Source organism: Erigeron canadensis, chromosome 9 (assembly GCF_010389155.1).
Source record: "Erigeron canadensis isolate Cc75 chromosome 9, C_canadensis_v1, whole genome shotgun sequence".
Classification (NCBI taxonomy): Eukaryota; Viridiplantae; Streptophyta; class Magnoliopsida; order Asterales; family Asteraceae; genus Erigeron; species Erigeron canadensis.
This window is the reverse complement of record NC_057769.1, coordinates 27,765,015-27,837,103: the sequence shown is the minus strand read 5'-3', so window position 1 is coordinate 27,837,103 and position 72,089 is coordinate 27,765,015. Positions and strand designations below refer to the sequence as shown.

The 72,089-nt window shown below is 34.7% G+C and overlaps 5 protein-coding genes across 6 annotated transcripts; 2 read left to right on the top strand and 3 right to left on the bottom strand.

Annotated features, from left to right (window-relative positions):
• Positions 1-16,781: 16,781 nt before the first annotated feature.
• On the bottom strand, positions 16,782-19,913 carry LOC122582203 (selenoprotein F). The gene is made up of 4 exons (XM_043754563.1): positions 19,633-19,913; positions 18,196-18,254; positions 17,849-18,030; positions 16,782-17,043 (listed from the first exon to the last, which is right to left on the bottom strand). Exons 1-4 carry the CDS (start codon positions 19,838-19,840, stop codon positions 16,971-16,973), a joined length of 522 nt encoding a protein of 173 aa, XP_043610498.1. The 5' UTR covers positions 19,841-19,913; the 3' UTR covers positions 16,782-16,970.
• Positions 19,914-34,309: 14,396 nt separating this feature from the next.
• LOC122581305 (protein STABILIZED1) lies at positions 34,310-38,074 on the bottom strand. Its single transcript, XM_043753508.1, has 3 exons — positions 37,940-38,074; positions 34,939-37,802; positions 34,310-34,675 (listed from the first exon to the last, which is right to left on the bottom strand). The coding sequence occupies exon 2, from the start codon at positions 37,791-37,793 to the stop codon at positions 34,962-34,964; it is 2,832 nt and encodes a 943-aa protein (XP_043609443.1). The 5' UTR covers positions 37,794-37,802; positions 37,940-38,074; the 3' UTR covers positions 34,310-34,675; positions 34,939-34,961.
• A 3,628-nt stretch (positions 38,075-41,702) lies between these two features.
• On the top strand, positions 41,703-44,486 carry LOC122582333 (40S ribosomal protein S4-like). Its single transcript, XM_043754702.1, has 5 exons — positions 41,703-41,809; positions 42,555-42,632; positions 42,731-42,911; positions 43,197-43,294; positions 43,833-44,486. Exons 1-5 carry the CDS (start codon positions 41,807-41,809, stop codon positions 44,262-44,264), a joined length of 792 nt encoding a protein of 263 aa, XP_043610637.1. The 5' UTR covers positions 41,703-41,806; the 3' UTR covers positions 44,265-44,486.
• A 1,598-nt stretch (positions 44,487-46,084) lies between these two features.
• On the bottom strand, positions 46,085-56,814 carry LOC122581590 (BAG-associated GRAM protein 1). 2 transcript variants are annotated; one of them, XM_043753828.1, is made up of 18 exons: positions 56,490-56,814; positions 55,728-55,778; positions 54,481-54,578; positions 54,105-54,180; positions 52,411-52,539; positions 52,290-52,336; positions 51,995-52,118; positions 51,731-51,847; positions 50,965-50,994; positions 50,785-50,884; positions 49,935-50,041; positions 49,605-49,739; positions 49,423-49,527; positions 48,615-48,761; positions 48,421-48,474; positions 47,154-47,217; positions 46,442-46,503; positions 46,085-46,370 (listed from the first exon to the last, which is right to left on the bottom strand). In XM_043753828.1, the coding sequence occupies exons 1-18, from the start codon at positions 56,670-56,672 to the stop codon at positions 46,251-46,253; spliced, it is 1,749 nt and encodes a 582-aa protein (XP_043609763.1). In that variant the 5' UTR covers positions 56,673-56,814; the 3' UTR covers positions 46,085-46,250. The 2 variants fall into 2 exon arrangements, with proteins under 2 accessions (XP_043609763.1, XP_043609764.1); XM_043753829.1 differs by lacking the exon at positions 56,490-56,814 and having other exon boundaries at positions 54,105-54,166.
• A 1,938-nt stretch (positions 56,815-58,752) lies between these two features.
• LOC122581996 lies at positions 58,753-64,148 on the top strand. The gene is made up of 5 exons (XM_043754331.1): positions 58,753-59,150; positions 60,508-60,818; positions 60,904-60,960; positions 62,502-62,914; positions 63,654-64,148. Exons 1-5 carry the CDS (start codon positions 58,828-58,830, stop codon positions 63,966-63,968), a joined length of 1,419 nt encoding a protein of 472 aa, XP_043610266.1. The 5' UTR covers positions 58,753-58,827; the 3' UTR covers positions 63,969-64,148.
• Positions 64,149-72,089: the final 7,941 nt, after the last annotated feature.

The window sequence follows — 72,089 nt, the reverse complement described above, 5'->3', positions numbered from 1 at the left end:
ACTGTCTTAAAACTCAATTAATCAATAAAAAGACTTAAATACTTCAATTGGCTAATCAATTAACTGATTATCCAAACACTCACTTCATCAGTGAAAGGCTTTAATTTTTCTATCATTATCTTTAATCCCTTATGGCATGCTTTTTTAAAAAAAAAAACTTTTAAGCCTTCAAATCATAAATATCCTTAAATTTTTATACTACTTACACCTAATATACACATAAATTCTGAACTACCTTTTTTATTATTATTATTTTTTAAAATCAATTTCTACCTTTAACTAGTAAAACAAAACACACACACAACACCAACCCCTTCTCGCTCTATGCTCACTCACCCTGTCTACTCTTTCTCTCTCGCCACTGCAACGCGTGAGTATCCATTTAAGTAATTAATAATTAGAAGCTTAGGTTACCTAAAATTAAATCAATTTACCTAAAATGTCAATAATTTATCAAATATAATTTAAGCTCAATTTACTCAAAATAAGGCTTTTTTATATTAAAAATCTCTACAACTTATTAAATTTAGTCAAGCTCAATTTATCTGAAAAATATAACATCATGTCACTAAGAATAATATTAAGTCTCGTGTCGATCAAATAATGTTTTAATTCTGATTTAGTTTATCAGTCAGAAGTCTTTTCTTTTTAACCATAAGTAACTCCAAAATGATCCTACATACCAACAATGTCACAATCACACTTTGTCTTGCTTGGAAGTGTTTTCACATTGATATGTCAATTACAAGGTCATTAATATTTATCGTGGCTTTCCATATATGTTAAGTTTATTTCTTTTTAGTAACTAAACTAGTTTTTGTCTCCCGGGCGTTGTCCCGGGAGATATTACGTAACATGTAAACATGTGGAAAATTATATAAAATGAAATTTTCGTGGCAAAAGTTAAAAAGTGAAAAGTTATGTGATAAAAAATAAAGAAAATGAAACGTTGGTGGCTGAAGTTGAAAAAATAAAAGTATAAAAAGTAAATAAAACAAAACTTTTGTGTGGAAAGTAGAATAAATAAAAGTGATGTGGCAAAAAGTAAGAGGACAAAAACTTCATAAATTTGTGTGATAAAAAGTAAAGAAAATGAAACTTTCATGACAAAAGTTAAAAAAACAAAATTTAAAAAGTAAATAACAAAAAAATTTCGTGCAAAAAATAAAAGTTATGTGACAAAAAGTAAAAGTTTATAAGTTTCTGTGATAAAAAGTAAAAAGAATAAATTTTCATGACAGAAATTAGAAAAACAAAAGTTTAAAAACTAAATAAAACAAAGCTTTCGAGCCAAAAGTAAAAGAAATTAAACTTATGGGACAAAAAAGTCAAAAGGTAGAAGTTTCCGTCATAAAAAGTAAAAAAAATGAAACTTTCGCAACAAAAGTTAGAAAAACATATGTTTAAAAACTAAATAAAACAAAAACCTCGTGTTAAAAGTAAAATAAATTAAAGTTATATGACAAAAGTTAAAATGTTAAAGTTATGTGGCAAATATTAAAAAACCTAAAGTTAAAAGGTTAAAGTTAGCTGATAGGGACCATTGTTGTAACAAATTTAACGACAGGGACTATAATTGCAGGAAATACTTAACATCCATTAGCTGATAAGGACCATTACTGCAACAAATTTAACGACAGAGACTAAAAGTGTTGAAAATGTGTGGCGCACGCAAAAAGATGCATGGTTTTTAGTATATATAGTAATTTAGGACTGTGTTAACATATGGGCACCCTCAAGGTAAATTAAGTTATTCAATTATGTCTCATATAATGATATTAAGAAAAACTGTTATAAATTTGCTTCAAAATGGTATTACTCGTGTATTGTGTTATATTTTGGGCCAAACAATGTAAGTTTGTATTAGACTTTTGAGTTATTGGCACTCGGGTTCTCGAGCTCGAATCTTTTCGAAGGCAACTTGCTCGCAAATTGAACTTGAGCTTAGAACACAACCATTAGGTGAATGTTGAGCTTGTCTTGATTCATCGAGAAATACTTCAGCTCTACTTAAACAGTTTTCTTTAATGAGAGTTTAATTGGGGATTTACTCGCTGACTATTTAGAGCCGATCCAATTAAAATAACATATGATAGATTGATAGACTTTTTGACATTCACAAATAATTCATACCTTGCATAAAAAAAAACTAACAATGATGGGTGATGCGTATATATGGGCACATATGGCCATGTGGGTGTAAAATAAAACTTGTTTGGCAAAGAAGTAGTTCATATTACATAAAACTCGCGGGTGCAATTCACCAGTTCCGTGCTCAAACATCACACGTACACAAATAGTATGAGACATTAATTTTTTTATTATTGTTTTTTTGAATGACATACCATCCTATTATTACTTTTAAGTTACACAAATGTCTGATATGAATTTTTAATTGTACTTTTTATATTTCGAAGACTAAATACCTCAAACCTTGCGAACTTGGGTCACAAAGATTTTGGTTGCTAAGCTATGTTACTATTGCTTATTTTTGCATCTTTGATACTATGTTTCTTTGTGGATCAAGATTCATGGAATTCATAGGAGTCTAACATTTCTTGATGACCTTTGTTGTTACAAAATAAAAGAGTGAAGAATTTAAAAATACTAGACAGATCTTGTTCTAGCAACAAGAAATCAAGATTGAAAGTGACTTGAACACAAATTATTTAATAGAAACCTTGTATCCTTATAAATCAATGATAATGACTATGTTGCTTCGAGTTTTGGTAGTTCTCAAGGATTTTTGGCTATTTTTATTGGATTTAAAAAGCCTTCAACATTTTCGGTTTTGCTTAATTTGCACAATTATTAAATTGATGGATATCTCATATATATATATATATATATATATTTTATCATTAAAAAAAATGAATAACACAAACTTTTAAAGTTTTTTCACAGTACAGGCTACCAATGCCTTTAATGTAGTTCTGCCCTATTTCGGTGTTGTTTTATGATAAAACACATGGGAGGCAAGCATAGGACGAATTGGCGAACGCACAACGCTCTACTTTTTAAGGGCCCTGATTTTTAAAATTTTATATAAACATATATATGTAGATTATATATACAGTATCTTTACATTTAATAATTAACTTACATTTAATATTAACTATGCACATTCTGATTGAGTACGTGATTAAAATGTTAACTACAAACGTATATTTGTTTTTAGGTCGTCGGGTTAAATTCGTCACTCCTAGCCTAAGGCCTTTTTCCTTCTGCTCGTCCTAGACCCAAAGTTCCTTTACAGTGCATTCTTGAGTTTTTTTTTAAAGGAAAAGAAAAGATAAGAGGAATTGATCTTTTAGTATTCTTGAGTTTTTTCTCTTACTAAAAAAGAAAGTGTAAGAAAGGAAAAGTGATTATTTTTTCATTCAAAACTTTCTGGCAATTATTGACCTGATTTAGATAGATTTTTTTTTCCCTATCCTTTCTTTCCCTATCTAATCTTATCATTTTATTTCTTTTAATAAAAGTCGATAATGCAGCGTTAAGAGCCGACCCGATAAAACATACCCACCATTTCTACATACTGCATATCACAATGAAAGTTTCAATATTTGAAGCAATAACAATTACAACTTTCAACATCCAAACTAGTTAAGTCATGGATCAAATTATTCAAAGTAGGAAAAACAACACTAGCCTTGTTTCAGCATTAGCCGGTCAACATGCTCTAATTATCAGTGGCGTTTGACTGATGTGATAACGGGGTAAGCCTTTCGACCAAGCACATTCTTCTGACCAACACTTGTAGCCGGAGAAGGTGTAGGCGCGGGGAGAGTGGGGAAAGGCCATGGTATGGCTGACGGAGCAGGTGTAGGCGCGGGTACAGTGGGGAAAGGCCATGGTATGGTTGACGGAGCAGGTGTAGGCGCGGGTAGAGTGGGGAAAGGCCATGGTATGGTGGACGGAGCAGGTGTAGGCGCGGGGAGAGTGGGGAAAGGCCATGGTATGGTGGACGGGGCAGGTGTAGGTGCGGGTAGAGTGGGGAAAGGCCATGGTTTGGTTGATGGAGCGGGTGTAGGTGGGAAAGGTAGCCATGGTCCGGTAGAAGGGAGTGGTGGGAACACAGGTAGCCATGGTATCGTGCCAGGACCAGGGGCTGGCATAGGGCTCGTAGGTAGCCATGGTATCGCACCAGAATCACGGCCTCGTAGATGTGATAGCTTGCTCATTTCATAACAACAAGTATAACTCCGGCCTGAGCAACACGCGATGCCTTCTACTGTACTCGTCCCCAAAACTAAAAGCATACAAGCAATTAAAATCACCCCCATTTGCTTATTAGCATCACCCATTGTTCTTTTTCTTTTAGTTAGTAATTCTATATATTCATATAACAATCATGGACATCTATATATATAGAGAGAGATTTACAAACATGAGTAACTCTATAAGCATTGAATTGAACTCCTTGACAAACATTAAAGTACACATGATTGTAAAATTCTATGTTTACTCATCTGTCTGTCCATGTTTTGTATTTACCTTTTGAGGTAATGTAAACAAACATGCTAACCAAATGAGATATTTTAATGTTTCATCTGATCGATCAGTTAACCAGTTGTCCTAAAACTTAATAAATCCACGAGAACTTCAAATTTTCAATTGACCAATCAATTAACTGATTGTTTTAACACTCAAATATTTTAACCAATAAAAGATATTAGTATTTTTATTGACCGATCAAAAGATTAGTTTACATAAAGGTAAACACAATCGCATTTACATCATCTACCTTATATCAATAACCTACAACACTCGCCATCTGCACGGCTGCACCACCACAATTGGTCGCGGCCATCAACATTAGTCGCCGCCATCATCACACACTCGCCGCTGCAATGCGCATGCATCTCTCTTGATATGTCATAGATATTTTGAGTCACAAATTTACTCCTTTAACCTAATATTTATATTAGATAATTAATTACTTTGTACATTAAACTTTATTTGTAAAAAATATTTTCTAAATTTTGCATTTTGATATAGAAAAAAGGCAAGTTGTTTGATTTACAACAAGAGTTATACAAAGACAAGAACTATATAACACATACAAATGACAAAGGTCGATAATTTTGTAGATTTTACATTTACTATAGCCCTTTCTTTTAATCATAACATAAGCGGCTCCAAAATGATCCTACATACCAACAATGTCACAACTCAGAATTTGTCTTTGTTTCGAAATGATTTCACTTTGATATGCAAAAAAAATAAAATAAAATAAATTTAACTTTAAAGCAATATTTATCGTGATTTTTCATGTTTTAAGTTTGTTTTTCTAGAACCTGTATAAATCTACACTCCTTTATAAAACAAACTTTCTTTTTCCCTCCTTAATTTTAAGAATATGAAATGACACATTTATCCTCCATCTTAATACATCCTTATTTCTATTTTATAGACTATGACTAAAATGCCCTTTAAAAAACTTCAATATCTATATCTCCCTCACGCAGAAACACATATAACAAAAACCCTAATTCAAAATTCGTCCCCCTCCTCCCCCTTTCATATCCCACATAACAATTCATCACATTTTCAACCGCAATGAAATTACTTTTACGTTAATAACCACACCATTACCGTCGCTGTTACCGCCGCTGCATTGCGCAGACACCAATCTAGTAACACATAGATATCTTAAGGTAAAATCGTGTTGCTTTTTTTTTTTTAAGTTTTGTTAAACGGAGCCTTTGGGACTGTGATATAGGCCTAACTATTAAAGTCCAAACCCTTTTGTATTTAGAAGCTCAAAAAAGGGGTAAAAAGAGTCTTTCACTAAAATAACCATAACTTTTGTTCTAGAGTTCTATTTTCGACGTACGATCAGAGCATCAAAAACACCATTTTCTAGGAGTTACAGACCTTTTTATATGATTTTTGATTTTCTTTTTGTTATAACTTTCGGTCCACTAATGTTTTTAGGTCCATTCAACTTTTGCTTGTTTATTTATATGTATTTTATCAACGGGAAATGATCAGCTTTCAGATAATCAAAAAATAAATTTTTTCCCCTAATCACATGTGTGTGTTTTAGTGTGAAATCTCTAAATTTCGGTATTCAATTTGAATCAAAGATAGATGAATTGTTCCTGGTATTCTTAAAAATCAACATGTTCAATTATCTATCCAAAGTTTCCGTCTGCATGAGACTGGTTATACACTTACCATAAAATTCAAGGAGTGGACTTTTGATATAAAATGTACAATTCTCTTATGCACGTTAAGTGCAACCCTTAGGGATGCATTTAATATTTTTCTATTTTTTTCAAAATTAGTAACTCCGTATAAGATTACGATCATGATTTAGTTTGAAATTAATATCTTTATCTTTACTCATTAAACCACCCCCACCTCACCCCTTTCTCTTTTCAAAAGAAAATAAACACTTTTTGTTATCTCTAAAATATCATTAATTCACATGTTACCCCTAATTCACACATTCAAACTTTCTTGCCGGTGCGTCAATTCCCACCCCCATGGCTCAACCCTCCGATCAACCCTGCCATCTCCAATCACATATCCGCTGCCAAATTCCATCATCACTCACTGTTAAAGTAGATACACTATCCCCTTTTACATCAATTACTTTTATATTAGTAACCATACCTCTACTGCTATCACTATTATCACCCGTTGTCGCTGCCACATTGTGCGGTTACCTTCTAGTTTAATAAGAAAACCAACAATGAGCTGAACTTAGTTATTAAATATCCAGACATTAATCGTTAAATGACTTTTGGTAAGTTATTGACTTTTATAGTTAATAATAGACAAATAAAAAAAAAATTACTAAGACAATAAGAGGTTTTTTTTTTTTTTTTTATTGAAACTTATAGAGTTTTATATTCTTTTCTTTTTCTCAAATGTGGTGTTAGTAGATGGCCCAAAATGAGTAATTAGTTATCGATTTTAGTTGGGTCTTAGCAAATTAACTTTGAGAAAAAAGCCATTCTGGTTTATTATCAATTAGGGGGCTTAATGCCGTAATATATATATGCAAGGTTATATATGGGAGCAAAGGGTATAATTTTCTAACGGCAAGACATTGGAGATGTAAATACTTCCTAGGCCTTATCTCCTGGTTCCAAAATGTAGGATAAACTTGCATTAGCCAATATCATATTTGTCTTTCACAAATCACGTACAATCATGAGTATCGAAAGGACTTGCTTAAAAAGCAAAAATACTACGTTAAATAATCATCTGTCCATTCACGCTTAGTGTAAAAATGCCATTACTCTTTTTTTTGTTTTCTCTAACATTAAGCAAAACATACCCACAATTTCTTCATATTCCATAGAACGAACATTACAAGGTCCCGATATTCAGTTCAATTACACCTGACTTTTAAATCTCCACACCCAAACCAATTAAAGTAAAGATCAAATTATTCAAAGTAGGATACATCACATTAGCCATGATTCAGCATTAGCCAGCCAGTACGCTCTAATCAATGACGTTGGATTGATGGGAATATAGAGTAAGCCTTTCGACCAAGCACCTTCGTCTCACCAACACTTGTAGCCGGAGCAGGTGTAGGCACGGTGGGAATAGGTAGCCATGGAATCACGGGCAGGGCAGGTGCAGCCCCTGGTGTGAACGGTATCTTGGACAATGGAGCAGGTGCAGCCCCAGGTGTGAACGGTATGGGTAGCCATGGTATCGTTGAAGGGGATGGTGTGGGGGTCATAGGTAGCCATGGAATTGTTGAAGGAACAGGGCCACGTAGCTGTGATAGCTTGTTCATTTCATAACAACAAGAATAACGGCTACCTGAGCAACACGCGATGCCTTCTACTGTACTAGCCCTCAAAAATAAGAGCATACAAGCAGCAATTAAAATCATCCCCATTTGCTTATTAGCACCACCCATTGTTCTTTTCCTTCTTGTTTGTAATTTACTCTATGTATTCATTGAGCAATCAAGGACATCTATATATATATAGAGTTACAAATATGCATAAGTATTAAGTATTGGACTATTAGACAATCATTAATTAATTAAATTACATAAGATTGTAAAAAACTATGTCCACTCATATGTGTCTGTTCATGTTTTGTGTTCTCCTTTGAGGTAATGTAAACAAGAGTAAATTTTATACCATGAAAGTAACGTGAATATGAAGTTGTTTAATTAAGATGCGTGTCGGCAGAAATAAATGGACCGGAGGAGGTTTTCCCTATTCTAGTTATACGGGGAAGGCGAGTCATGACCCCAAAACTTTAAAGGCTCGAAATATATGTATCTATAATACCTTATAAAGCATAAAAACGAAAAAATGTCCATACCAAACTTTGGTCCATTTAAGAATGTAAACTCTTTTAGACAAAAGTATATATCATTAAACTTTGGCCGGGCTCTTTTAAACATTACATGGTAATGGTAATAATGTAATATATATGGTTGTTATCTTAATTTGACTTCTTACGTTGGTACGTTGTTGGCATTTTGACGCTATATTGTTTGTTTCGGATTAGTTATAAATTATATCGGTTGTTTATAGTTATCCTAATCATTTGATTAGTGTTTAAATTTCAATTTCAAAAAGTTATTTTGAAGCAATGTATTCCAAAACCATATTATTAAGTCCTGACTTTCTGCCATACCAATAAGCTAACCCTCTTTTCCGTCTTTTGCACAGCTAGCAGATGCAAACTTAAGTTGTGAGTATTATCATAGAGTTTTTCATATGGCGCGCATTTACCATGAACTTGGTTAGCAACTTGTATATGTATGCACAATTAATCGAGAATATCAAATCACATAAATAAAAAAAACTAAAATTGTGTCGTATTAAATTTACACTAACTGTAGATATATGATTAAATTAAGAGAGTTGTATGTTAACTTACGTTTTCTACGAGTGAATAGACCAAGAATATCATTATACATAAAACCATTTGAAGTATTTTAAGCAAAAAGGCTTAAGCACTTTTAAATAAGCTAGCAGGTCAAACATCTCCTGATAAAACTGTTCTTCATGTACTGCATTTTGAATTTATTCTAGAGCATTTCCCATAACATTAGCATATCATCAAACGGCATTAAATCAAAACACACAATTTGATTTCATGTTGTATGCTCACGAAGGTGGCAGCTTTGACCCATTTTACTTATGAACGAGGTCGATTAGGGATGTGTTTCATCTAAGGTCAAACGGGTAAATGGAAAAGTAGCTAACAGAAAACCTGTGAAATAGGTTCAAAAATTTCCATAAAGCATTTTATTAGATATCATCAAAATTACATTGATTTTGGTAATCATGGTTAGGCACACTATTATTAATAAAAGTTTATGACTTCGGACATAAAAGAGTTCCTGGTCAACGTAACCGGTCCATTTTAACCAATTACCCAGTTTGATCTATTATCCACTCTTCTTGACTGATACCTTCAACTCTAAATGATAAAGCAAACCACCAAAGATTAAATGCTGTGATTTAATTTCTAGTAGGGAAATGCCAGTGGTTACTCTGGCATAGATAATCTTGATCACGTAACTTCTGCAGTGAGAGCCTATCTGTTTAGACGACCCATATGATCAGCCAAGCAATCCAGATTTGGAAAGTACGAGTATAAGGACTTGAAAACCCAAGTGAGTAACCTTTGGAAAAAAAAAAAAAAAACAAAGGCATTTCATTCATTTTATGGTATAAAACTCAGACTTAAATTACACACACGATTACAACAATCTTTATTACTTTATTAGGTTACTTAGGCCACATCTGTTACCATTTATTCCATCAAGATCAAGGCTGAGCCTTTTGACCACGAGCCATAGAAGGGGAAGGTGCAAGGACTTCTACACCGTTGTCATCAGCACCAGGAGGAATGGGGACAGTACAGCAGGGGTAGCCGGGATAGCAGCAAACTTCATCTGGACGTTCATCAAATGGAAATGGTTTTGACGCCATTGTATTAGTTCCCATAACCACAAGTATCATCAAACAAATCATCACAAGCGTTCTCATGATATTCATAATTGGTTACTGTTTCGGGTTACCACATCGTGGTTGTTTAGTGTGGCTATTTATGCAAGAACAAGTGTGGGAAAGAGGAATATTGTTTAAAACGGTAAGACAACAAAGATGCAAACTAAATTTTTGGGGCCCGTCTCTAGCTATTGAACTTTTTCTACACTAGAAACAGATTTGACGTAGATACCTAGTTCCGAAATACAGGACAGCATCGTTTTGGTTAGTATATATCATCTTGGTTCGGCAGGAAGCTATTGTCCAGTGTAATGAACTAATGACCTATGACCCGAAGTTGCAAGTTATCCATTATCTTGTTTTTATTTTTATTGCTAATTAATCAGAGAAACACGATTTCAGTCTTAATCGAACCCAACCACGGGACTTGGTAGAAGAAATACTTGACAATGAGATTTCCTTGTGCAAATTTCTCAAGGGCAAAATATCAGGTTTATTTATATAAACAACGTGAATTGATGAACAATCAGAATTCAGTTTTTAAACATAATTAACAAGTAGTATCCAATATGGAACTGCATAATTTCTGTGAAGATCTAAGTCCACCCAAGAAGTCATCACCTGAAACAAAATATGAGAAGAAGTTAAAGTTGTCTAGCACAACATGGCAAAAGGGAAAAACATGTGCAGTACATACCTTTCTTCTTTTATCTTCCTATATATACGTATGTTCTCTTGTTTTGCTTCTTCGAGATCATTTGCTCTATTGCGTTAGCAATCGCATTAAACCACATTGGTTTTCCAGTTGACAACATGAGATATCCCATTACCAATCGAAATAGTAGTTTTCCACATCTATATCCTAACATCACCACTCTCCATGTAAACCCGCTTTCTTCCTCATTGCCATCTCGATCACCTTCGAGTTGTGAATCTTGTGGATTATCATTGCACTTTTTGGGCAATGGAAACCCACAGAGATTCTGATTCCCTTCAAATGAGTTCGCTTGAAATGTGTTGACCTGTGATCCTACTGGAATGAGCCCTAGAAGATGGTTTTGCGAGAGATTTAAAAACTCGAGAAACGTCAAGGCTGCAACGCTTTGAGGGATTTTTCCTGTAAGTTGATTACAAGATAGGTCTAAGTTCTGATAGTTTTCCAAGAGTATGTGGGATTTGACCGGTGAGGTTGTTGGTCAAGCACTACCAATGAGTTAAGATTCCCAATGACGTCTGGAATCTCCCCACCAAAATTATTGTATGATAGACAAACAACTCATGTATAGTAGGAAACATAAAGTTGAGAAAAAGCTTGCTCCACACCTTTCAATAAATTAACAACGAATGAGTAAAACTGATTAATTACCCATAGACAAATATATATTTTTCATGGCGTTAAAATTCTGAAAATATTTTCGGCCTTCAAATGCATTATGAGATATGTCGATAACTTTCAAAGTTGGTGCAATGCATCCATGAAAATGGTTTGACTTGAGGACGAGAACCTCCAGATTTGGAAGAGATTCTAACCAGTGAGGAAATGTTCCGGTTGTTTCCCATATCAAGTACTTTCAAGGATTGGCAATTGGTCAAGGAACTTGGCACCTCTCCTTCAAGTTGACTTTCTTCCAAAATAAGCCCTTCTAGCCTTCTACAGTTCTCGTGCGTGCACATGTGGAATATATGGTTCCTTGAAAATGATTTGTCCCCAAATTTATCATAACAAGTGATGAGGTGATATTTCCAAAGCAATATGGAATTACTCCATCAAATCTATTATTTGACAGATCCAAATACACTACTAGATTGCTCATATAATGCATGGTCCTTGAATGAGGTTGGATTGCAGATATATATAGTTGTTGTAGTCCATGCCATTGAAATTGCGGCAACCCAGTTATGAAATTATGAGATAGGTCTAAATGAAACAGTACGTGTATTTGGATGAGACGTTAGGTTGTGCAAGTCTTCAATTGGTAGGTCCTATACATTGTTGTCTGATTATGCACAATTCCATCTATTAGCTAACGAAACGTACAATTATAAAATAATCTATGGATGAGATGTTGAAAAGGCATGATCTTGAGTGTTTATGTTGTTTGTATATGTCTATTTCTTTACCTTTGTGAAAAATCAACCTACAAACTAAAATTTAAACATTAAGGCAACACCTAGAAGGGATTTTAAAAATGAAATGACTTTAAAACTCAGAATGGTGTATTCATCAGTGAGAGTATAACAAGGTGTGTACATCAATAGAAAATAACATAAATTCCCTTATTGATGTTTTGATTATTTAATGAAACTAATAGTTTCATTCCTTATCAATTCAATTGTGTTTCAACAAGTTCTTATTCATGAAGCAATGTATCGTTATTAGCTAGCTGAAAATCCCGACTTCTTGCCAATCAGTTAACCTTCTTTTACGTCTTTTTTTGATGCAAACCTAGAATGGGGGTGTTATCATAGATGTATGAATATGGTTTATTTATCTATTTTATTATTTAAGAACGGAAAATTAAATAACTACTCTTAAGCTAGATAGAATCTAGGATTTCATGGTGTTGTAATCATACACAAATTAAGGCTTTGCATAATGGGTTTTCGAAAGTCCTTGTATTGGTTGGTTCATCATCATCTTAAGGTCTTCAAATGTTTGCATGGACTTTCTAAGCGAACCAACTCACAAATTTATATCTATATATACCAGTAATTCTATTTAGAACAAGCTTCAAAAACCTTTTAAGATGTTTATTTGCATTCAATATAATGGTCAATGAAAGCTCCACATAATAATATATAGCATTATCATCATATCATGACATGAAGAAAGATTAAATGATGAAAGAAACTTCCATATAAAAAGTTGCACGAGAGTTTGTGACCAATGACTTTTAGAATGGACTTTTACTTTTGCACAAAGTTAGGTGATGTATTTTGTGTTTATGTGTAAATATGAACAGTTATTATCTTTTATACTAGATAAAAATTTACTCTGTACTTCATTTATTCATTTATATAGTCAACACTCAACACAGTGTCATACACCATACTACATGTATATTGTAACACGCTTGAAAACGTATTACCTATAATGATAGGTATTTAACATTTTACTACTTATAATATAATGAAACAGATTTTGAAAGTTTAGTATTTTAAGAATTAAGTTTACAGATTGAACCGTTAACCGGTTACCATATACTGATATACTCTTATATTGGCACAAATTCAAAATAGGAGTTTGTTAAATACAGCTCTTAGGACTGTGTTTAAGGTGCATAAATTGTTTGTACATTTACCATAAAAATCAAGGGGCGTGCTTTTAATATGGAATATACAAGTTTTTTAGGCACGTTAAATACAGCCCTAAGGATTATATTTAGCATTTCCCTCCAAAATAAACTTTAGCTTTCAAAATTAAATATTATTGACCTTCTTTTCATACATAAAACATCAAAACTATTTTCTATTTTATAACAAACGCATATACATCAAGCGAATTAAATCAAAACATACAGTATGATTTCATGTTGTATGTTCACAGAGGTAGCAGCCACTAGGGGTGAGTACGTATGGGTTAGTTTGGATCGGTTTTTGGCTAAAACCGATCTCCGAACCGATCAATTCGGTTTTTGGAAAATCAAAACCGTTGGATTCGGTTTTTGTTCGGTTCGGTTTTTTCGGTTTTTTAGTTCGGTTTTGATCGATTTCAGTTTTTGTTCGATTTTTTTATATATAAAAAAAAAATTTACTTCTTTGTTTATGATGAAAAAACTATGATATAGAAACTAAAATATAGATATGTTTTTTTTATAACTAATTATACTTTTTAGGTGTTTAAATTGATATAACTATTATAAAACAAATTGATTTTATCGTACGTTTTCATCTAAAACATATAACTTATATAGATTTGTACACTAAAAAGACAAAAAGTTTAAATATATTAACATATTTACACAAATTATAAGTAATAAATATAAATGTAATATGATATAAATATAAAATAAATTAAAATATAATGGGTTCGGTTCGGTTTTTGATCGGTTTTTTGGCATATGAAACCGAAACCCGAACCGATTTGTTCGGGTTTTGGAAAACAAAAACCAAACCAATGGATTTCGTTCGGTTTTCATTTTTTTCGGTTTGGTTTTATAGGGTTTTTTCGGTTTTTGGTTTTTCGGTTCGATTTTTGCTCACCCCTAACAGCTACTACCAATTTACTTATGAACCAGGTTGATTAGGGGCGTGTTTCATGTATAATAAGTCAAAACAGGTAAATGGAATTGTTGCTAACAAAAAACCAGTCAAATGGGTCGAAAATTTTATAAAAAGAATTTTATTATAAAATATTTATCTATAACAAAATATGAACTTTTGTCCTCATAGTTGGATACACTATTTTCGAAATAAAAGGTTAAATCTTTTGGACATAAAAGACTTCGTGGTCAACGCAACAGATCCATTTCAACCAATTACCCAGTTTGATTGTTACCCACTCTTCTTGACTGACCAATTTGGCAATTTGCTACCTTTAACTATAAATGATAAAGCAAACTAACAAAGATTTATTGTTGTGATTTTATCTTAGGGAAATGCCAGTGGCTATTCTGGCATAGATATACTTGATCAGATAACTGTATGTTGAACCTCTGCAGAGAGGGCCTATCAGTTCAGACGACCCATACGAGCCAAGCAATCCAGATTTGGAAAACCTTAAGTACGAGTATAAGAACCTGAATACCTAAAAAATCTTTGAAAAAAACAAGCACACAAATAGGTAGTGGACCAACAAAACAAATTTAACAAAACCCCAAAAGCTGATATGGCATTTCATTTCATTTTATGGTATAAAACTCAGACTTAAATTACACACACGATTACAACAATCTTTATTACTTTATTAGGTTACTTAGGCCACATCTGTTACCATTTATTCCATCAAGATCAAGGCCGAGCCTTTTGACCACGAGCCATAGAAGGGGAAGGTGCAAGGACTTCTACACCGTTGTCATCAGCTTCATCAGCACCAGGAGGAATGGGGACAGTACAGCAGGGGTAACCGGGATAGCAGCAAACCTCATTTGGACGTTCATCAAATGGAAATGGTTTTGACGCCATTGTATTAGTTCCCATAACCACAAGTATCATAAAACAAATTATCACAAGCGTTCTCATGATATTCATAATTGGTTACTGTTTCGGGGACTACATAGTGGGTGCTAAGTGTAGGCTATTTATGCAGGAAAATGTGTGGGAAGAGAATATTCTTTCAAACGGCAAGAAAACAAAGATGCGAGCTGATGTCCTAGGGTTAGTCTCTAGCTATTGAACTTTTTCTACACTAGAAACAGATTCGACATAGATATCTATGTTAACAAAATACGGCTGCAGCAAAATGATGAGAAATGAACAAGGTACAGCAGTTATCTTCTTTCTGTTTTATTTAGGATAGCTTGGGAGTAGCCACGGTTATCATTCGCTTTTATGAGATCGTTGGGTTCTCATTAATCTATCAAATGAAGGTGTCAAGGCAGAAAATAACAGAAACACCAACCATATTTCAGTCTTAATCATCCTATAGTTGGATCCCGAACACGGGACTGCTAGTCCCCATTATACCATACCATTTAACCAGTTTTTAGTACATTGCTTTGATACCACCAAGCCTACAACCACTTAATTGTAGAATCTAGAGTGATTCCCCATAACACTAATCATATCAAGTAGCACCATATTGAGGCATATACCATAGATTTTCATGTTGTATGTTGTCAATCCACATGATATAACGAAAGAGGGGGAATTATTAAACACAGGTAGCAAAATGCGGGTCGAAAGGTTCAGATAAAAGTGGACAATTTTTTTGTATTGGGTGAATTGGGTTGATGCAAAAACACTTTTTGTCCAAAACTTCTAGTTTTTCCATGATGAACTAGAGTGTTGAATGTGATTAGAAAATATATTATTGTTCGGATAAACATTAGCGTGTTGAGTATGCTTACCAGGGTATTTAATTTCGATAAAATTTTGATTAGAAAAAAACAATGATTTTGGTGGTTTTTAAGCATAAAATACATTTTGGGTGACTTTCTGCCAGTTTAGCCCTTGTAACTCTATTTAACCATTTAACATCAATGATGTGTGAAAGGAACAGGAAATGACTAAGCTTGGGAGTAAATTCAACATAGTAGGGAAATTGGGGCCGGCCTTCTAGTCTCGCTGTCTCGGCGGATTGGAACTCTTACTCTGACTATAGTTTCGCGATCTCTAAGTGGGACGATAATATAAAACATAAGATTAACCTACCCATAAGCATGAAAATAGTCAAAACTTAGACTTAAAATGTTGACAGCTAACTTATGTAATATGTTCTAGTAGTGAAAATCTGTGTGGCTACTCTAATCTGTACAGTCAGAGTCTAATCTTAAACCGGCCCAAATGAACCAAGTAATCCAGATTAAAAAGACCCTAAGTACGAGTTTGCAGATTTGAAAGCATACATACATAATCATCTTCAAATTAAAGAGGCACACCAATATAATCTCAAAAGTGGCCACAACTGGATGGCTCAAGAGATTAAAGGACCACTAAAAGAGGTTGGAGCATCCAGGGATAATATGATTTTTAAACCGACTAACACTAACAGCTGGAGACCTTGACTTATGTATTAAGTTTGAATGAAAGAAAAACATTTGCAGCAAGAAGTGTAATCACATAAATCATCATGACATGAATCTTGGGATGTATACCCCAATAGTTGTCAAAACAGAAAACATAACGACATCAATTATACCCTTTACTTCATAACTGTAAACATCTAAGGTGGAAAGCAATGGATTTATCATTATCTTAAAATCTTTAATATGATTATGAACTAATATAGAAGTATAGAACTGCACCAGATGATTAAGTAGATATATTTCTAAATGTTACAAAAGAAAGTTCAGCAGATTGTTTAGACAAAGGTATTGCAAGCCCTGCTAAGATAGCGCAAGAACCAGACTAACTGACCGATCAAACTGTCGATGTAGGCTTCAGCTTCTCCCTCAAAAACTCAATTATGTGTTCACGCTTCCAGTTGTCAATCCTGCAAAAATTAAAAGGAAATTAGGTCTTAAGTTTCTGGCAATAAACACAATGCTGCAAAAAAGAAATGTGGATATAAATGCTACAAATAACAAGGGAAATAGGTCTTAAAGTTTTATAGGACATTTGAGGCATAAATAAAGTAACATATGTCATTAGATGTCGCAATTTCAACCGATTTACCTAGGTATGGCTCAAATTAGGTTATGTTATATCTGGAATGTGTCGAATAAGAAACTTGGGTATCAAAGGAAAAGGGTTAAACTTTTGAAAGATACCCAATCTCCCCAAAAAATTAAGGCACACAAGATCACAACACTTTGTTAAAATTCAGATTAATATTGTAAAAATCAATAGACTTTAATCCTATTTAAAACATAACTTGGTTATTGAAAAAATTATGAAATGAACAGGTGTTTTGTGGTCATCCCAACCCTTTAATCTCTTGTTTCGGAGAAATCAGTGGCCAACTTGTAATAATACTAAACGTATCAACGCATTACAAAACCACCCTGCCTGCCAATTTTCCCACCTCAAATCTTTCTTAAAGTACACTCTTCACTGTTCGTCATTTATCTTATTCACTTATGACCAATCGGCTATACCTTTCTTTACGACCTTATACCTGTTTTCTCATTTGTTCAGAAAACTGCGAAAGGTCACTACTCCTCCACAAGAACTAAATATGCTAACTTAAACGCACATTGTATTCTAATCGCATCAACCCCCTGATAAGCTACTCAACTAATCAACAAATGATAGTACGCAGAAAAAAATAGGACATATGAAACTATCAACAAACGCACCTTATGATTTCTTTTTGTTGTCCAGCATCGTCCAACATGATCAACTTTGGTGGCGCATTAAATGAATATTGAACTTTGACAGAAGGAAACTTTTCCTTTTCATCTTCTATGAAATTAACAACTTCAGGATAGAACACGAGCTTCCTCATACACACCTCCAGAACAGCACCGGCATATATAATCTGTAGTACATAACGCTTAGATAACTACTTCACCGGACATACAATTATCAATTACAGTCACATACTTCAGGACCCAAATATTATTAGCTACAACTTTTTAGGTCAAAATAAATACAAACAACAGAAATACAGAATTAATTGAATAAGAGAGTATCACATAAATACCTTGCTAGTTGCGTCATCAGAATCCTCGTCACAACATTTTCTGCAATCAGACAGTAGTTCTGCATAAAATCAAACAAACAATTGTAACTATCACGCGAAGAAACATTCAACAAAATGTAATTTAATATTCAACCTTTTAAGGTACCATAACAGTCAAAACAACATTCAATTAATTCCGAAAAATTCCTAAGTGATGAAGAAAATAAACACGTTGATCTCTACTATTTCCTACTTTCCTAGTCGAGAATAATATGTAAATGGAGGACCACGAAGTCGTAATTTGCTAAGTGATCTCAACCTTTGGCTCGGTTTCAATAGGCGGCGGCGGCGGTGGACCGCGGATAGGGTGAAACCAAGCCGTTACATAATACTTAAAAATAAAGATACACAATTGATAAAAAAAAATGAACCACTATTTCTTGAGCTTTTTCACGAAAACATTCCATATATGCCCAGCTAGTGCTAGAGTTTGCCGTGTCTTCTAGCGAGTCATACACAGTTTTCAAGAATTCTAGGGTACTACCCATGCATAACTCATAAGCGGAAAAGTCGGGAAGTATAACTCGTCAAAAGAGGAAGAGGAAGACATTTTATGATGAAGTGGTTGTATTTTTAGAGTATATATGGAATGGTTGTGAATTTATGAGAAATTGGATGTGATTTTTTGAAAGTAATTTGATGTGTATATATAGGTAAATTAAAGGAAGAGAAAAAGAAAATTTAAATCATCTAACTTTTTTTCTTAAATAAAAAGGGGTAAAAAAAACGGTAATTTTGAGAAAGCCGCAGAGGTGGCGGGGGTATGGCCGTGCAGCTACCCCCAAATAGTTACTACTTTTTAACATCTATAATATATATGGGTTGTGATCATTTGAAAACTAAAATTTGTGTGAAAACCAGAAAACTGGCCAAACACATTTTGTGATTTTGAAATTAACACAATGTGTTTATAGCTGCCCACCACAAGCAGCACCATTGCCGGAAATTGTGATACGTTACGGGCGAAACCCTTAATTGAACGGCTGTTCAGGTGGGTTTCGCACTTATCGGTCGCAAACCTCGAGGCATTAATAAAGGGGTTGCCCTTACTGCAATGGCTCCGCAGCTGGAGAGAGCGACTGTGACCAGAGATGATGATGATGGTGGTGGTGGTTAGCTATAAACACATTGTGTTATTTGACTGGTTTTCACACAAATTATAGTTTTCAAATCAACATTTCACTATAATATAGGAAAAGGTTCATGTGAGAACCATTTGAATTGGAAGAACCATGAGAACCTCTAAATTATAACTTGATGTTCATATGTGAATGGTGTTTGTAAACAAATTTGTCACATATGTACAGATCAAATTATAATTAAAATCACGTATGTTCATATATGAATACTTCTTTAATGATCCTTACCCCATATATAGATAGATATAGATAGATATACCTTGATCTTTGATATATTCAGAAAGGGCATTACAATCGGAACACAATGCAAGACCTGTAAACCCTAATTCTTCACACTCTTTTCTGCTTAGCTTTTTATTTTCATCTTCTGCTGCTGATGCTGCTGTTGAAGATACAAATAATAATAGTGATAATATTAATACTGCTGATGCATAATTTATTATTATTATTATTGACTTGTTGGACATTTTTGAGGGTTGATTGATATATAGAATGAATAAAGGAATCAATATATGAATTTGAATCAGATTTTGACTTGAACACAGACGAAGCTTTACATTTACGGGTTGAGTCTTCGGATCCGGGTCGATGTGATAATAAAAAAAGTAATAATAACTAGAGAATACCCCGCAACAAGCTTTAGTTGTCTTGTTGAAACGTTTATACTATTTTAGTGTATTTACGTTGAATCTTTAACCACTTATTAATTAAAAATTATTTTGTCATGTACATATTTGTTTAAAAGTGTGCAATAAATCAAAAATTAATTCGTAGTAGAAACCGAACGGAATATGATAAGTTAAGAGTTCAAGCGGATGCGGTGTAATAAAATGTAAATAGTGGTACGACGTGTGACATAAAAAGGTTGGATGACTCAAAAAGGAAATAATGTTGAAAAAAACCAAAAAGTAACATGTAGTAGAAAATCCGTAAGGGATGCGAATTAGCAAAGTCTGAATAGCGGTATAGAGTGTGACATCAACAAATAGCAACTCGCCACGTAGGCGGGTTACTATGCAAAAAAATCAATGAAAAAAATCAAGATTAACCGAAAGAGAAAAAACTTAAACGGAATTCGATATGACAAAATCTGAATAGTTATACGGCGTGTAAAATCAACCATTGATCAAGTGACACGTGGTGGACATTAATTGGTAACACATGGCGAAATATTAAAGGGCATGACACTATTCATAGCAATGGTCTTTAATATATACAAAGTAATTTGGAAACAAATAAATCAAAGAGCAATGCTAGAGTAACAAACAAACTTTTACTAACAAAGTTTACAAACATAGGTGGCATCAATAACCACCAATGAAGTTATTTTTCTTTTCTCTTTATTCACTCTCTCTCCTTCTTTCATTGGTCCACATATGTTTGTAAACCTTGTTAGTAAATATTTGTTTGTCAATTAACCATTTCTCTAAATCAAAAAGTTTTATAAAAATATATAAAATTTATAAATTAAAACATGTTAAAAAGGGGGGGAAATAATAATAATCACAAAACAAAGTAAATCAGTATACCAAATCTGTAAAAGATCAGGGTTATATATGTAAAATTTTAAAAGTTGAAAATCAAAAAAACTTAAAAAGAAGCTGGTGGTGGGATTTGAACCCACACCCTTTGTATAAAAAGTGGAGTCCAATACCACCTGGCCTAACTTAAGTCTTGTTAAGGGTTTCATTTTCCAGATATATGTATGTATCCTTTTTGTATACAGAAAAATCCAAAAAAATTACTCTTTAATGATATTCTAATAATAAAATTAGAACGGCAGCAAGAAAAAAAAAAAAAAACTGATAATCAAACAAGACTTAGGTGGTGTTTGATAAACTCTTAATTAAAAAACCATGACTTAATTTTAGTTGTTTTAATCCATTAAGTCAAGAAAATATGTTTGTTTTTGACTTAATAAACCAAAAAATAACTATATTGACTTAATCTATACAGACATTGTATATCCATTCAGTCACTTTCTCCATTCAGTCAATTAAAACAAACAAGCCTAATCTTGTATATATAGAATAATGGTTTTGGTATTTTACCACCTGCACCTATAAATTTTATTTATTTTTTTAAAAGTAGGGTTCAATTGCTAGTAATAAGGATCTAACTTACATTGTCTTAATTGGATCCGTGCTAGAGAGTCTCTCCACTTTAAATACCTAGTTGGAGGAGAAACCCCCCAACTAAATCGCACAAAGGTACGACATTTAATTAGGATAAAATTCAGCATCCTCTGCAAAACTCAAACTTGCTTCACTGAATGACTTTCTTTATGAAATTCTATGAAATTGTCTCTATCATGTCTCGAACTTGAGAACTTCAGTAAAGCTGGTGTTCAATCATTGAGTTATAATGCAGCTATAGATTTTTTTTTTTTTTTGAAAAGTATGAGTCATTTGTATATATTCACCCTACTCCGTAATTACGGAGTAGTAAATTACAAGCGTATTAAGTTACATTGAACTTATTCCAATTATCCCAACTAATCTCTCCTTTTTTTAATCTACATTTGTACCACAAAAAACCTATCGCCTTAACCTCTATAAAAACCTTATCAACACTAACCGAAGCTTGCTCGAAGATCTTCTCATTTCTAGCTTTCCAAAGACACCATCCCGTGACGAAAATGATACCTTTAAACACCTTAGTCGCTTTCTTTCCCAAACCCAAATTTTCAACAGCCATTATCAATTCTTTAATTGAAGAAAAAGTGAGGTTCCCCACCTTACACCATCCTCGAACTAAATTCCATACTCCTGAAGCAAAATTGCATTGACAAATAAGGTGGTCTATTGTTTCATGCCAAGTTTCGCACAGACCACATAGGGAGTTTCCAAAGTTGCAGTTGCGCAATGTAAGAGCCGCATATGTAGGTAAACGATCAAGAGCCGCACGCCACATAAAGATGTTACATTTTTTCGGTATCCCCTTCGCCCAATTAAAAACAAAACGACCAGAAAAGTCAATACCACATCTAATGAACTTCTTCGCGCTTTTAACAGTGAAGTTAGAGCCACTATCGCCAAGTCAAACCCATCGATCCTCTACATCCGTTATTCTATAGTCGTCCAACAATTCTCGAAATCTTTCCCATTCACTTGCCATGGTTGTAAAGAGAGGAATTGGGTGCCACTCTTTACAGCCCACAAACTGTCTTGAGTCACCGCAGAACATGTCTCGCACAAAACATTTTTTCTCCTTTTCCATACTATAAAGCTCGGGAAACATGTCTTTCAAGCATGTATCTGAAATCCAAGGATCGAGCCAGAAACGTATGGAACCACCTCTACCACACAATCCTTTGAAAAGACTACTTATCGCCTTGCCTATAACCTTAAAACTTTCCACTGTCTTGACTATATTAGACCATACGCCCATCATTGACGAAGAACAAGGAACCGACTTCCATCTTCTTGAAGATCCATGTAACGAGTCAATAACAACTCTCCACAGAGCCTTCGGTTCAGACTTATATCTCCAAAACCATTTCGTGAGTAAAGCAATGTTGGCATCTTTCAATTTCCCGATGCCTAGGCCTTCGTCCTTGATTGGTGATGCAACACGATCCCATATAACCCAATTAATCTTCCTATTTCCAGCCATACCACCCCATAGAAAGCGTCTCATTATAGACTCCAATCTGTTAATAATTGATTCAGGGACTTTGAAAAGAGAAAAGTAGTACGTAGGTAAACTCTCCAAAACGGCATTGATAAGTGTCACCCTACCTCCAATCGAGATATTATTCGCTTTCCATCTAGCCAAATGAGCTTCAAAAATTTCGTAGATGAAGTTCCAGCTGACTAATCTATTCATATTACAACCAATACGGATTCCAAGATGAGTGAACGGCATGATGCCTTCCTTGCAATTAATAATATTGGCCATTCTTTTAACCTCACTCTCTTCGACACAAACACCAAACAAATTGGGCTTTTTAAAGTTAATCTTCAATCCAGAGCATAGAAAGAATGTACGAAGTATTCGAGCAACATTAATTAGATTCTCCGCCGACCACTCGCCTACAAACATGCAATCATCCGCGTAAAGAAGATGATTAACAATCAGCCCGCTATTAGGAAGCTTAATACTGACCAAAGAACCCGCAAGCGACGCCTTATTGACCAAACAAGACATGCCTTCCATAACTAACAAAAATTAAATTGGGGAGATTGGATCTCCCTGCCTCATTCCTTTTTGACATTGAAAATCAAAAGTGGGTGACCCATTAACTAACACCGTTGATCTAGCTGATGAAAGAAACCCATAAATCCACTTACACCATCTATCCGGGAACCCGATTTGCTCCATGATAGCGATCAAAAACTGCCAATTCACATTGTCGTACGCTTTGTTAAAATCGACTTTGAAAATGAAAGTCTTTTTGTCTTTTTTCTTTGACCAGTTTATAATCTCATTCAAAACCAATGGTCCGTCAAAAATCAATCTGTCACTAATAAACGCCGTTTGAGTATTCGAAATCAAGGGGCTGAGAACTTGTCTTAAACGGTTGCTTAGCACTTTAGATATGACTTTGCTGATAACTCCCACGAGAGTAATTGGCCTGCAATCATTTAAACCATCGGGACCTTTCGTCTTTGGTATGAGGGTAATGAAAGCAGAATTACAACCGCGATTAATGGTACCTTCCTGAAAAAAGTGATCCATAATAGCCATGAAATGGGTTTCAAATCTATCCCAAAACCGTTTGATGAAGTAGAAATTGAAACCATTTGGTCCAGGTGCTTTATCGTCTCCACACTCGAAAACAGCTTGTTTAATCTCTTCTTTTGAGAACCTGCTGACTAGCTTACTTGCCTATGGAAGAAACTCGAATTCTCGTCGCCCTCAACTGCCCACTTACATCTCGATTTTTGTCTCATATCCATAGATTTTATTCTTTCCAGTTCCATGATATTACGTTTACATTATATTCCATTCTAGTCCATACTTCTGATCTTCCGATAAATCTACTTCTTCAATTCACTCCTCGTCTCTAATTCTAGTAATTCTTTCTTACATAATTCCGATTCCTCCCCTTCCATCTTAACCACTGAATCTCGCCATTCTTTAATCTTTTCACGCAGCCATTTGAATTTTAAGGTGAGTAAAATGTTAGGGGGGCCATCGCCCACGAATGACTCCATAGCAACTTCAACTACCTCTTTAATTAAAATCTTGTCTTTCCATCCACGAATTGAAAATACGAAATGGCTTAGGCCCAAAATTGCAATCCACCAGTTTCAACATCAACGGATTATGATCGGATAAAAGTCTTGGCATCGCCCGTAAACACCCATTTATCCACCACCTCTTTATTAACCAACAAACGATCGATCTTACTAAAATTTTTTTATCTTTTCCATCTCCCATTGAAAACGTGAACTTGCCACCTCTCATGGAAAACTCATGCAAGTCATTAGAACAGATAAAGTTGTTAAAATCTCTAGCACACCTTGGTTTAAATTTAGATTCCAATCGCTCTTCCGCACATCTAACAGTGTTAAAGTCGCCAATAATAAACCAAAAACCAGCCGACCCATTAAAAAGACTAGCTAATGAGTCCCAATGAGTATTCTTTTCTACATTATTTTGCGGTGCATAGACGTTCACCACAAACACAAAATTGCCACTACCTTTCACCAACAAAAAGTTATTATTTTTAATACAATCTACGTACCTTTCTAAAAGAAATCATCGGATCCCATATACAGGCAAGACCACCAGATCTCCCACATGGATCGACCGTTTCATATTCCATATTCGAAGATCCCCAATATGCACGAAGATCATGTTCAGATAAACTACCACATTGTGTTTCTTGTAACGCCAAAAAAGAAATACCCTCCTGAATTTTTATATTTTTTTTATCCAATTACCTTTACCACTACCCTTAATTCCTCTTATATTTGAAGATAATATATATTCATTAGAAAACATCATTATTACTTTCGATTTACTTATTTTTTTAAATAAAAAATAAATAAATATGAAATAAATAAAATCATCATGGATCTATAATTTGATTGATTAATAGTTTTTAATAAAAAAACTAAATATTTACAAAATTTTTTATAAAAATAAAGTATTCAAAATAAAAGTAAATATTTACAAAAAATATCAATATACTTTTTAAAATTATTTATTCCTAAATAATACTTTGTGTAATTAAAACAACAACAACAACCATAATAATAATAATAATAATAATAATAATAATAATAATAATAGTAAAAACATCACTTCCATTAGAAATTAATAGGATTTACAAGAAATTATAGTAATGATATAATAATAATAATAATGGTTAATTACATAAATGACACCTGGACTATCTACTATATTACTGGTTTCATACCTAAGACTTTAAAATTTACCGTAGTCATACCCCAACTTAACGGCCAAACTGACGCCCGTCAGGTCAGGTATCGCCCGTGTGGAGAATTGATAAGTTGGGGTATGATGAGAGTAATTTTAAAGTTATAGGTATGAAATCAGTAATATGATGGATAGTCCAGGTACCATTTCAGTAAATAACCCTTTCTTTTATGCATTATCTAATTGTTGTAATAAAAAATTTTATTTTATTTTTATTTAAAAAAGCACATTATGATTGTAAATGCATGTAGTGTTTGTAATTGTAATTTAAAGTGCTTTATTGATTAAAACTAAGAAATATATACACAAAAGAAAGTTCTCAACTTATGAGTCGATGCAGTCGGACCCATTCCAAAAAACTACTCATGTTGACCCGTTACCAAACCCATCAAACCCTGCCCATTTTGCCACCTCCATGCAATTATAGAACTATTTTTATGAAGAGATTAATACCAAGGAAACTCAACCGCATATCTTACAGCATGACTAGATAAATTCTGTAGCGTAAATCCTAGCAATGTCTTACCAAAAAAAACTACAAAGAGTTTGTTGGTCACGCTGACGGACTTGAATTGCATCTTCATTTCCAGTACCAGTCGACGTCATAATATCTAAATTACCAATTACTACAGTTGCAAGCTACTCAAATGATGGCTTTGCTGTTGTCATTTGAAGTAGCTGATAACCTTCCAAACTGTGTACAACTTTCTTGCGACTTGGCTTCAAGCAGACAATGCAGTTATATACAGAGCCAATCACAAAGGTTTCACATAGACCGGAATCTTAAACAATTAAAAGCTGCTGGAAACATGTAACATCAACAAAACTGGGATGGGTACGATCATCAATGAGTGATTAACAGAATACCCGTTTTCAGAATTATTGCATAGATCTTTCTGTTCGGGAAGGAACCAGTAACACACAACGGTAATCACCAAATTCAAAAACACGACCATTAGCCAACCCATATAAGGTTTCTGGAGAGACCAAGCGCCATCAAAAGGGAGACGAGAGCAGCACATGCCAAGACAACACAAGTACCATGTAAGAACGAGAAACGTATAGCCCTCCTCAAGCCATGGAAATACTTTAGTGAAAATATTTAAACCCCAGCAGCAAGTAAAGCCACGTACGATAATAGCAATTAAGGATATGGTCATAAGCACCATGTAAGGAGATTGGTTTTCATATTAACATAATTCTTACATATGCAAGTCGATAAAGTAGAGCAAACCCATGTCATACAAAAAGTATATATGATAGCAGATGGCACAAAAGAAACGATAAATGTATGATAGATAAATAACTACTAAATAAGTAGCTTCAAGTTCCAACAACTCCTAAACTGGATTTGAGTTCCAGAAACTATTAGTCAGGAACCGAAACTAATCAACCCAATGCCTAATCACAAAAGAATTCACCAAGATTAAAAACTAATTATTAAAAAACGACACTTAACGCCCTTAGACTTTCTAGTTCATATCAACATCCGTCTCAGCCAACTTAGATCTAAGTTGCTCAACCTGATCCACCAAATTATCCAAACCAGTCCTCATACCCTCATTGCTTTCCCTATGCTTCATTCTTGAGTTTTTATTAAAAGAAAAGAGAGGGAAAGATTAGATAAGAGAAGAAAGGATAAAAAGTTATATTAGAAAAATGTATTCTTGAGTTTTATCATTAAAAGAAAGGAAAGTGAATAAAATGATTTTGAATGTATTCTTGAGTTAATAGGGAATCAAAAGAAAGATAAAAACATATAATTTTACATTTATACCCTTATAATTATTAAAACCCATTATATATTTTTAAAGGGTAGATTAGACTTTCCCACACAAATCCTTCCATTTCTGGCCAAAAATGGGAAGAAAGAATTTGGCTCCAAAATCCCTCTTTTTTCCTTTCTATTACTTTCCTTTGTTTTAGTAAAAAAAACTCAAGAATGCCAAAACATATGTTTTCCTACCCATTCCTTTCTTATCACTTAAAAAGAAAACTCAAGAATGAAGCATAAGCCGAGTAGAAACATCCTTCTCCTTAGCAAGCTCTTCCATTACCTTAGATAATTGTCTATTACTCTCATCCACATGTCCCCTTAAATGCCCGACCGTCTCATTCAAAATGTCAATCTCTCGAAGAAGACGCTCTCGCATGAGAGAACCGCTTCAAGGGCAGCCACATCATACATTCGTACAAGATCAGCTGAGGACAAATAATCAGCTTCCGCAGTTCGAAGAGGTAGAACTATAGCATCCGCATAGTTCCTCGCAATGACGGGATCTCGCCCGTCATCCCTAACGCGAATCTCGGATGGAGGACAATACCAACAGGCGCCCAGATTATTATTAAACTCACTGTCAGGAGGAACAATATAAACCAAAATAAAAAGAGAGAATTTCATATTTCCCCTCCCTAACCCATCTATATATCAGATATACCCAAGTCAATTTTAAAATATCAAATTTACCCAACTTAACTTTAAAAATATCATATATCCCCTTATCATCATTTTAATTACCTTTAAATGTCAAAAAATCATAAACTATTGTTTTTTAATTTAATAATGACTAGTATACCCTCTCAATAGTGGCAAAAACTCCCGCTAATATTCATTCCCATAGCTTATTCTGATCGATCATTTGTTTGTTTCACAATCAGAGTCAAATGATAATGTTCTTCCACAATCTTTTGATAGATTTATATTTGTATACTTGTTTTTTTTTTCTATTTTTTTTTAGAACTTACATATTCATTTACTCCATATTAGTTATGAGGTGTCTATATATTATTTGTCTATATTAGTTATGAGGTGCCTTTGCTTATCAAGAAAAATATGAAGTTATGTAGCCATTGTTAGTGTTGTTTTATGTTGTTGCAATATGTAGGTATATAGCCTTTGCTCGTACGTGTTCTTGTATGCTCTCTTATGTTTTTGTTGATATATAGTCTGTTTTTTAAAAGAACCAAAAGGGTATACTAATCATTACAAAATTAAAAAACAATAGTTTATGATTTTTTGAGATTTAAAGGTAATTAAAATGATGATTTGGGGATATATGATATTTCTAAAATTAGGTTGGGAAATTTGATATTTTAAAGTTGACTTGGGTATATTTGATATATAGATGAGTTATGAAGGGGAAATATGAAATTCACTCAAATAAAGACATCATTTTTTTTAAATAATTACAAAATTAAAAAAACCCTTAAATAATCAATCAGGTTAGATTTCAGTTTAGATACTTTTTTTAAACCAAATCTATTAATGATATAATAATAGCTAGGGTTTAATTTTAATCATTTTCTTACCAATTTGCGGTTGAAGATTGTAAAGGGGGAAGTTATACCTAATCATGCGGGACGGAGAAGACGGTGGTGGCGGTACAGCTTTGACGGAGCTTGCAACCTCGGAATGGCTTCCGGTGGACTCCATTTTGTCTCACTCTCTCAGTCTGTGTGTGTGGTTGAGTGAGTGAGTTAGACAGTCGGCGAGTGAGAACCCAAAAGCCAAATCCATATGGGCGGGGTTACTTTTTGTAGAAATTTTAATTTTTTTTAGAAGTGCAAATTTTTTCTTTTGAACGATCAATTGAATTTCTTTTTTTAGTTAGTTTCGATTAAGACGTTAAGAAGTGTTGGAGGCAATTTTAACTAGCGATTTGTTGAACCTCCAACCCCCTCCTCATGGAAAATATCTTGAGATGAGAAACCCAATACTCGAACCTGAGACCTTGAGAAAAACTCATCTTTAGGGCCACATAGTGGATTTAGAAGATACTTCTGGTCAATCCACCTAAGTGGAGTTGGTTTAAAAAATGATATTATAAGAAGATATAAGGATGAGCAAAATTACCGAAATACCAAAACCGAACCGGTACCGGAAAATCGATACCGATGAGGATTCGATTTCGGTATCAGTTTTGAGTTTGGTACCTATTCGATTTCGGTACAAATCGGTTCGGTACAGGGAAACCAAAACTTGTACCGAAAGTCTAAAATTATGATTTACATAGTCCTTTTAGCTGAAAACATTTTTTTATAGCCAACATCTACTTCGTTTTTACCTGTCCAATGCTAATTACATTCATCAAAATTTATATTTTAATCATGTCTAGTTTAGTATAGTTATAAATTTATACTTGCTGCCATCCAAATTTTACTTTTAAATGTCAATTTTTGTTTCCACATGAGCCGTTAGTGATTTTGTTGTCGAAATACACATGCATGTACTTCTTGTCATATCACTCTGTTTTATTTCCACATTCATCATTTTGTTGGTTATCAGATTTTTAATTTAATTTTGGGTTCTGGACTTCTAAGCATATACTCTGTTATTGTGTTTTATTTCCACACCAACAAGTTAAGGATTATTACCAGCTACAATTAATGTTTCCACAAATAAATCAGTACGAATATGCATGTCTATCATGTAATATACTATCTCCGTCCCATTTTAAATGTCCAATTTTGACTTGTTAAGTATTTTGTTTTCAACTTTGACCGTAAATATCTTTGTTTGTGTGATACAATAGTTGATGAAAGTTATATCAATTAAAAATATGTTGAAAACTCAATCCGTCCATATATTTTATGTGAAGTGCTATATGATACAAACGAAAATTTTTACGGTCAAAGTTGAAAACATAAGACTTAACTAGTTAAAATTGTACATTTAATATGGGATGGGGGAGTACTTTATTGAGCGTCTTTAAATGTAGATATTCGGCTCTAGTTCGGTTCAATATTCGGTTCCTCAATTTGGTCATTTTCGATATCGATACGGTTCGATATGATATTGGTACCGAGCTCATCCCTAAAGATATCCCTGGCCAATACCTTGATATGAAAAATTTTATTATCATCCAGCAATGAGCTAGCCAGCTAGGTAAATATAATTAGAGCTACATCCAAAAACTAAAATACCATACCATAAGAAAACATAAATCCAAAGAGATTAGACAACTGAACAACCTTCAAAACTCATCTAACTTTCTCATGGTAGTGATACGAAACCTGCTTATTTCTTCAATTATACGGTCTAGTGAAATCTCCTTCTGTTTAAAGATTTTTTCATTTTTGCAACGCCAAATAATCCATATTGCTGAGAGAGTAATTGCATGTATCAACTTCTTCTACTTGAAAAAGCCATTGAGAAATTTGGGAGCTTGTTAAAGATCCTTTCTCCCAAATAAAAATACGTCTGCAATTCTGCACCAACTTGATATAAAGATCCACAAATAGGCTGCAAGACTTCAAGTTGTTTCTCTATTTATTGATTTTGTATGTTATATATATCTATAATATTTTACATATAAATTACTCCCTCCGTCCCATTAAAAGTGTTCATATTCCTTTTTTTTTATTTGTCCCATTTCAAGTGTTCACTTTTAAATTTTACCAACAAATTTCCAAGTTTATCCTTAAACACAGCCAGCATAAATAAACATACTCGTATAATCTAGGCTAAAAGCTTTTTAAATAGAAAGTATAATTATCTTTTTTTTAATTATACTTTTCATTCTCTACGACAATTCTTTTTAGTTTTGATTGTCAAGAATAAATTTAAATTATGTTTTTGAAGATACGACATTTCTTTTTAGTTTCGATTGTCAAGAATAAATTTAAATTATGTTTTTGAAGATCTAGAAGATTATCTGAATCCTTAACATCATAGACAATCTTCTTTTGTTCAAATTTTAAATCAAGTTCTCCTTATAAAAAGCCCTCAAACTTCACAAAATATTGATAAGCGACGAGGTAACAAGTAAGATGCTACTTAATATTAGCATGGTATATGCTTAGTGAAGATAACATTTGTGACAAAGGTCAAGGAAAAGCATCACTTTGGGCAATAGTAAAAGATTTGTATGATGCAACTCAGGCTGAAAATCCAAAAAAAAAAATTGATAAAAGAGAAATAAAGAACAAATGAGATGTCGTTTTAAGCGACTTAATGAAAATGCACAAAAATGGGTTTCTGCATATCATGACGCATCTCCCCATAAAAAAAAAGGTGGTATAAGCTTAAAAGATGTGGAGAGTGACGCTCAAAACTTTATTTGGGATATGGTGGGGGCAAGTTTAACGATTCTATTCCGAAGTGGAACTTACAAATAGATCGTGACATGACACGTTCTTGTCCTTTTGAAGTGGAAGAAAAATGCCTGGATTATGAAAAATATTACATCGAGCAACACACTACAAACTTTTGAGTTAACAAATAATCAACCATGTCAATAGTGGCTATTCCAAATGGGAAGTGATATTAGTACCACTCATTTTAATAGATTTACAGTAATACTGGTTTGTACAGTCAGCTGTAAAACTTGTACGTTGTGGTACATACATCAAAAAATTGTGGTACGAATATGATTTCCCATTCCAAATGACTACCTATAGATGGGTTGAATTTGGTTATGTTTTATCTATAGGATCAAACACCTAAACCCACATATATAGCTAATAGGTAAATGGGTCAAATGTTGTCCAAAGTGTATTTCTTAATGTATATCTGATTTCTAAACTTCTAATAAGAAAGAACACATTATGATTGTAAATAGGGGATAGGTTATATATTGTCGGCAGTATTTAACTTGGCTCCTGCACTCTCACAACCCCCCGGGGTACTTTTACCGTTTCAAGTGTTTCTTTGATAAAAACTTAATCCAAAAAGAAAAAAGGTTTCTACTTGAGTGTCAATGCAGCCGGATCCATTCTAGAAAACTACTCGTGTTGACCCATTACCAAACCTACCAGATCCTGCCACCTCCCTGCAATTCCACATTATAGAACCCTATGTATCTGCTCATCCAGTCATCCATGAATAGATTAATAACACCGAGGAAACTCAACAGCATATCTTAGAGCACGGAACAGCATGGCTAGCTAACTTGTGTAGCGTAGAACCTACTAATGTCTTACCAAAGGGTTTATTGTTAGTCACACTAACCTGGATTACATCTTCATTTCCTGGAACTGACAATAATTGAAAGCTTGAAGCCAACCACCAGTCACTCACTATCACTCTTTGCAGCATGTACGAAATGAAGTTTACAAACTCTTGTTTTTGAATTCAATTTATACACTTGAAACTAAATTTTTTGGGGGGAACTCATCCACACCAGCATTGCACGAGTCCTATAAAAAGTAGATATGCATTTTCTTTGTGTTTATACTAACAAATTTTCTCAAAAAGAATGCTTGATACGTCAATTGTCAAGTAATGGAAGCACCTACAGCTGAGATAGAATACCATCGATAGAGAATCTTGTAAAGAGAGAGATCCACATTTCATCAGATTTAGGTGTCTTTTGCGGGGATAACTATGAGACCGTAGAACATGTATTGCACTCGCGTTTTTCTCGCAGTCTCTATGGGAAAGCAATTTCCAGTGGTGTCACAATTCACATTCAGCCATTCTTTGGATTCAGTGTTCATGGTTTATGGAAGATCCACCAGACGACCCCGGGAACAATGATCAGAAAAAACAGACTCATACAGTCGTTCTTGTTACTGTGTGGTGTATATAAAAGGCTGTTCAATAGCACTCAGGCAAGCATACCGATGATTATCTAAGAGATAGAAGTCATCCTATACTTGTTGGTTAAAAATCGGTCAAAGATCATCACTCTGCCTGCTGAGAATTGGAGAAACAATGGGGTGTCTAGTTTTGGGTTAGTTGGTTGAAGTATGATTTTGCTTTTATTTATTGTTGGTTTCCCATACTGTTTAGTCGTATTTAGGGTTCCTGAATATGTATTATAATTGTAACTTACCAATAGTTTGGAGTAATAATAAAACATCCTTTGTTGGTCGGGCAAAAAGAATAAAAATGTCAGGTAGTTATGAAGAGGCAAGCCCCCTTGGCAACGGTGGTTAATCCGAAGTGCCAAGGAGGCCAGGAAGCATTAAAGCAATACTTCACAATTTACTTGAATAAATTTAATTAATTCCTTCGGTTAGCTTGCAAGATGGTAAAAATATATATCAGTTGTCTGTTGCCTCATAGAGACCATTTTTTATGGCGAAATCTCATCTCTTCCATACTCTTCAAAGACGTCATGGAATAGACTAATACGGAGTACCAAATAGCATACAAATTTCTGATTTGGATTAGATACAACCCTCTCTCAAACTAGATATCGATAACACAAGAATAGACCTTCAATCCGTGTGTAATGTTTGTACCCATTCACTAATCTGGTTTCACGAGTAGTTCTATTTATTTATTTGTCACAAACCAACTTAGGCGCCACCTCAAAATCATTTGGATTGTGCATTACCTCAAACCGGACTCATCAACTGTATTATTCTTTAAATTGCCTAACACCTCTCAGCAAAAAACTCAGGCTTTAAATCAACATGCAATCCTTAATAGGCAGGCTTCTATGTCTTCAACATGTATGATTAGGTCGCTTTAGTTGTTTGTATACTACTATACTATATGATTATGCAACTTTTCAAAAAAAGTTGCTTCAGCCACAACAAGCGGGTGGGAACCAACACGAAACACTGATCTTTAATGTTTCACGTTTAAAACCAACTTATCTTAAGATAATGATACTTTATTAAACCCAGTTGGTCCAAGCAAATGTTAAAAAAGTCAGGGAAACTTATAGTTGTTGCAGTGATGCCAACATGACATATGCAACTAAAATTCCGAAGTGTTTGAAGTGAACCAAGTAACCAGAAATATCAGGCAACCCAAAGCATAACGGATACACTTATGGCTGGACTTGCTAAGTTGCTATAAATAAGTACAAAAAATAGTTGAGTCAGGAACAATTAACAACAAAGCTTACCTTAGATCAATCATGATTGAGAGCTTATGTTCCATGAAACTCAAAATACTTTTACAGGGGAAACTAACATGACCTTGCAGCTCATCAGAAGCCTACATATTTCCTGGAGATCTGCAATACAATTATGTCAGCTAGTCTTTTTTGTCATCAGGTATACATCATAATCATAACATAAAAACCATTCCCCGCCACAAAGATTAAAGAACACACACATTATAGGGAAAAACCTATTGCAAGTAAAAATGAATACCAAAGTGTACTCCCGAATATGAAAAATATTAAGAAGGCAAAATACAGGTTCACACAATAACATCCCACACAAGTAATACAAACAGAAAATGTCTCAAGCCATCAGATAAAAGAAATAGACTTACGTAAAAACGAAGTCTAGAAGTTTTTAATGTTTATTCTCTTCTGGAGCTTTCTCTTCCTTGCCAAGAGTCACAACTAACTTCTTCAAGATGGCTTCCACGGGTTGATGAGAGTTTTCTATTGACTTTGATATGGGCTGCCACTTCTCACCATGCTTTGGTTCTGCAGCAACACATTTCTTCAAGACTTCCTTCTGCTGCTCCTCAGTTCCGTGTTGCAATTCAAATTTATAAAGCAATGCCCAAAAATCACCAACATCTGGAGCCAAAGTAACCGCACGATTAAGCCAAGCCCGAGCTTTGTCCACCTTTCTCTCTTGCCAAAATAACTTGGCAATAGCAGCAATTACGTGTGCATCATGTTCACACTTCTTGAAAGCATCACCACTCTTTGTTTTCCTCTGTGGTCTTGGAGCCATTTCAATAGAAGCAGCCCACAATATTCCACTGTTTGGGCATTCTTGTAACGCTTTTGCCATTAAAATATCAGCTTCCTTTTTAATCCCATGTCTTGACTCAGCTCGAACAGCAGCCAGCCAAAGTTCAGGGTTATGGGGGTTCCTTTTTCTAGCCATTGTAAGCACTGCTCGTACTTTACTCAGTCCACTCATTCTTTCCTCGAGAGTTGCAAGTGAGAGCCAAAGGGGAGTTGAATTCGGACAATGTTTCAAACCCAGCTCATATGCCTCTTTTGCTTGTGGTAAACGATCTAGTCTTTCCTCGAGCTGACCAAGCATTAACCATAACTTGAAAAACGAAGGGAATAGTCTCAGTCCTTCATCAAGCAGCCTTCTTTCTTCTACAGTGTTCCCAAGTTCTCTCTCAACAATAGCAGATTTCATCCACACTCTCTCTGTTCCTCCTTCCTTTTCACGTGCTTTAGCAAGAAGCATTCTGGCCCTTTCAGGCTCGTTGTTCTCAAATTCAAGCTTGAATGCAGCGAGCCAAATCTCCTCAGAATTAGGAATAGCTCGATATGCCTCTTGGAGAATTTCCCTTGCAGCATGCACATCCCCAGCAAGCCACTTTTCTTTAGCACCCATTAACCATAATACCTCAGCCTGTGGTACATACTTAACAGCTTTACGAAGAAGAGTGTCAAGAGAATCCCTCGTTCCATGAGCTTTTTCGAGCTGGGCTGCTTTAAGCCATATGCTTTTCTTTGTTAAAAACGCAGAAATTGCATGACTGAAGATTGCTCTAGCAGTTTCAATTGAACCCCGTTTCTTGCATTCCTCTGCATCAGCAACCCAAGTTGCCTTACGATCTTCTTCTTCCACCCCAATCCCAATGGTATTGCTAATAATTGCATTACACGTTGCTATCGAGGAAGCCCGTTCAGCAGCTTCAGCTTCTTTCATCCATGCTTCCCTGTCAATTTGCACACCTTCTCTTTGTAAAGCCCGAATACCCCTCTCTATTATCTTACCAACCATGGCCGTGTTCCCATTAGCTTCTTCCAATTTGGCTGCAGTGATCCAAATTGCAGGTTCTTTCGGAAGCTTTTCTCGTGCCTTATTTAGCACCTTCTTGGCTGCATCATACTTCTCTAACCGAGCTAAAGCAAGCCACAATTCAACATGCAACGGGCAACACTCCACCGCTCTCTGAAGCAAAAGCCTTGCATCTTCTTCATTAGCAAGCTCCACAACCGCCTTCCATAGCCTCACGGAATCTGGAATGTTTTCAAGACCTTTTCTCAAGACTTTACTTTTACTCGCGTCGTCATGTTCCAACTTTGCAGCTTGCATCCAAAGTTTTACAGAATTAGGATTCGCTTTAACACCCCTAGCTATTACAGCCTTAGCCTCTTCCGGATTCGCTAACCGACAAGCCTCAATCCACACATCCTCACTTTTCGGACATTCCTCACAACCTTTCTTAATAAGCTGTCTAGCAGTCTGAATCTTACCAGCAACTTCCTCCAATCTCGCGGCTGCAATCCAACCAGGAGGATGTTTCGGGTTGGTCTGAATCACTGACTTCAACAACAACCTAGCTTTCTTAATATCAGATATCTCAGCATCACTAGTAATCTTCATACTTTTCAAATCAGTCAAATAACCTTTTGGATCAACCACCGTCAAACCCGACACAGAATCAGACAACCTATCCAATTTCAAAGACAAAACCGTCCCTCTACCCTCACCAACCGCAGTCAAATCCGGCGTTTGAGAATAAGGCGTTTCTGTTCCACCTACAGCCCTACTTTTCGGATCCAAAGCAGTCACATGCTCTTTCTCTTGCCTAGCTTTCTCAAGCAAAGTATCTGGAACCGGCACATAACTCTCAAACCTCCTCTTCTTATTCCTAGCAGAGTAATCCCCAATTTCCGGAATACTGTCCCATTCAGCCGCGGACAAAGTAACCAACTTCCTTTTCAAATCAGCAAATTGCTCAGTAATTTTCGGATTAGAAGCCCGATACTTTTCAATCTCTTCCTTCAACCTAGCCTCCCTCCTATCTTTCCGTCTCGAATCCATCGTCTTATCAATCTGTTCCCAAACAGCATCCGCCTCCTTATCTTCCTCATCGTATTCCGCAGAAGCAAACAACCCCACATCATTCCCTTCAAACTCATCAAACTTTTGGTTTTCATCATATCCCTTATCCTCGGCTTCCTCCTCTTCTTCTTCCTCACCCGGTCCCTTCCCACGGCCTCGCCCTACACCCGACTGGCCTGGAGCCCCAACCGCGGCCGCAGACCGGTCGGGTAAATCGGGCGCGGCACGGGCAGGCCCAATATCAGACCTGGTCGTGAAGCCGGTGGCCCCACGACCTAATCCGGCAACATAATTGGGTGGTGGTCTAGTGTTTAAGAATTCTAGTCTGGCTTTTGGTGCTACTGGGGCTTGCATAATTGATTCCTAAAAATAATAATATATATGAGGTACGAAATTAGGGTTTGAAAACTGAGATTAAAAAAATAATAATAATAAACCTATACGTATAGATATAGATAAATCAATATATGTAAGAGAAGAGAAGAGAAGGAATTACTTACTTTTAATTGCGTGTGTTTGTTAGATCGATGGCTGATGGAAATAGTATTAAGAGCATGAAAAGGAGAATTCTGGAATAGAAGTTACTAGGTAAGGGAATGGACAATTAACTGGATTTTTTTTCCCCTTCCAATCAAGCCGATGTATTTGTGCCTTTTGTGGCGGTGCACGTATACTCTTCATATATTTTTGGTTAATTTTATTTCTAAAAAAAAACTTTTTCACACGGGCAATGATATATCTACAATAATTTTTTTTTCCATCTACAACAAACTGCATAGTGTACAACTATATAAAGCGTGCATTGTTGTAGATGGCAAAAACTTGTTGTAGATTTATCATTCCTCTTTTCACATACTTATTAGTTTTGAACTAGAATAGTGCCTGCGTAAAATGACGTATACAACTACTTTTACCAATGTTTTTTACTCCAGTGTTTAAATTGTGTGATTAGGTTTTCAACAAGTATTACAATTATGACTAGGGGTGTTCATTAAACCGTCAAAATCAGACCAAACCCAGGTATTTAAATTGATTTGGTCCGATTGAGTTGTGATAGCGCACCAGCTACGTCGCTCATAATAAAAAGGACGGAGCCATAACCGTGGCCGTAGGACCTCTGCACTGAACACCAACTCTGTGTTCCGCACTAAACATGTACGCACAGGCTCGCGGGAGAGTTGGCAAGAGGAGACAAGGATTGTCCATGCCGTACGATTACTGCCCCAAGTACTTCACCTTATCGTAGACCCTGTCCCCCGTTATTATACTACGAGACAACACCACGATCCTAAATCCTCATTGGATCGTACAAAGGATCTACAACTCCTATAAATACCCACCCCAAATCCACATTTGGGATGGACACTATTCACATACTAAAAATACTTTGTGGCGTAGATGACGAATCTTTCACCGTAAGGGAATCGGCAACAAGTATCCGAAACCTTTCCATCTCGTCCTCAGCAAGATTAACCCCTCGTACCTAAGCGAGAACTCTTGCTTAAACAAGTTGCTAAAGTCTGGTATGACGGTTTATGTTTTGAAAAAACCGAATTTTTTGGTCCGGTAACAGTTTGAGCAAAAAATAATCGTCAAAACCAGACTGGGCCAAAAGATATCTATGTATATATAATATATCTTCTCTACTAACAACATATGATTTTATCTCTTGTTTTAGTTTTTGACTTTTTGTAAAAAAGTCATATCGAATATCACAACAAGCATTTGACATTTGGAGGTATGTTTATAGTCAAGAAAGGTTTGAAATGGATACTATATAGAAGCAAATTGAAATGCATAATGCCGATCTTAGTGCAACTCCTTTAGTTAGAATATATATGTATATAATCTGAACGGTCTATAAAGTTTACCATGTCTTGGTTTTACTATATTTTCCTACGTTATGTAGTAACCAATCATAACATTTATTTTTTTTTTACTATTGATCACAAATTCGATGTTACATGCTATGAAAGAAAATGAAAACTAGAAACCAGTCAAACCGGATCGGTTTATATGGTTTTGTTTGGTTTGGTCTGGTTAGACAACACACATGATCTGGTTTTGTTTGATATATGTTGAAACTGGAGATGACAGTTTGGTTTTGATATTTAGTCAAAACCAAACCAAATTGGACCACGAACACCCCTAATTATGACGAATTATTAAGATCTAATAAGATAGATAAAAATGAAAAGAAAAGTAGAAGCATTATATTATCTTTTAATCTCACTTTTCTTGATAGAAAGTAGGAACATATTGTCTTTAAAAAGACCACAAATATGAATAGACCATTTGTCATATTATGGTCATACTTTTTTTGTTGTATTTTATAAGTGTGTCAAATAATCATATTGTCCTTAGTACAGTATAAGAATGAATGATCTTATATTCTTAATCTATCATGTTAAAGATGTATAGCCATGATCATGTCTTAACTTAAAAATTGTAAGTCTTAAATTTCTAAGAGAAGAATAAACAATAAGCTTTATACATGAGTATAGATATTGTTGATACAGTAGATAAATAAAATCAAGTTTATTTAGATATTGTTTTGTGGTGAGTTTTGTAAATAAAGTTAGAGAGACTGTTTTCAAAATCACTAAATAAAATTAAGTTTATTTGTAAATTTGTTCAACGTAGTATTTCTCTCTCTGCTCTCTATCTCCATGCTTTCATCTTCTAAACGGTTACAAACTCTAGATCTAGATATAAGTTTGAGTTATTGAGATCGAGATTGAGCTAAAGATTGAGAGTTGAGATTGGGATTACTCCCTCTTCGGCTTAGCTCCGTTTTGCTGTCGATAATTTTTACAACGGTGACAGCCCTAGGCCGGAGGTCCATCTAGAAACAGTCTTTTTACCTTTAGGTAAGGGCATGACCATCTACATCATACCTCCGTTAAACACCGACCCTTGCCGGGATTGGGTATCCACATTTAAATATGCGAAGTGTTTAGAATACTTTTTCTTAGATTTCTTTCCATTTTTATATGTTTGTTTGTTCCCTTTTAATTGCTCATTTTTATTCATTTGTAATTCCATACTAGCTTATTAACTCGGGTTCAACCTGGACATATTGATAAAAGTTTTATAAAAACGTATCTTTGTCATTGAAGTTGTAGCAGTCCAATGGTACTCATAACCTCGAAATAATATACCTTATAATTAACTTATTAACCCGCATAATATGCAAATAATTTAAAATTCTATTATGGCAAAATTATTGAAATGATTACCATGTATATATTATTAGAGTTTTTAAAAGGAAATACAAATTTTTTTTTAAAGAAAAACATCCTTAAATAACAAAAATAAAAATGCAATAAATTTTAAAAGGAAATTTTTTATGACATCATAAATAAATAAAGTTAAAAAAAACAAAACTTTAAGAATAAATTTGAAAATGATAAATAAGCTATTTATAAAAATTAGTGATGTCATAACAATTTTCTTTTATTTAGTATAGAAATAGAAATGGTTATCACGAATATATATGATGTTGACATCTGACTTTAAATGGTAAGATCATGTATAGATTATAAACATATGGATCGACTTTATACAATATTAGGGGATAGATGCTTTGGTTTTCGTATCACATGAATAAAATATCCAAATAAAACAAAAACTAAGTATATTTTCAGATGATAATAAATTGACTGATTAGTGTATCTGAAATGAATGTTTGATGATATATAGTATAATTTTATCCTTATGTATTTACGATTGATATATTCTATAATTGACTTGTTATTTTGAATCAACAACTGTATGATCATATAAAATAAAACAAATAAATAAGATAGAGGATAAGGAGATTTTAAGCGATGTCCAATAACTCTTATGATTTTCTTCAATTTAGGTAACACATATGTAATGACTGAATTTGAATATGAAATTGCCATCTCTTGATAAGAACAAATTAAGCACCCATTTATTGAAATATTATCCCACCCTAATGATGTGGTATATCGTACGCAATACACATGTTAAATTTTTTTATTACGATATATTTTTAATCTCAATTTCATACACAGAGGAAAACAACTAAGCAAAAATTTCCGTTTCGTTTTAGATAAGGGTAAAACTGTTCATATATTAAACTTTTTTATACACTGTTAAAGTTCGACCCATTTAAATTTCAGATTGGGCTGTCTAAACACCCCAAAAAAAGAAGATTAATGGGCCATAAAAATAACCTAGCACCTCACATACACAAGCCCATGTTTATACACACACATATATATAAACATATAAATGACCTAGGGTTCCCTCTACAACAACAAAAAGAAGGTGTGCGGCAGTGATTTGCAGACAACAATTTCTCCCGAGATTTTTATCATCTCCCACCACACCCCACAACCATGGTTCGTTCTTTTTTTCATTAATATTATGTTTTCTTATTATATTATTGTTTTTTAATATTGCTTATTCTATGTTTTTGTTGATTTGTGTACATTTCTGCTATTGGGTTTTAACTGATTTTTTTTGTGTGTTTGTATGTATACATATATTATAAATATATATATATATATATTAATTGTTGATAGTTATCTTACTCTGATTCAGCTCACTTTAGGGTTTATGTTAGTAATAAACTTTTTGAATATTATAAATGAGCTGTTTTGTTATGAAAAAATTAGGAGGTTTTTATTTTTAGATTATCTCAAGAAAATTATGGAGAGTAGAAAAAGTTTTCAAAGTTAATATTTTTATGAATCAGCTTTGTAGAAAGATCAAAACCCAGTTTTTAGTTTTTATATATATACTTGAAAACTAACATTTTTTAGTTTTTTTCTTTCTAAATCTAAAAAATTTAAGCATGGAAAAATGGTTTAAAATAATTTTAAATACAGGAAGTAGTGGACATATTATTTGTAAAGAATTGAGATAGTAAATGAGTTTTTTTTTTTCAAGCAAAAACTTAAAAAAACCTTACAAGTTTTTGGTAGTTTCGTATTTGACATTAGTTTTTTAGTTAGTTTTTGGTAGTTTTTGGTGTATTGGATTTATAAAAAAGTTGCAATGGAGATAAAGTTTTTGTTCGTTATCTTTTGTCATTAATTTATGAAACGTTGATTGATACTAACAATATTGTACATTGTAATATAGGCTCGTGGATTGAAGAAACATATGAAGAGGCTTAATGCCCCTAAGCATTGGATGCTTGACAAACTTGGCGGTGCATTTGTAAGTTATTTTTTCAACCGTTTTTGTATGCTTTTATTTGTAGTGTCGTTTTTTTTCATTCCAAGATGTTGTCTACTAATCTATTTTTTTGTCCACAGGCTCCTAAGCCGTCATCTGGTCCTCACAAATCTAGGGAATGCTTGCCTTTGATTCTCATTTTGAGGAATAGGTTGAAGTATGCGTTGACATACCGTGAGGTTCAGTCTATCTTGATGCAACGCCATGTACTTGTTGATAACAAGGTCAGGACAGACAAGACTTACCCTGCTGGTTTCATGGGTAAGTACATCTTGATATACGCTTTAGATAGTTTCTTTTTTTTTTGGCATAATTGCTTTTATATGTTCTGATATATGATCACAATATGATTGTTGTAAGCTTGTACACATTAAACACATCACAAACAGAGGAAGTTGATGTGAAATCTGATTATGGTGTTTACTGCTGAGCTATTTTATACAGTTTATTCTAGGAAATCTACTTCTTGTTACATTTCAGCTTGTAGCTTGAGTTTGTCTTTGTTGTGAGACACTGTCTTATGCAGTAAGCTTTTGATTGTAACAGATGTTGTAAGTATTCCCAAGACCAATGAAAGCTTCAGGCTTCTGTATGACACCAAAGGTAGATTCAGACTCCACTCGATCAGGGATGAGGAGTCAAAGGTTTGTAAACTTTTTCTTAACATTTGTGGTTTTATTTAGTTACATCTAAAAGTGTTAGATGTTAATTTAGTTATTTTTTATCTTGCTTTGAAGTTGAGTCTTGTGATTCAACTTCTGCTCTTTCCATGTTTTTTTATATGGTGTTTTTTCTGCATGATAATTGAAGTTATTAAGGCCAATGTTGTCTGAATATAATTTGAAAATTCAGCTATGTTTTTTTTGTATCAAAATATGTTAGCCAGTGAATTGTCAAAACTGGTGGATTTTTTTGTGATTTATCTTATGCTTATTGTTGTCTTGATCTAGCAGTTTTTCAAGTTAAGTTCCACATGTTGGTTAACCTATTTAAGCTGTTAAGTTGACTTATTTTGCCAATTAGGGTGAGTAGTTTGGCTTTAGTTACTGCATTCATAGGTAAGCATGTCCAGTTGATGTATATCATCAGTTTAATGTTAGTGTTTTTTTTAAAAAATTGTTTTTAGTTTTTTATCTCTTTATTTGTATTTAAACTGTCAACTAATGAATATTTGTTTTGCAGTTTAAGCTATGCAAGGTTCGTTCAGTCCAGTTTGGGTCAAAGGGCATCCCCTACATCAACACCTATGATGGTCGTACTATCAGATACCCAGACCCTCTCATCAAGGCCAATGACACCATCAAGCTCGACTTAGAATCAAACAAGATTGTTGATTTCATCAAGTTTGATGTTGGAAATGTCGTTATGGTGACTGGTGGAAGGAACACAGGTCGTGTCGGTATCCTTAAAAACAGGGAAAAGCATAAGGGCAGCTTTGAGACTGTTCACATCCAAGATGCCACTGGCCACGAGTTTGCTACTCGTTTGGGCAATGTCTTCACTCTTGGAAAAGGTTCAAAGCCTTGGGTGTCTCTTCCTAAGGGCAAGGGTATCAAGCTAACCATCATTGAAGAAGCTAGGAAAAGGCGACTCGCCCAAGAAGCTGCTGCTTAGATTGATTTGGTCTATTTTGTGTCTTTTTCTTTCTTGCAAACTGATGGTAAGTTTTTTTCCCGCGTTCATTTTAGTGAAATTTTGAACCCTATGTATTGCTGTTACGTATCTGTAAGACATTTTAATTATGTTAGTTTGGTCATGGAATGGTAAACTTTGATGGTAAGAATACTATGTAAACTGGGATTGTTGATTAGAACCAAATACGACCATATTCAGCTATCTGGTTTTTCTTGGCATAATTTGTTTTGCTTGTGAGAGTTTAAAAATGACGTCTTGTGTTGCAATGTTCAAGCTTACATATTTTGAACTTTTGATTTTTGGATTTAGTAACAAGGTTTTTTTTCCTGAACATTTGATAAGTGGTGTTGAGCTAACCGACTATGAGGGGGGAAGGTGAACGGAAACCGACCGAAAACTCGAACCGCTTGAGCATACATACGACGATCTTCATGCGTGAATAGCGGGGAGGAAAGGGAGGTAGATGATAATGAGAAAACCGCGTTTGGGCGGGCGGGCGGAATGGATGAGCGAAAAGTGCCATGGAGTGGGTAATATCCCGAGTCTCATGGGAAAATGCTAAACGTGCATAAAAATATTGTACATTTTCATATTAAAAGTTCATATTAAAAGTTCACCCTTGAATTTTATGGTAAGTGTGTAACTAATTAATGTATTTTAGCAAAACCTTTTTTTAAATAGTGTAGTTGTATTAGATCAATTTATCAAAGTACAAAATCAATATATCTTTTAAGTGCTAGCCTAAATCAAAACACGTCATTAAAAGATTATGATGTGTTTCTTCAATATTTCTTCAATAATGTTGTGGTTGTTCAGATAGATATGAAGTTGATAAAAATAAATGAAAAGGCAAAGTTAATGACGTCTGATACGACTACGAGGCAAAATGGATATAAAAAGAAAGAGCAAGAGACAGGCCTACTACGCAGAAAGAACTACCATGTAAACTTGGATTAAACTATCCATGCAAACTTGGATTAATGATTAGCATAATGATTAGCATTAAAAGAGCTAGAGTTTGCAAGTGTTTATCTTGCCCTTAATATCTTCGTTGTCATGGTTTTATCAATGGTCACTACCATAGTTAATTGAATTAAAATCTCCTCTTTTTTTCAAAAAGCATGAATTATTATTAGTTATTTTCACTGTTCAAAAAAATGTATTATTTAGTTTTCTTTCGTTCTCTTAACAAGACATAAGATTTGTTGTCTTGGACATGAATTGAATATAGGCCAACTGGCTAATACATCGATCATCGGAATAGTGAATAGTCACTGCATATTACACCCTTGCAACATTACCCCATTGGATGTTACCCTAAGACTGAGTATTTGATCGCTCATTGTTTTAAAAAAAAATTAAAAAAAAAAAGGAAACTAGACATATTGCCCACCACCAAGTACAATGATATATTAATATGAAACAGAAGTATTAGCTAATAGCTATGGCCTATGGTACAATGCATTCGGATAAGAAATAATTTGGTACGTTTTTCTGCATTCAAATAGAAGTTAGGCAACAATAAGACCCGTTTAATCGTTTTGTAATTTATTTGGTTTGACTTAACCTATTTGTCTCATCAAGAAGGTTTCCACTTATGTAATACCCAACATCTCTTAACTTATGGCAAGACACGGAACATAACACTAAAGTCTCCCCGGCAAGACACTTCGGTGCCCATAAACCTCTTAGATTTTCTTCTTGGACCGAGCGGCCAAGCCTTCTGGTTCAAAATGCGTACACTAGTTAAAGTAAGGTATATAACACCTATAAGCCTACTTAACCTATTTATAACTAAATAACAAGAAACAAAGCCATTTCATATAAATTATCGATTGCACAAGGATTACAAAACCCATTACATACAACATTTTTAGGTACTGCCAAGATAGAAATGGACTCATTTCTAAACACCAGAATAAATGGTCCAAAAGAAAGTAGGTGGACCTTTAGTGTATGATAAAGCTATTCCTTGGATTCTGTGGTCAATACAGAAGGAGCAACACTAGCTGTCTCGTCATCAACTGGATTTGAGTTGATACACGAACGAGCCACTTCTATCATTAGTTCAACTTCTCTCTTATACTGCACATAAACAATTGTTTGGATTAATAACAGTTTCGTAATTAACAAATGACTAAAGGTCTGAATTTTACCTCATTTATAGCACCGGACTTTATTTTAGATTGCATTACACACCATTTCTTAAAATGGACACCTGTTAATTCAACATAAAGTGAGAAACTTCATGCATGAAATTGTCAGCTTGTGATGCAAGATGAGTAGGTGACATGTTAAAGATAAAAATTTAGAAACTTATCCATTTACTTATGAGTGGGCAAATCTAGTTGAATAAATTCTAAAAGGTCAAACGGGTTTTTAAAAAAGGTTAGCTAAAAAGAATACGGGTCAAATAAATCGATCAATTAAACGACGCCTAAAATAATATTAACTAATTAGGTTTGAATATCATGTGTTTATGAGCTGCTTAAAACTGTATAACATAAAAAGGTTTCGGACGTCAAACCAATCCAACAGTAGGCAAGAATGCAAGATTACCCGTTTGACACAAACCTTTTTTTACTTGTATCCCCAACCTCCCATATACCACTAATTATCTGTATAGGGATAGTGAAGAGCTGGTAACATGGCATGAATCCATTTTAAACTCTGTTGATATCATTAAGTAAAACTACTTATTCATATACACAGTTTAATTCCATTAAGTGGTCCCATTTGCTTGCTGTGATCAAGGGAGTCGCAAAATGGATCTAGGAGGGAATGACTTGTATTTATAAGAGAAGATTGTTTTCTTCTTGGGCTGGTAAAAGCTAGAAAATAGGTAGTAACTTATAGAAGGGAACTCACCCACTTTAACATCAATAGTGGATGTGGATTCGGATGTAGTCACCACAACCCATCTACAATGCACCTGAAGCAGCATAGATTGTCAACCAATGTAACAGTATAAAAAAAAATCAAACGATGAGTTAAATTCGGATAGTAATGATGAACTATTAAGCAGAAACTTGTTTATGCTTTTGGGGAGAGAAAAAAACTATACCTAGTGTAATTAAGGAAGACGTTAGGCTAGAACATTGCTGTTACAGTGGACCCGATTATAATTTAGTGAAAGCGAATTATGTAACAATAATTTGGAACCTTATGGTATGCTCAATATATGACCATAGAGGTCGGCTCCATTTGTTTAGTTCTTTGTAACTGACATCTGGAATACATTTATTAAATATTTACAAATGAACAAGTTCATAATGCTTAAACACTACTCTCTGCTTTACGAAAAAAAGGCTTAAACACTACTATGTAGGCTAATAAATATATCCTTAACAAAAACAATGATAGTTGAAAAATGCCACAATATCTTTGAAGCAAATGATAGTATTACAAGGCTCAAGGGTATCTTTCTACTTCTGTCACAAGAAATGTTCTGCATTACTTATTGTGTTGTCCTAAAATAATTCCCACGTTTCCCTTTTGGGTAGACAACCAATACCCAACTATTTTAAGCAAATTGCCAACATTGACCTGGCTCCACCAATTCCCTAAATTTAGCCCTTACGGATGAGCATTGCATATACGCAACAAATAATAAAACACACATGTAAAACGAGGTGTCAAGTAATATATCACACTTATTTATAGAGGAGGTAATTTCAGTAGAATATGATAGCAACTCCAGACTGAAGTGTTGTAAATTGTATGCTATAAGCATTGTCCTAGACACAAATGTTTGGCCCAAGACATAATGAGGAAGAAATTATTTAGAGAGAAATGAGAATTATCACACACAAATCATGTATTGATTATTACTAAAATGAGTTTATATACACCACTGGTTAGTAACCGCTCTTCCCGCCAAACCCAACAACCATCCGAATATTTACATACAGCCCCCCTCGACTTATTATTCTTGTTTATTTACAGCTACTAGTATTATACAATATTATACATGTATCAAGACATTATACAATTAAGACAGAGGTTGTGTGTATGAGCTAAAGATGCAGGGCGTGTAAGCAGGTTGGGTAACAGGTGAAAAATATACAGGTAATAATATACTTCATATCACGTCACAAGCTAAAAGCATCTACTGGAAAATGATATTGAAAGATACCTCAAAATAAGATCCAAATGGAACATCATGGGCCTGTTGTACAGTCTCAAATACCTATAAAACAGAGTCTAGTCAGCCAAGTTTATAAAGGTCGTATCCATCGACCAATTTACACAAGCAATCGGTATACATATCGTATAAGGTACTAACAGATAGTGATATGGGACTTGTACAGGAAAAGAAAAAAAACGCACCAGAGATCTTTTGTCAGTGGACAGAAGAGCATGCTGCCACTCTGTCATTGCTGTGTCTGGAGGACACATAGGACTATTACAAAGGCCTCTAAATGTAATTTCTCTAACTTGACCTTCATACTCATCAGCGGAATGCCACTGCCCCATCTACATGACCATAATAGTGGAATATAAACAATAAGTAGAGCTGCAGGCTATTTAAAAGGCTGCTAGGAATTATAAAACGACAAGCATGTATGCATAATTGCATACAGTCGCATAAATTTAAGTGAAAAAGAGCATATTTGTGTGTCAGTAACAGATATATTTACAGTTCCACCACAAGACAGCTGATGAGATCATCTAATTCTTTGTCATCATCACCATGACCAAAAAGTATAGGGTAGAAATTTTGTGTAGGTTTATGAACGCGATGTGTATGATATGACAAAACATATACGCCCATAAAATTTACAAAAAATGATAAATATGCCTCATTTTTATAAGCCTAAGTATGCCTAAAAATGAAATCAAGACACATGGTAAGATTGAAGGTAGAGTTAAGGAAAGAGAAAGAGTGGAATCCATGTGTCAACAATTGAGTGGATTAGGCTTGTTTAGGCTTATGTATTTTAGGCCTATGTACATATGCATAGCTAGGAGGTGTAACTTAACGTTTATAAAGCATTCACTTGAATCAAATTCATACACATTATGAAAAGCGATTATTTTGCTAATAAACAGCTTTTTGTTGAAGCTTTGATGCGATATAAGATGAAAGCACAAGAACTTAGAATCTATCAATGAACTACAGAATCGTAATTCTTACATTAAGATTGGTGTCCTTACGAGATGAACGGTAATTACTTGTGAAACTTGAGCTATCACTCAACAGCATTTCAAAAAATTGTTCAGCAGTACTTGGAAACACATCCTGAATAAATCTTATGAATAATCAATAATATGATGGAAATAGGCACTCAAAGGTAAGAGAATTGAGTAGTTTCATACATTGTATATGCCAGTGAGAACATTTTCTTGAATAAATGGCTGTTGTTTTTTCACCACATTTTCTTCTAAAACCGCAACTGGTTTTCTACTTTTTAGGGAGCTACTACTTGCCCGCAATTCTGATTGTTGTTGTTCCTGTACATGTAAATGTAGTTCAATAAAACTGATCATCCATCACCGGATGACATTTTTTAGAAATATTTTGTTAAGCAACAAATGAAGTAGATTAGAATGGGGGACATTGTACAACTACTAATACTATTAGTGAAATAGAAATGCAGGGGGGGGGGGGGGGGTACAGCTAATCATAAGATTGACAACAATGCAAACCTTCTTTTCAGCTTCAACCATTGAATGGTAGTTCTTTGCTAAACGTTGTAGAGTTTTTATTGTATGATTTCTGTTCCAAAATGATGCAAACATATATCTAACTCTACCTGTAAATTAATTTCAGAAAAGGTGAGTTCTTTTGATTCATAGTCACGGTAAGTACACACTAAAAGAGAGAAGCAACCACTAAACACATTTAATGAAGATAAAGACCATTCACAATACAAGTGCCAGTAAAATCCGAGAAAGTAAATCCAGTGTTACATTTAAAATGTATGATTTCACTGCTGGTATATACAATTGCATTCTTTTTTGTCGGAGTACAAGATAAGTTGCAGAATATAATGAGTTGCAAGAATGACAATCAATTAGAGTGATAGACTAATAGTTCGGTTTACTATCTTCCCTAGAGAAGGGAGCCTTCTACAATAATTTAAGAAATATTTGGAGCAGAAGACATGTAAATGTTCAACATTTGTCCGTTCCAATGAAAAAAAAAAAACAAGGAAAAGACTGAGTAAAACATGAATAGTGAACAAAATGAAGAGAAAAAATGAGAACAAGCATGTTACAACATTTCTCAATTGCTCAATGGGAATAAGAAAAGAAACAATCTCAGCGAGAATAGTGAACAATATGAAAAGTAAAAAAAGAAGAAGAACCATGTTACAACACTTCTCAATTGCTCAATGGGAATTAGAAAATAAACAATCTCAGCGGGAAAGTTACCATATAAAGGCTTATCATACATGATGTCATATTTAATTATGATAACCAGTTAAAAGATGTAGACATAATCTGAAATCGCTACAGCAGGAAAAAGAAGGAAGTGAAAGCTATCAAAACTGACCATCAGGACTTCGCAAAGGAGGAACACCATGCCCGCCAGCACCCATGCGAAGAACTATTGTTATAGCTGGATTGATTACAGCATGTTGGCTCCTTCGTATCTGCAAAACAGGCATTAGCTTTGCGACTCTTGATAATGAATATTATTATCAACCCAAGAAATTACACAGCAACTACAAACCTCATCAATATCTCCAAAAGGAATAATCACCTGTGACATGGAAAACATACAGTTAATGGAATCAATGACCACACAGGTATCAATTTAGTGCAAAAATACTCTTATTTTCTTTTTTTTTTTCATTTTTAGTGCAGAAATACTAATATGTCCGATTTCTTAAATGTTTCCTACCTACGTAGGTGGCAATTTCAACATTTACTTGGAAATGGACAAGTAAATTAGCTCAAAAGCAAGCAACTCAAATGAGTCAAAAGTCGCCCAAAATGTATTATTAATGCAAAAAAAGTTCGATATCATTCTAGTATTATAAAAATATATAATCATTGAAAAGATAGAACTCTTGTTATCATATTTGACACACTAATTATTTATAAGAGGCATGTATATTTTGGAAAGTGTTTTGTGTAACAAAACCTACCCAGCCTAGTACCAAAAGGTTACACGTTCTGTCTACTTAGTACTTACCAAGCCTATCTATTTCACCATCTCTAATATTGCTACTCCCAGGACAAGACTTAACCAAATTCATTATGATGGAGCAAAGCTATATGGTGCATTTATAGAAGAGGCTTCACACGAAAATTATAATTTAAACTTATAATTTATAACCTTTTTGTAGAACCACTAACAAGGCAAGACATGAACCACATCTCAATAAATATAGAGAAACGGAATTATTTTGAGCAGGAAATTTGTATGACAGTATATATCACGCTGCAGGAAATGAACGGAAGCAGACAGTATATGAAGAAAATAGAAGATTAACCTTCATTTGTTTGGAAAATATATTAGAATGGAAGCAAATATGCCATGCCGATACATACATACGTCCATGATACAAGAATGACCTCTCCATTGCACATGAATAGCTGTGTTCAACTATCTGAAACATACATTTGACAACATGACAACATGAGAAACTTATGTAAGCAGCAGCAGAAGTATCTTTCAGATCTTGCACCAGAATTCGATTTATTGTTGGTGAAATACATGGAAAGCATCTAAGAAGTTAAAAATGAAAGAAATTCACCTCATCTGGTAGAAGATCAAATATCGTCTGCAAAGGTCCGGGTTTCTGATGTACCACTATTGGCCCTTGTTTATTTACTGATATCCGTCTTCGAGGATTAGCACCGGCATAGCCCTTTAAATCTCTACAAGACAGTAGCAAATAAGTAATATTTATGGAACACTAACATTGAATGGAGTAACAAATCTTTATACAACAAAGATCAGTGGATATGATATAAAACACATAAGACTTCAGAAGTTCATGGAGACTAAACCCATTGAAACAATTAGAAAAAAGTGAAGTATCATGTTACCTGGAGGAGTTTGTGGAGAGTTTAATTGTTCTGATATGAAGACAAACCTGAGAAATATCAACAATTGACAAATCTTAATACAATAACTTAAAAACAAAATTAAACTTATAATCAATATCACCTGCCCTGGAGAACTACTCAAGGGATGCCATACTGCACCAGTTTGCCCTTCACTGTCGACAGGAATGGTCACCGATCCAAGAACTGCGCTTTTCCAAATTATATCCCAATCATATATTGACACATTAATCTGTCCAATGATTAGTTATTATTAAGATTAAGCACCGACTACAGAAAACTACTTCCATTAACTATTCTGAATATTAAAAATGCTAGACATTCAGAACATAGCATACAGTCTCCCATCACACTAATGGACTAATTTACTGACAAATAATGTCACGCAAGAAATTACACCCTCAAACACTCGTCCCTATAGGCAAGATGTATATCTGACAATAATCTGATAAAAACTGCCGCAGAAAAATAACAACTTCTTAAGCGTGGCTAAGCAATATAAAGTGCCCAAATAATTCAAAGTGAGCAAGCCAAAGATCAGATCACAAGAACAAGATAGTAAACTAATGCTGGCAGAGGCATCATTTCATCCAAATTTGACAAGACAGAATTCTGTAAAATGGAGATTGCCACACAATAAAAATGAGAGAGAATAATGAGATGAAAAGCTTGGACATTCTGAGATCGTTGTACCGAAAAGAACTGATTAAACACTTACATATAGAAACATAGAATAGCTCTAACTAAAAAAAGTATCTCTCTAAGCACCTGACTAATTACCAAAAAAAAAATTAAAAAAAATTACCAGACTCGTGGGTACACTCTCCTTAATGTAAACCATCTAACATATAATAGAAAGAATAAAAATACTTACAAAGGACTTCTGAGTTAATCCTTACTAAGTTCTTCTCCCAGGAAAGTATCTCTCACCGGCTAATTCATAGAGGATAAACAAAAGAGGATAGTGTATCTAACTTTCAATAATCACGTAAACAATGCGAAACAGTTTCTAGAGGTTTCACTGGATTATATACACTACCACAACAGAAGAATGACTTAATAAAGCAGGACAAGACGGAGTTTCTGGAGTAAACTAGTGCACGGAAATGATTTCACGTTGGACAAGCGTAAAAGCCATAGACCAAAATATCTCAGAAATCATGCTCTTTGAGGAGAGAAAAAAATCCAAGTACAAAATAATGCATTAATGAAAGTAGAGATTATCCCCTCCTCAAGACATATAACCAAACAATGAGAAATTATTAAGAATTCAAGAAACTAAATGGATACGGAATTACTCACGAAAGGGAAAACAAATGGCTACCAGAAACTCAGAAAGTACAACACAAGAAAATGAATACAAATTAATATTTCTTTTTCGGCTTTGAGAAAGACCTTCATCCACAGCCACACTAGTGAGTTCCTTTATTTTATCCATCTTTGGTTTTGCAACAACATACACAAATCTCTCTTCATCACTAACTATTTAATATATGATGGGATTGACAGATTCTGCATATGTTAGGGTCTACTAAGTACTAACTTAAAGTCTTGTCAAGCATATGATGCCTAATAACTGATGATAAAACAAAAGAAGACTTTGGATAGCATTATTCAGTGATTAAAAAGTTCCAATGTTGTAATACAAATGCATGAAATTATAGAAGTACCAATTTGTTATGTTTCATTGACTAAAAAGGTGACATCTAGCATATGGAATACAGTGATTTGCATGTGGATCTATCTCAATTTTCTTATACCCTAAACAATTTAGGTTTTCAAAACACTCAGAAGTACCTTTACAGGAAGTTCATCCACAGAAAAGTTGAATTCCTCTCCCCACATTGGGTTTCTCGAACCTGGAACCATTGAGCTGCAGAATTAACATGAATAAAAATTACCATAATTATGAAACATTAGCAACCAAAGGCATTTAACTGTATAGTCACAACCTGATAAAAGTTTACTAAATTAACATGCTATTTGAGTAATATACAGAAGCACACTCAAGGTACATACTTTTTTAATTAGTTTCCATACCAAATGGAAGTTAAATCATACAATGTCAGCAACAATTTAAAGCTGCTAAAAGGGATTTAGCTTGAAGGGAGATAACTTCATGTACAATAATGAGCCTAGATTAAGTAGGGAAACAAACTAATTTGTTAATTACCTAAACCGCTTTTCTGTACCACAAGTGATGATTGCATAAGGATCTGACATGCCATTTAAGTTGGCACCAATAAGATTCTTCGCTGCCAGCAGTTCCACCTACAAAAACATAATTGAGACTATGGAACTAAATTTTTTTATAAACACAGTAGTATACCCCATGTTTGAAATGCAAAGCATCAAAAATCCAACCCAACATGGTTAAAGTATGTTTCTCTTCCAGTCTACATTGTTTCCCCTTTTTGAACTTCCATAATAGCCATATACCAAAATACAAAACATACGTTTAACAAAACGAAAGAAGGCATACAACACACTAATGTCAAGTAAATCCAAGACTTACTTTACATTGCGCTTGGTTCAAACTGGGGAATGGGAAAGGCAAAGGGTATGCAAAGGAATACTGAGGAATATTATCATTGCATTGATGCTGGTTGGTTGATACACATGAATCATTATCATTGTCATTATATAGAACAGGCGGTGGTGGTGATGGTGGTAGTTTGTGGTGGTGGCAGTGGCGGCACTAGAACAGGTGGTGGTAGATGCAGAAAAGGTGGTGGTGGCGGTAGTAGAGCAGGTGACGGTGGCGACATCAGTAGAAAAGGTGGTAGTGATGGTGGCGCCAAATGGTGGTGGTGTTGAAAAGTGGTGGAGAGACTGAGAGGTGGTACTGGTGGTGGTGGCTCAGGTGATGGTGACGATGGCGGCAGGTGGCGGAGATGGTAGTGGTGACAAGTGCTTGTGGCGGCGGCATGTGGTGACAGATGGTGGTGGCGGCGGCAGCGAAAGATGACAGGTGATGGTGGTGGTGGCAATAGGTGGTGGAGATGCTGGCGGCAGGTTGTGACTGGTTGTGGTGGCGGCGACCGACGGGTGGTGACAGGTGGTGGTGATGGTGTCGGCAAGTGGTGACTGGTGGTGGTGGTGGTGGTGGTGGCGTTGGCGACAGTTGGTGGTGGTGGTGGTAGGTGGTGGCAGCAAGTGGAGGTAGTGGTAGCAACTAGCAACGACAAGTGGTGGTGAAGGTGGTTGCGGCATGTGGCAGTTGTGACCGGATGTCGGTGGTTATGGTCGTGACAGGTGGTGGTAATGAGGAAAACATTCCCCCCAATTTACTAAGTAATGCTCCATTACCCATTATTGATTAACGATTGCATTACTTACCCATAACCAAGCATTATTAATCATTTCCTATCCCATTCTTTACCCCACAATACCCCCAACTAAGCAACTCATTAGATATACCTTTACAATATAAGCAGAACTGCCATTAGAATCACCCTTCAGTTGATCTATCTACAAAATAAAATAAACAAGTGCAAGTCATACAAATGTAAAACAACACCTGTCCATCCGACAACAACTTAACAAGTAAAAGAAAAAATCTGGCAACAAAAATAATTCACATTCATTTACAGTTCTAGTGTGCACAAAAGTTGAGTTGCTATATCATTTTCGCCTATTATCTCCAAACTTTCTTTATAATTATGCTCATTTCCCATACTTAACCTCAAAACCCGATTCTTCCCTTATCAAAAAAAAAAAGAAAGCCTTCGTCTTTTCGAGAAGAAGCTTAACTCAAAAGTTTCGGTCTCCATTTTTGGTAACCTAGCGGTGGTGATACGCAAAACAAAAACAAGGTCACGGGTACACATAATCAAATCCCATCCTCAAGCCCGTCTTTTTATCTAAAAGGCAGAGTGGATAAATGGCTAACACCCCAACCTCATGTCCCTCTAAGGCTCTAATCATAACATTACGGTGATCCCCTCTCCACGGCGGCCGTGGGAGCACCTCCAACAAAGTCAACGCTAAAAAGTCGACCGTTGACCATTTCATTCATGGTAGTCAAATTGTAATGCATCAAAAGCACAACCTTTTCAATTATAGATGAAACCTAACATTTTTCAATCTTCTATTTTAACATTAAGTTATCATCAACAATTAAAAACTTATAACAACAATTAAGAATACATATCACATATCTATATATACAGAAAACTGAACCTTATCCCTGTCATCAAGGGAATCAGAAGAAGCAGTAGAGGAGATAGATCGATTACACGCAGTAAATTCGCCGTTGTATGTGAAAAACAGATAGGCGATTATAACGAATAAAGATGCGGCAACGGTTACTTCAACCTCCCACAATGAAGGCAGTAAAAATTCGACTGCGGTTTCGTTGATCATATTGTATGTATATATTATATATGTATATGTATATATTGTGTGTATATGTGTATATGTATGGAGATTAAAAAGAATAACTGTAATTGTTAGAGAGACATTTCAGATGAAACTGGAAACATTTGATAACAACGAGAAGAACAAGAAGAATTGAACTGATTCACATTAAACAATTGGTTTGAATACCATGTGTGATTGTGTGTATAAACTAATACGAGTACTAATTTGTAATTTATTATTAATTTAATATGAAAAATGTATGATTCGTTAATTTGTAAGTTATTAGGTTATCTTTTCCATCTTATGTTTGAATAATATTTTAGAAACAAAGGAAAAAAGTGATTCTACAAACATAATAATTTAGTTTCCTTTTTAACTATACTCCTTATTAAAAAGAATACAACCCCTGTTGAAAGTTACAGGATGGAAAAAGTCAAAAATACCATCTATTAATACAATACATCATAAAAACAATACACCTCCCACCGTAAATAAATTTTACACACACATTAGCATATGCGGGTCTTTTAATTGAAAAGTCTGAACCATGGTATCTGCTGCAACGTGCAGGTACCATGCTAGTTCATATTAACGTTTACAAACACAAAGGTTTGTTCGTTTAAGTATTAATGTTTGTTCGTATTGTTTGTTTATTGTAGATAGCATGTATGAAAACCTAAATCTTATAAAAAACAAGTTTATGAAGTGGAAAATTTATACACGGGGTGGTGGTAACGGCGGTGGTAGCGGCAACAATGGTGGTAAATGTAAAAGTAATTGATTGTTAAATGAGGTATTGTAATTATTTTAGGGATTGAGATATTTATGTTGTAAATTATTTAATTAACGACATTATTAGTGTATTAAGTGGATATGTTTAAATTTATGAATAAAATGGAAACACTTTTAGTTCTAGACTACATTATAAAACAATGATCTCTTTTCATTATTTTCAAAAAAATCTAACCAAATTACTTTTTATTTTTATTATTGTTTACTAATTTAAATATCTCCGTATAATATCACTATAATACACTTAATGAAATTATTTAAAAATAAAATAACTATACAAGCCCTTTCACATCAATTGTCCTACTAAATTTTCATATCGTACGAGCATATGACTGGTATATCTATACTATCTATACTTTTATACTATATTATAAAGCAAATAGGGTTTCAACTTTCAATTTCAACAATATACACATGATAATACATAAGGATAATGATAAATCAACCTAATTGGTATGCCTAAAGTTGTGCCTAATTGTAAGATGATGACATGTGGAAAAATCAGGGGGCAAGATTAGGAAAAAGAATTAGTGCATTCCACATGCCAAATTCCTAAGGTTTTAGGCATATTTTTAGGCACACCAATTAGGTTGATTAATCATTTTCCAATACATAATGTACCATACATCAATGATTACAACTTTCTCTCTCCTTTATAAATCATTTTATTCCTCTAATTCTTTCAAAATCTTTAATATCTCAAAAACCGTACATCGATAAATTAAAAAAATTATATGGGTGTTCTTAGAATTTCATGCTATTTCATTAGAGATGTCATTCGATATACTTTCGATGAATTTTTAAATATGGGGTCGGAGCCCGCATGGCTAAGATATTTAGCTATGACATATCATCTCCTATGACCTATCACCATCTCACCGCCACAACACGTGGGTACTTGCTCTCGTTTATTAAAAAAATGTCCCTCCCCCACCCCCCATGTTGAAAGTTATATGGGGTAAATGTCTAAAACGTCCTTCTATGTAATATTTTCATTTATCACACTTAATATGTAATATTTTCACTCACCATTAAAATATTTTCACTTACACTGCCCCATAACATTAATGATTAAGTTACACTATTAATCTTTTATCTTTTAAAATATTTCCATTGACCCTTTATATCAATAATCTACATCAATTGATGCATCATTTACCACCAACAATTTCCCCTACTATCACATCGTCGCCCTCATAACAACCACCGTATTACGCGGTTAACATGCTAGTATACATGGAAGAAAATAAATAAAGGACAATTTGGGGAATCTAGCGGAACATGTAACTTATCACATTATTCATTGCGAGGGTTTTGTTGCTACAAAACTTTGCATGAAGCCGCCATCTTTCAAAAAACAAATAAAATGGAAACAACAGCAGCAGCTGCTGCAGCAGCCAGTCTCCACACTTTGTCTGCAATGTCCGACCACCACCACCACCGTATCACCGCCGTTGAACTCAACAAACAACCACCACTTGTCGGAGCTCCAACAATTAAAACAGCAGCAGCCGGAGGAGGAGGCGGTGATTCCGATCAAACAGATTACTCAACTTCATTCGCCGATACAACATCTACAAATACGAGTAATAATTCAGCTGCAGCTGCTTCAATTAGTGATGACGCTGAAGTTGATTCTCAATTCTCTACTTCTTTTGATGATGAGTTTGGTACTGTCTTTAGATTCAGGTATGTCTATATATATATATATATATATATATATATATATATATATGAGAAAAGTGAATATATATATATATGTATTTATATTTTGTGAAATTAGGTTATGAAACTATGAATGTTATGATTGTTAAATTAGGGATCATGAAGTTGTCAAACTATGAGTGTATATATAGTCGAATTATAGGTTAAGGTTTTTGTAAGAATAATTTAAAAATTAGAATTGTAAGAAAGCATCATATTCACATATATATGATGTCACAAAGTTCACTTTCATATACATCTCAAAGATGTGCCGAAAATTGGATGTACCATTTAAAATAGACCATAAGTGCATAGTTTGAGACGCCGGACGCATAATTGGGCAACTATGATTTTTACGGCTTATATGCAGTTTTAAGAAAGTGTATTGGATTAGTTTCACATTTATAAGAAAGGAACTGCTCAGTGCTGCCTCCCGCGGGTTTTGAGCCCCAATACCTCGACGGTGTATGGGGGAGGTTAAGTTGTAGGCAAACCTTACCTCTACCTAAGTAGAGAGGTTGCTTCCATGTTCTACCTAAATGGTAGAAAAGGCCCTCCAACCTTTGTAGGGATTTTGTTGACCGTATGTGAATTATCATGTGTTTGTGGCATTCATCTTTTTGAAGTGTTCTTATTTTATTCAAAATCCTGAATTATACGCACACATATATATTTGTGTGTGATGATTTCGGAGCTGTTCTGTGAATGAGGTGTGTTTCTGTTAATGTATGTTTTATAGTTTTTTAGTGTGGAAGAAATTTTGGCTTCTTTTATGTATGATCTTAATGGTAATGATGAGTGGCGTTGCATTTTAAATTAGCCTATCACTTATTTGAAAGTTCTGTTGATCTGTGTGAATTATTTGGTTTAATGTTGGTTTTTTGTTGATTTCGGAACTGTTTGCGGTGAGAGTGTGTTTGATCATCAGATTAGCGATTTTGGTGGAGATGGTAATTGAATACTTTGCTATTTTCTTTTCATAGTGTTTGTCAGAATTACCATTTTAGTATATTCTAACTGTTTATGAATATTTCTGTTCATATGATAAGTAGGCCTAGGTGCGTTTTTCAAGTTAGCTCACAGTTCATTGTATTGTGTGTCCTCCTATCTAGTTTGATGTAATATATTCGGTTAATGTTGTTTATTGCACTTGTTGATTTTGGCTTCTTATGATTATAATCTCATTCTGTATGAGAAGTTGTGATGCATTTATGTCTTAAAGTAGCTATACATGGTAATCTAGCTGAATTATTTCTTGTATTGTGTGTCGACTATTTGGTTGGATATGATATAGTTCTTTGCAGTGATATATTGTGGTTGCTTCTGTTTCTGGTTTTATTAGGAAGAAGCGGTTGACCAATCACTGGAGAAGCTTTATGCGTCCTTTAATGTGGCGATGTAAATGGGCAGAATTGAAAATAAAGCAGTTTGAGTCACAAGCATTGAAATATGCCAAAAAAATTGCAGCGCATTCTCGGACAAAACACTTGGCTACGCATCAGTCTATTCCAGAAGGGTTTGGTTCAAGATCAATGCCGTATACTAGTCAAAAACGCCGAAGAAAACTCATGAAAAGAAGGAAAAGGGTGAGAGTTGAAGAGACGGCTGATGTTGACTTGTATATGTCACAACATTATCTCTTTTCCTACCATGGTACATTTTTTTCACCATTGTGCATTATGATTTGGTGCCCTTTTCTGAACAGTTTTGTGATACCTGAATATTATTTTTGTTTCAGAAAGTAAGAAACCGGATCCAGATGAACTTTGCATCATGGATGATTTTGAAGACCCAGGTAATATACATATAGTATACGAAAGCTCAAACTAGTTGCAGTAATCTCACATTTTGATTGTTTTATGCTATAAATTTGGCATTCAACTTGCTGTGGTGTTTTGCAAGATTTATAGAAGGAACTTAATATCTACACCCTTAAGTAGCAAACAGAAGTATAGAAACCCTAATCATAATCGGGTTTCATTCTTCTTTGTTCTACCTACAGTTGCTACCTGCTACCCAACACAAAGTTGATAGTTTTTACGTCTGTAGAGATCTTGCTGACCTGAACCTTATTAGCCACATGCTTTTTACTCATTCAAGTTTGGCAGTCATGGAATTTGATCAAAGAGTTACGTGTGTTTTGGTAAATATAATATTTAGTTGGTTAAGGGGCATATAGTCAGATATATTTTACAAATCAGCAATGTTTGATCATGCCTTTAAGGCTTTGATTCTTGGCCAACATATTTAGTTACTTTCTTGTTACCTGCTCTGTGTGCTCAAATATCATGTTTCTGCATACTTTAATACAGCCCCAAGTCGATTTTCGAGATCCTTTCAAACTATTATTGTCAATGAATGTTTTTCATGTATTCTTCTCATCTATGCAATATATGATTCGGTCTTATGTAGTAAGAGACATGCACAGGAGCACCTTGGTAGATGATTACATATAACTATCATGTTTATTAGTTTCTTCTAGTGCCTTATATCCATTTATTTACTAGTTGACTGAAAGAGATTTTCCTTGCACCTCCTCTCTCTCTCTCTCTCTCTCTCTCTCTCTCCTTATCTGCAATTCCATCTCCATAAACTTCGATTTGATCCATCTATCTCTTTCCCTCAGATTCCTCATGATATTAAGCAAGAGGTGGTAAAGCGAACGGGTCAGGTAGGTTGGGTAATGAGTCAAAATAGGTTAACCTGTGGTACAGATGGACTAACCTGAACAGATTTTGTCCAACTTTTTATATAAATAATTTGTGGGTCAAGTATAATTACAAGTACAGTTATAACAAATATATACAGATTCTTTTTCTAATAAAGGAATCTAGTAGGTCAAGGTGAGCTAGTGGTTAGAAGTCTTGATGTTCTCACAAGAGGTTTCAGCTTTGAACCTCCATAGGTCTGAATTAGGTTTCAAATGGTCATGAGGATACCCCGGTTGAGCCACATACATCTGAGTCAAGACTCATCCTCTCTGGGTAACCAGGACATTGAAGCCTCATCTTTTTACCCATTTGTATGTATTAAGAATACCCGTTAGGCCACATACATCTGAGTCATGACCCGTTCTCCCCGGGTAACCTGGACAGGGAAAAGCGTCTTACTTTATCATTTGTATGTATTAAAAATTCAACATAGACAGTTTTTTACCTTTTTGACACATTTTTTTTTGAGCTACTTTTATATACTACCCATTTGAGCCATACATAACCCAAGTAGATGTTTAGATGGGCCACGGGTATGTCAAACCCTTATCATATCTCAAGTCTTGAGAATTACTTTGAAGGTTGAATCTAACTTGCTGTTTCTTGTTTAATACTATGTTCACAGAACATTTTACTAGTCAGGAAACGCTTGCCCTTGACATGAATAGCAACTCTTCATTTCTCGAAGAAGAAGATAATGAGATGGAGCTGATTCTTCGGAAGATTGATATGGCACATTCTCGGGTTCAGAAATATAAAGCTCAACTTGATTTGGTGATATCCGAAAATGCTCAGATGTTTCCTTTATCTGAGAATTTAAATTATCTTGTTCCTGCCGAAGAACAGACCAGCGCTGTTCATAGTCCTACTTTCTCTAATTCGGAGTTTGATTTGGGAGGCTTAGGAATGTCTGAACTTGCAGTTTCAAACTATGAAGAGGGTTTCCATATACCTGATATAATTGAAAGCACAGTGGGGACCTTATCATCTGTTGACGTTACACAACATCCACCACATATCGGAGATTCGTGTGAAAATGTAAGTCATTTCGTGCCTGTTTCACTTGTTAATATCAACTATGCTGTTATGTGTCGTTTTTCTTTGATAATTTTGACAACCCCATATTATTGTATATGGATTGAGATTCTTCCATGTTCAAACCAAGATGAGAGATCGTGTTTTTAAGATGCCTTGAAAGGGATATCAAGAAGCGGATCCTATATTTAGTCGCTTCCAAGTTTAATTTGGCATTTTCAAATTTGTCAATGTGAACTCTAGTTTTTTCAAACAAATGAAAATTCCAATAATTGTTTATATAACTTCACATCCAACTCTCATCCCGGCTAATTCTATGATTGTATCCACCATTAACGAATAAAACTTTTGCACTTTCAGTACCCTTTTCAGTTTGTACCAGAGGTTGCAATTGACCGATATGCTTTTCAGGTAGTGGTTTATCTTCTAGGGGTCAGCCAGGTTAAGTAAAAGTGTCAGCTTAAAAGGAAATTGGTCATCTGCTCATATGGGTCTATTTGGTTGAAAGTTGCCCAAATGTAATGTCATTTGCCCAAATGTTTGTCAATTCGACCCCTAACAAAGTAGTACTTGTTTTGAGTTGTTACTTTCCGTGCCCTCATTTTGCCACATTTAGTTTGTACCGCTTGTTAGCTTTAAAGATATGTATACCCTTATGCTATCATTGGAATTCGCTCGATATATTGGCTTAAGAGAGTATGTGGTAGATAGATTTAATTCCAATTTGATTGAATTAATGCAGATTTTAGACAATATGCTGGTACATGCACAACCTGCTGAAGCAGAAAGGCACACATTAAGAAGTTGCCAACATCAACTCACAGTACAACAGGAAGTAAAAAGTGAAGAAGACGACGAAGAAGAAGAAAGCATGCATCTTGATCCAACAATAGAGTCCGACACCGCAACCAAAGATGGTAACCCTCATGAACAATCAAATGTTCAACCAAGCGTAGTTTCAGATTTCCAGGTTCCAAAAAACAAGAGAAAGCGGGGGGAGCGTAAAGCTGGTCCAGGTAAGTGGAATCTACAAGTTCCTGGTGAGCCAGAAACATGATTTATTATAGATCATCAGATTATGTTAAGTTTTAATCTGTCACATAACTGCAGCAGTTGTAGAGCTAAGAAAATTATAGTAAAAACAAGTAAGAGCTTATCAGACTGTGTGGAGTGATAACAGTTTTGCGTTTAACTATCTGTAACCATATTGTTTTAGTTCACGTGCAATTTTACGCCATACTTCACTTTAAAATAAGTCAGGGGTTGGGAACGTCAAATCGGCAATCACCTTGGATGACATTTTCAGTTCATTTACTTATGAATATGACAGTTTTATTTCTAAGAACTTCAAATGGGTTAAGTTTTATTTCTAAGAAGTCAAAATATTAAAATTTAAAAAGGGTCTAAGGTTGAATGGAACCATTATAAAGATGATTTTCTTCATGAACTGATTTACATTTGTACAATTGTAAGTAGAGATGGCCAAAATCCGGTTCTTGGAGGAACCGGTTCTTGGTCAATGTTTGACCAGTTTTTTTCGATTTTTTTGACCAACCGGAATCGATCCAATTTGGAACCGGTTCGGAACTGATTTTTGGATCCAAAAGTGGAACCAGTTTGGTACCGGTTGGTCCTTGAGGAACCGGTTTTTTTCCGGTCGCGATTTCGGTTTTTGCAGACTTGTTTTTTTGGCCATCTCTAGTTTTAAGCAAAAAGAGATCGACTATTGGCCCATTGGTCTTGTAATTGTATTGGGCTATTTTCTTTCTAATCATATAATCGAAAGGATTCGTGAAATGACACTTTGTTCTAATTTAAAGTGAAAGCATTTGTTATGATGGCAACACTATTGACAAGTAAATGTGAAAGGGATATTGACTTTTTCAATGTTGAAGTCCTATTTTTACCATTCTTTGATTCCATCAATACCAATCAGCCCCTTAGATTCTCCACTTGAAAGCAAACATAAGATAACTTGTAGCACAATAACAGCGCAATGCGTCCCATAATCTCTATAATTTTTTCACGCTTTCTGAGTTTTTGGCGTGTGGATGATACAAGAGAGTTGGAAGATCGTGAAATAAAACACATGTTTCTTCTAAAAATATGGTTTATCAAGTGATGTAGGGTCGGTAAAGAATGAATTGGGCCTAAGGTGGACTTATGTTGAAAGAATCATCATTTTAACTATTAATAATGATAATAATATTTACTTTTTGATACTAAAGTTAGAAAACATGGGTATGTCATTGTCTTACAAGAACAATATATCTAAGTCACTAAGTGGAGTTTGTTTAAGGAAATTAGGTTAGAAAGAGATGGTTATTATTATGATGATGAAATGAGTGACTTTAGGTAAATGTGGTTTTGCTTATACTCCACTCATTCAATTAACTATTGCGAAGAGAAGGAAGAACATTTATAGTTGTTATGTCAATTCTTATGTCGCCTTTAAACATTTTAACATCAAATAATAATAGAACGACATCTATGTGTTATCATGGAAATCTTTACATGTGACTCATGTATTCATTTATTTATTATAAAAACTAAATTGGCTCTTGTTACGTGTCTACTTAGCTGGTCATATTTGTCAATTTGGTTGAATGGATGTGTTGATTTACTTTAGACTTAAATAGAAAAAGGTAAGTTACTATTTAATGGGACGGTAACTATATTAAATTGTTTAATGCTTGTGGACTTGTGGTCGGAAACTGTCAAATTTATATGCACAAAAAGTCTACATAGAAGCCAAAACAAAAATTACACACCTTCAAACAACAATCATGATAGTTCCTATTACCCGAAAGATTAAAAGATTTTCTAGTCACTGGCTCATTGCTTTTAAAAAAATTATATTAGTTGTTGTTTATGCGGATTCTGCCATGTATGAATGATTTTGGTCGGTGTTTCATTATATAAAACATATTTAGTGATATACAGTAAAAGTAATATTGTATGGGTTATCTCTCATTGTCAAAGGTCAAAGCTCAATAAGTTTGATTGTGTGGTCTTGATTTGAGGTTCGGGTCAAGTTTCGTTTCAGTTGTCAAGGTCAAACCAATTTCCATGCTTTCCATGGGGTAATTTGCTTAAGTGGCTACGCGTTTGTTAGATCTTAATGTTGAGTGTGTCTAAGATGGTTGGATTTCTATATCTCATTGTTATTGATTGAGTTGTTTCTAGTTTGCATTTGCAATAGTTTTGGATAGGTCCTTTGAGAATTTGAGTTCATCAATATAATTTCTAGTGTGAGTATAAGTTTAGACCGGTTCGATCAGTTACGATATATGACTACTTTTATGAATTTTATATAGCTGCCTTTAAAGAATATACTAACGAAATATGCACAATAAAGCCTTAGTTGCGAGATATGCCAAACCAAGAGTTATACGTATTAAATCAACAACCTAGATTTCTTACAAGCTTTTTTTTTAAGGGTAAATAAAATATATTACTAAATTACAACAAAAAAAATAGGCTAAACTACTTCATTACTAAAGTTTGAACATTAGTTTTGATCTCAAGAGGCAAGAGCTAATCGGTTTCCTAGTCATGATGCTTTTTAAGTTTGTTGGTGCAACAATATTCACCAAATCAGGATTCCTTTGAGTTGCAACTTTATTATTCACTCTTGGCTCTATTAGTCCTCCTAATTTTTAATTTAATATTACAAATACACTTTTATATACTTTTTTGACACAAGGGTTGAATGTTGATATACCAATACCATTCTATCTTAATGCGTTTTTTACCTTGAAATAACTATCGGCCTACAATTTACTATCAATTTTTTTTAACGTTCGTTTTTTGTCAAAGTCTGTTTACCCCATATGTGGTCTCTACATCTACTGGGCAGGATGCCATTGCGGTAATTCACAGGAAAAACCCTCTGATAAATTGCCAAACGGCACGACATCTACGGCATTGAATGTCATTTGAGGTGAAACCTGCGCCCCTTTAGATTTGAACCCTGGCTGCCCAAATAAGCCTTCATTAAAGGTCTGGGATGCCACTGGCCTCTTAACATGTATTTATTCAAGAACGGACCTGACTTATTTGTCAAAACTAGGTTCTAATTTTCTCGTATTTATTAAAGTCTGTAATAAGTCAAGACTTTATCATCCTAGTTTCCTATAGTGACATCAATTCCGAAATAAATTCTCTGATATTGGACGAGCTTAAAATGTATATATAGTTTAACTTCTTTCGTCCCATATCTATTGTCTACCTTATCATCAATGTCTCTCTCAAAATAAATGTCATATATTAATATTTGTACTAGTTAAATTATACTTCAACTTAATAATTGATATACGGTATGTTTGGCAAAACTAGCTAGAAGTTGATAGCTGGTAGCTTTTTAATATATATTTAAGTGTTTGTCAAGGTAGTTTAAGCTTTTAATAAAATGTGTAAAATGACTAAAATGGACATAATATTAAAATGTGTATAAGTTCTATTTTATTTAAATGTATACAAAATAATATTTAAATTGTTTCTTATCTATGTATAAAATATACTAAACGAAACTTAATTTTATGGAGTATCAAAAGAAAATAAATATAAATAAATATGTTAGTGTAGTACTCTCAACAAAGCATTACCACAAACATTATTTTAAAAAATTAATTCCGAAGCATTGCTACATATGTCAGTATATAAGATCACTTGTATGGTTATTTATGTAATTAAGTTGTGAAAAGCTTGTAGCCACTTCAAAACGCTAGTCCATGTAGCGTTTAAACTTATAGCTTTTTGATGGATTTAAAAGCTTGAAGCTTGTTATAAAGGAGCTTTTTGTTAAAAGCTAAAAGCTTGAAGCTCCTACAAATTCCAAAAAGCTTCATGTCAAACATACCTATATAGTTTTGTTCCAAAAATTCCAACTATTTTTAAATACAAGGGTAAAATGAACTTTTTGGTAGCTAATTATAAATACTACATTAAATTCACATATCTTAATTTTATTTTTTAATTAGGGAATTGTATCCGTGAGACATCGGTTAGTGGGCTTAATGAACTCCAAATTTTCTAAAATATCAATACACGTAATTAATGTTTAATGATCAAAAGTCATTAAATCATATTAATTCTTACCTTTTTAAACTAAATCATAACTAGATATTAATCTATGAGAAATTGTCACAAATGGTCTTTATGGTTTGTCAAATTCGCATTTTGCCCTTTGTGGTTTTTTTTTTTGTTGCAAATGGTCCCTACGATTTTCATTTCCGTTGCCACTAGTCCCTTACACTAACTTCTGTTAGTTTTAGCCATGAAACCCCCTCACGTGCATATCACGTGAGGGCATTTTGGTCATTTTGGAATCACATGGACTATTTGTAATAAAAAAGAATTTAGTTAGTAATATACATATTAATATATTACATATCTGTATCTGACTACACATCCTGTCATCCCATATTTCCAAAGATCTTGTTCAAGAATCCAATTTAATTTTTCACCAACTCTACATTCAATCTAAAACATATAACTTTATATCCCCAAACACCTATCTATCTCTATCGATATCTACATTGCTATATCTACATAATAAGACGATATGTATACATATGGATGATGTACAAAAAAAGGGGTTGTTTTTCAGCCCGTGTCAAAAATACAAAACCCATATCAAAGATTTAATCTTTATGATCATACAAAAATGGGGTTGTTTTTAACCACCAAAATCAATAATTGTTGCACCATCAACAACTACCACCACCACTCTTGCCACCGTGGTCAACAACCCACGCACCTCTGGTCAGCTACAACCACTGGAACCACATCATCCACCACTAATAAGTGTTTGTACAACGGATTAGGTTAAAGGATTTGGAGGTGTTTGGTGGATTGGACGGCGATTCCCTGCTGGTAAGGTGTGAGAACCTTTTGTACGCCGGTTTAGATGTGTTTTAGATCTCTTAGGGTTTTGCCTGTGGATCTTGTATGTGTTTTAGGGTTTCGGCCGTAGTAGGCATAATGATAATGATTAGGGATTTCCCCCTTTTATAGCTGCTTTTTCGTGGAGAATAAGTCTCTCACGCGTTTTGTATCTTTGGTAACGATCTCCTTTATTTAAGGAAGTGATATGATCGTATCTTTTCATGTTTATCTTCTTTTCCCCAGGCTATGTGATACCCTGGGTGATCTTTTTAGCCTACCTAGGGCGAGGCTTTATCCTAGGTGACGGTGGGTACACCATCAAGCCCCCTAAACTAATAATATGATATGCCAAGATCGTGTTGTTAGTCTTAGCCGAAGAGTTAATTCTAGCCATCCTTCCCCCTATTTATGGGGGGTTTGTGACTTATTCCCCAAGTAGGGTTTTTCGGGCCGTGTATATCACTTCTAAGAATAAGGGATTTGATTTGATCTTCTTTCCCTAGATATGGGATTCTTGATAAATGCAAACCTGTTCCTTGTTTATCGAGAGTGAAACGTACCCTTCAAGCATACCCTGCGTGTTTGTATTTGGGAGTCCGCTGTCTTTCAGAAGGTTTTTGAAAGGGACGATTTTGTACTAAAACGAATCTTGAATGACTCTTTTTGCAAATTGACAGTAGTGCGGTTCATATCCCTATATAAGGTAAGCAATTGGATCCGGGTTTTTGTTTTTCACTTTTGTTGATAGATTCCATAAATAGATGAAGTGGGGTTATCGGAAAAAGAGGAGTGTTTTCTGCAAGCATGGCCTGATAAAGACTATTGGCCAGAAGTTTAAGCTCGGTGCCAGGTCGTATGTTGATATGATAAAAATTCGCCGGTTGGAGTCGGATATGGAAATCCTACGGCGGCGTTCTGAAGATTGTGGCACGTCCGCTGGTGTTGCCTCTGTTTCATCCGATGATTGCTCCTCCGATGTTCAAAATTTGAAGCGAGCTCTTGGAATTAAAGATTTTTAGCTACAGACCGCTCGAGATGGGATGGTGAATAGAGAAAATCAGTTGCAACTTCTTCGTTCCGATCTATCAGCTCTGCAGGTGAAGTATAAGAAGGTAATGACGGAAGTAATTCCTTTTGTACACCACTTGACCAAGGTGAATCCACTTTCCGGGAAATCTCTTGTCGACCAAGCTGCTTGTGAAGATTTTGATATTTATAAAATATGCCCGGATTCGTCGGCTGGGCCATAGTCGTGTTCTCGGATTCTTCATCCGGTTTAAATTCGTCGGATTCTTCATCCGGTTTAAAGTTGTCGGATTCTTCATCCGGTTTAAATTTGTCGGATTCTTCATCCGGTTTAAATTCGTCGGATTCTTCATCTTTTTTAAATTTAGTTATCGGACTTTTGTTATCCTTTCGTAGTTTTAGCTCTTGGAGTTTTTTGTCCAGGCTATACGTCTTTATACCTTTTTCAGGATTTTGTTGTATGCACTTGCTTTTTCAGCAGTTAGGCATATGCTTTGATAAAATCATAGGAGTATGATTTTGAAATGCTATTGCCTTGTTTGGCGTTTTTGGGCATGCATTCTGTTATAGTCATAACTTTATTATAATATGCTTTGCCTTTTTTGGCTTTTCGAAACTACGTGTGTGAGGTTGCGATCCTTCTTCACCATGAATCATAGTTTTTTGTACACCGGAGGGTTTGTAACCCGTCCTTGTATTAGTCCGGTAGGCGTCCCCACCATTCTTTAATAGTGTACTTTAATAGGATATGTTGTAAAAGTTGGAGATCTTCTCTCCTTTTCTCTTGTTCAACAATAGAGTATTTATTTGCACATAAGAGTTGGAGATCTTCTCTCCTTTTCTCTTTTTATTTATGCATATACATATATATTAGATATATATATATATATATATATTAACAATAAAACTTACGCAGATTTGTTGCGTTCCATGTCCTGTCAACGGGGTTGCCATCTGTCATTGAAAGCTTGTACGCACCATTTCCGATGACTTTATCGACTTTGTATGGTCCTTCCCACGTTAGCCCCATTTTCTCCATGTATTCCACCTAGCTTGCGCTGTTGAGCCTGAGGACGTAATCACCGACTTTGAAGCTGTCTGGGTGAACTCTTTTGTTGTAGTATTTTTCAATTCTTTGCTTATACGCAACCTCTCTTATTGAAACAATTTCCCTCCGTTCCTCCAAAAGGTCGAGGTTTATACGCATTTTGGTATTATTGTCTTCTTCATTTATGTCTATTGTTCGACATGTGGAGACTTGTATTTCCGCAGGTAAGACTGCTTCTGATCCAAAGGCTAGGGAGAATGGGGTTTCCCCATTGCTTTGCTTGGGTGTTGTACGATGTGCCCAGAGTACTAATGGTAATTCATCCACCCAGCCACTATGGCTACGTCCCAGCCTTTTTTCCATGCCTTTCACAATCTGTTTGTTGATTGCTTCTACTTGTCCATTCCCTTGTGGGTGATACACTGATGTGAAGGATTGCTTTATGTTTAGCCTTTGACACATTTCTGTGAATGTACCCTCCGCAAATTGTTTTCCATTGTCTAAGACTATCATTTGTGGTAGTCCAAAGCGGCATATTATATATTCCCAGACGAAATTCTCAATTGTTACCGATGTCATATCTTGCTTTGGTAGTCTGGGGACGTTTGCGTGCAGTTGACATGCTTCACAATTTTGCAAAAGCTTGGCTGTGTCTCTGTGCATGGATGGCCAAAACTACCCCAGGCGCAGTGCTTTTGTCGCTACTGACCTGGGTCCTGCGTGTAGTTCACAGATTCCTTCATGGATTTCGAAAACTATTGCTTCTGCCTGTTTGGGTCCCACACAGCGTAGTCATGGGGTCAAAAATGCCATATTGTAAAGGTTCCCATCCATCAACTTGTATTGTGGAGCTTTGATTCTTATTTTTCTTGCTTCGTTTTCATCTTCTGGCAATATTCCGCTCACCAAATATTCGGTTATCGGTGTCATCCAGTTTTTTCCTTCTTCTTTAACTAAATCATGCACCTACTTCTCGTATATGGATCTTTCTTTCAGGACCTCTATTAGTACTTTCTTCCCCAGGTGTTCAAATGTTAACGAGGCTAGCTTGCTTAGAGCATCGGCTTTTTTATTTTGATTTCTTCGTATGTGCTCGATGTCGAAGCTTGCAAATTGCTCGATTAATTCCTTTGTTTTTCCCAAGTATAGCTTTATGATTTCTCCCTTGGCTTCGTATTCACCTTTGACTTGGTTGGCTACGAGCTGGGAGTCCAC

Coding starts and splice junctions, on each gene's coding strand:
- LOC122582333 (XM_043754702.1), top strand. Junction 42,912..43,196: donor TTACCCTGCTGGTTTCATGG/GTAAGTACATCT, acceptor TGATTGTAACAG/ATGTTGTAAGTATTCCCAAG. Junction 43,295..43,832: donor TCAGGGATGAGGAGTCAAAG/GTTTGTAAACTT, acceptor TTTGTTTTGCAG/TTTAAGCTATGCAAGGTTCG.
- LOC122581305 (XM_043753508.1), bottom strand. CDS start 37,793: ATGCAAGCCCCAGTAGCACCAAAAGCCAGACTAGAATTCTTAAACACT.
- LOC122581590 (XM_043753828.1), bottom strand. CDS start 56,672: ATGATCAACGAAACCGCAGTCGAATTTTTACTGCCTTCATTGTGGGAG. Junction 55,779..56,489: donor CCCTTGATGACAGGGATAAG/GTTCAGTTTTCT, acceptor TTTATTTTGTAG/ATAGATCAACTGAAGGGTGA. Junction 51,848..51,994: donor TTGATCTTCTACCAGATGAG/GTGAATTTCTTT, acceptor TGTATGTTTCAG/ATAGTTGAACACAGCTATTC.
- LOC122582203 (XM_043754563.1), bottom strand. CDS start 19,840: ATGTCCAACAAGTCAATAATAATAATAATAAATTATGCATCAGCAGTA. Junction 18,255..19,632: donor TGAATATATCAAAGATCAAG/GTATATCTATCT, acceptor GATTTTATGCAG/AACTACTGTCTGATTGCAGA. Junction 18,031..18,195: donor CTGATGACGCAACTAGCAAG/GTATTTATGTGA, acceptor TATGTACTACAG/ATTATATATGCCGGTGCTGT.
- LOC122581996 (XM_043754331.1), top strand. CDS start 58,828: ATGGAAACAACAGCAGCAGCTGCTGCAGCAGCCAGTCTCCACACTTTG. Junction 59,151..60,507: donor GGTACTGTCTTTAGATTCAG/GTATGTCTATAT, acceptor TGGTTTTATTAG/GAAGAAGCGGTTGACCAATC. Junction 60,961..62,501: donor GGATGATTTTGAAGACCCAG/GTAATATACATA, acceptor CTATGTTCACAG/AACATTTTACTAGTCAGGAA.